General features: G+C 38.2%; 2 protein-coding genes across 4 annotated transcripts in view; one reads left to right on the forward strand and one right to left on the reverse strand.

Annotated features, from left to right (window-relative positions):
- TRHR (thyrotropin releasing hormone receptor) lies at nt 9,335–26,010 on the forward strand. Its single transcript, XM_021388179.1, has 4 exons — nt 9,335–9,530; nt 9,630–10,486; nt 24,299–24,712; nt 25,484–26,010. The coding sequence occupies exons 2-3, from the start codon at nt 9,692–9,694 to the stop codon at nt 24,704–24,706; spliced, it is 1,203 nt and encodes a 400-aa protein (XP_021243854.1). The 5' UTR covers nt 9,335–9,530; nt 9,630–9,691; the 3' UTR covers nt 24,707–24,712; nt 25,484–26,010.
- Nucleotides 52,566–72,089, reverse strand: part of NUDCD1 (NudC domain containing 1) — a 29,282-nt gene continuing 9,758 nt past the window's right edge. For all 3 annotated transcript variants that reach the window (XM_021387479.1, XM_021387480.1, XM_021387481.1), the window contains 8 exons: nt 70,667–70,852; nt 69,066–69,249; nt 67,235–67,420; nt 64,268–64,475; nt 61,370–61,514; nt 59,703–59,828; nt 57,504–57,663; nt 52,566–55,479 (listed from right to left, as the gene is read on the reverse strand). In XM_021387479.1, coding sequence (XP_021243154.1) covers nt 55,187–55,479; nt 57,504–57,663; nt 59,703–59,828; nt 61,370–61,514; nt 64,268–64,475; nt 67,235–67,420; nt 69,066–69,249; nt 70,667–70,852 — 1,488 coding nt within the window. In that variant the 3' untranslated portion in view covers nt 52,566–55,186. The remainder of the gene's footprint in view (nt 55,480–57,503; nt 57,664–59,702; nt 59,829–61,369; nt 61,515–64,267; nt 64,476–67,234; nt 67,421–69,065; nt 69,250–70,666; nt 70,853–72,089) is intronic.

A 72,089-nucleotide genomic window follows, 5' to 3' on the forward strand; every position in this document is an offset into this window, starting at 1 on the left:
CAACCCCTGCTAGTGTCTCACTGTCTTCATTGTGAAAAATCTATTCCTTGTATCAAATTTAAATCTATTATCTGAATCACTGACAGCTGAAATAGTTGAGTCAAAGCTATTGATGCAAGACTAAGAACAAATTACTGTTCCTTGTACAGAGAAAATAATATTATGTAGAATGGCTTGCCAGTGATAATTGAGACTTCTGAAGTCTCACTATGCCCAACTATATCATTTTCAACAAGAACTGTTGTTTACAGGCATGCAAAATATACCTGAAAATGGCCTTGCTGGAATTGATAGCAGTACTGTTGAGATTCTAAAGGACTGACAGATTTTAAAGGGTACTGGGCTGGACTTCACAATTAAACTCCTGGCATATGTCATAAAAAGCTAGAAAACAGCAAATAGCAAAAGTTTCTGAGGATGGCCAGGAGGGACAACCTTAGCTGGCAATCCAGAAGGTCATGCTTCTCTTCTAGGATCCCACATCACATTTTCCAGCTGTACCCATGACCAAATCACCCTTAAGCCTCTTGATTTAAAATTTGCTTCTTTCCTTGTTCATGTTTTTACAATAAGAGGTGGAGAACTGAAGTCTCCTTTCTACCCATTTTCAGAATAAAATAAACAAAAATAAGAACAAAAAGACTCACTCTCACCTTCCTTGGTTTGCTTTGTGTTTGTTTTTTTTTTTAAATCTAGTTTTCAGTCTTTTCTAAGAAAAATGTCTTCATAGATACAGTTTGATTCAAACTATCTGTAGAAGTTAGTAAGTCGATCAACATTTATAGCATGCAAAAAGATTCACAAGTCTGTTAACATATCCTGCAAACATCCTGGTTACATTTGCATATTCAAATAATCAATTTTTTATACAAGCAGATCCTTAATTATATTTTCAGTCCAGAAAATTATGCTAAACTTTTCTATATAAATGTAAAATAGCAACATTAAAGTAATTATTATTGCTTGTCTATACATTAAGAATGTTTTACAAAGAAGGAATTGAAGGTTTAACAACATCAGTAATCTGACTAACCAAATATTCCCAAATGGTTCATAACTGAAAATGTAAGCATTCATATACACTGGAGCTTTAACTGTGCATTTTATTTACTGTGGTAGTCTTAGTCTAGTGGGTTTGGTTGTTTTTTTTTTTTTTTGCTATGTCAAACAGAATTTTCTACTTTCTCATACACTTTTATTATGACAAAATGAGTTTTGTTATGAGCACCTTTAAAAGGTTACGTCACTCCACTGAGATACAGAATTAGTGATGTGTGACTCCATCTGGTTAGTCACAAGCAGCACAAACAGCGTGTGGCTGCACGGCTGTCTGTTATCTACAGCCTTTCAATTCATGTCACCTACCAGATTCTGACATGATGATGTTGTATCTGCCAGAAGCTCAGTGCTTGGAGGTCCTCATGCAAAGTTCACTGAAGTACAGTGAGAGCTTTCTTGTAATTCAGGAATGTCCCAAAGACACACTGTCTGCCACAGGATGCATTCCTTCCAACTGCAGCTTTTCCATGGAAAGACATTTCAGAAACTCCCCATGTTACTATGCAAAGTTTAGGTCAGAAGAGAACTTTGGATGTCACGTAGTACAAACCCTTCTGAAAAAGGAGCCTACCTTTAAAATTAGATCTGGTTGCTCAGGGGCTCAGCTGAGTTTTGTAGCTCTCCAAGGATGGAGGTGCCAACCTTCCTCTGGGCTCCATTCCTCAGCTCAGACTTCCTCAATTGTGAGCAACTCTTTCCTGTGTTCAGCTGGAATTTCCCTTGCTTCAACATGTGAAGGTTGCTTTTTTTCTTTTGTTTGCTATCTGTGATTTTCTAAGTGCTCAGCTCAGCACTCCATATCTCCATGTAAAGGAACTTGGGGATAAAGAAGAGAAGTCCTGCTCCCATTTGCTTCCCTTCCTCCTTTCTTCACCATTTTCATGTGCATGATTATAGAAAACAGAGAAATGCAGGTATCTATGCTTAGGACAAGAGGATCAGCAACATATCCAGAAATTCAGGACTCACTCACTACTCACATGGAATGTCTATTATTTGACTAATTTTGGAGAGTACTAATCCAATTGCCTAATTACCGTGTGCATGCGCTGAAGTATAATTAGAGAAAATTGACTTATCCTTTTCCCTTCAGCAGATGCCATAATGACTTGAAACATTTAACTTATTGGGTATAGTAATGATTAGCTCACAGCTAAACCATGATTTCTGACTCAGTGCTTCCACACATACCAAATCACTTATATCCCTGTGTCAAATTCAGTCTGGTGCCTGAATGCCACAAAAATGCTGTGCTAGCAGAGAGACAGAGAGAGAGAGATAAATATAAGGATACTTAATTCTTGGTTGTTTCTTTCAATCCTCTTTCTGATGTGCTAACACAAGTCTTCCAGTTCCAGTCTCTCTCTCAACTTGCTGTGTTTCACTTTAAAACTTCAGATTGGCAGATTCTCATGTTTCTTCAGTAATGTTCTCTGTCACTGTCTGATCACTGACTTTCTCCTGCAGTGAGCTTGGTGGGGTTTTTTCTCCCATAAGTCTCTGTGATACATTGCTGAAAGCTCAAAATTAAAAAGAATTCCTTAACATTTTTTTTCTGTTTTCTCCCAAAATGACAAGTATTAATTTTATTTTTATATTTATACTCTCCTTCTTGAAATGTGTGCGTTACAATTTAAAATCCCACTGTAGTTATTCCCTGATGCTTTGTATGAACTGGGGGGCAAGAACTATCAGTTTTCTTGCTCTGAATCCTGATCCTCAGGTGCTCATGCACACAGGAAGAAAAGTGGAACTTAATTTTACAAACGGACAACGCATTACTTAAAACAATCATGATGATAAATCTGCTTGGGATTTAGGAAGATACTCCAGCAACACCTGACTTGACTGATTCCTGAAGAAACTATTACAGTAAGAATAGCAGCTGCTTATCTGTATAACAGCGTATATGTTCTGTTAAGTTCAAATTTCATTGATGGCTGCTAATCCAATCTCAGTTTTTAATAGAAGAAATGAGACCTCAAAGAGCGTGAAATTGCACACTTTTAGAGTGCTTTGTCTACCATATTTGGCATATGTACACTTCAGACATTATAAGTCATGTCTTGTTCTCAGTGTGGCTCATTATCTTCCAATTAATCCAATTAATCCTATTCAACATATTGCTTCAAACAGAAATTGTCATCTCCACATACAGACGTTTGTCTTGACAGCAGTGTAAAGCATTTGCTGAAATGTAGCATGAGATGATGCTTTCCAAGGTAAAAATAGTAAAAGCCAAACTAATCAGGAACTTCCATACTTTCTTCCTACATCACTAAAGTAGGAAGTAGGTCAGCTGTACATGTAATACTTGGCATTGTGTTTTACTTGCAGAAATACCCTTTCATTTTGCAGGTCAATATTGTTTTGAAGTGTTCAAGTCAACTGAATGCTAATGCCAAATGTACAAGGCTCATTTTGGAGTGTCAAAAACCTTTTTATCAATATTCAGTATGCTGACCTCACACAGCTAATAGCTCTTTCAAGCCCATCTGGAAAAATTGAGTGTATTAGTGAAATTCTAAGCATCCTCTTTAATCTAAAATAGCATTAAATGACCACTGATGCTTCCAGAATTCATTTCCATAAAAAGCATAACTTAATGCATTTGTAGAAATTTTAACAGTCATCTTTAATATTTTTTTTCTAATGAAAAATTATGCTCTATACAGTGCTCGGTATATTAGAGATATTAAAAATACAATGTTTTATGTTGCTTTTACAGGTATAGTCCTTTATGTAATTCATTTCCTGGGGAGGGGTATTCTTTTTTTTCCTTTTCATTGTCATAAAATGGCAGTTTCTCTGTTTCCAGTGCACTTGTCATTTAGAATCACAATATCATTTAGATAACTGCCTTTGAAGAAAATAAACTTCTGTTTGTTTCTCACTTTATGAAATGGGAAAATAGACGGGTTCAGAACTTTAGACAGCTCAAATGAAAATATCATTATTAAAATCAACTTGTGGATGATCTCACTACCATCTTTAAATTTGCTCCTGGAGTACAGTGATCAGAATTCAATTAAGTATCATAAGAATTTTACACTGCTTTGGAGACTGCTTTCTTAGAAATAATTATTTTAATGACTATACTGTGACAAGAGGTTTGGGCTGGAAAAGGCAAGATAACAAAACAGACCTACAAAATAACCAATTATCCTTGATTATAACCTTTATTTGTAATATGCTGTCAACCTCACGGCTCACAGATTATTGTAGGAAAGTCTGAAAAACATTAATCCATTAAGGTAATGGCAATTTTGTAACCATACCACGGCTCCTGCTGCTGCTGCTCTTCGACTGCCGTGCCTTATGTCTGTGCCTGTGCCACTGAAATCTAGGGTCCATTTCACTGTGCAGTGGCAGAGCAGAGCTCAGCAGAGGCTCTGTGCTCCTTGTAGGGCCTGTCCAATCTTCCTTGTTTTGGATGCTTTCCAGATCCCTAGGAAAAGGACTGAATTTCTCATGACTGAAACTCCCAGCACAGAGAACTTCAGTTTGTAGAGTACAGACCTGTGTTTTTCCAAGGTTGGCAGAATGTAGGCATTTCTCCTTCCTGTGAACAGTAAGGCATAAATGTTATGACTGGATTTTTCACCAGATACAGGGCACTTTTATCCATTTAATGGGGTACTGAGGGTAGTTCTGTCTTTTTCAGTCTTCACTTGAGGACCTTCCATATCCCACTGAAAATATAAAAGTGTCTGGATCGTATTTTCCTTCTTAAGGAGTTGACCAGAGAGGAAGAAAATGAAAAAAGACATACCCAAGGATTACAGTGATGGAATCAGAGGGCAGCAGGGCCAGAACAGACCTCATGTAGACATCCAGCCCTTCCTAGGACTCATAGGCCCTATCATCCATGTCTGTGACAGATGGCTCTTTACTTACTTCCAGTTTTGAAGATTCTTGCTTCTGCAGGCAGTCTATTCCAAAGTTCACTTGCCAGCTTTTCCACATTGAATTTGAGGACTTACTTTCTCCTTTTAACATGAAGCATTTGTGTTTATCCCTGTTGAGGCATATCCCCCCTTGTTTCAGATCACTTTCTTTTGTGAAAACTTTGGCTTAGATGATAGTTTCTTGAATGGTAAAGTCCCAGTCAATGCAGGATAGATTCAGAAGATCAAAAAGCTTCATTAAAGCAGGCTTCCTTGCCCCTTCTGTAGTCTGAGCTCTCTGAATTTATTCTGGTAAAATTCCCTCTGCTTCATCATTCTCTGGTATCAGTTTCTCTCCACTCAAGTTGATAGATATTAGTGAATTAAAGAGTAGATCTCTTTAACATCCTTCAGTCTTATTTGCCCCGTGATCTCAGATCTATCTCAGCAGATCACAGTATCCAGTGACCTTGTTGCCAGGCAATAGTTAAACCATATTTCCTATGTGAGCCAATGGATTGCTTACAACCATTTTTCTTATTTTTTTTGTGACAAGTGTTCTTTCAGAACAATTAGGTTAAAAATTATTGATGTAACAGCCAAGACTGATTCATTACAAAGATTAAAAGTAAACTAAGAAGACATGCAAAACTCAGCATTGACATAAGATTTGCACTTTTATGTAGATATGCAGATTAAAACCCCCCAAATCCAATAGAATTTGTGAGATGCATGTAGGAATACTCAAGTCATCATAAGTCCTAAATCACTTGGGCACCTCTGGAAAACACGTCCAGGATTTCAGCAGTACTTCAGCAGAGGTGTTCTTTGTTGAAAGTCATTAAAAAAAAAGAGTTAGAAAGAAGGATTACTGCCAGTGGGTAATGAGATTTCTCTTGAAGAAGATGTTCTTGGTTCCCTCAAATTTTCACTCATAAAAGATTTTTCCAGATGCAGCTTGTCCCACAAACCAAGCTATGCCACTGGCTCACTACATTAGCACAGAAGTGCAGCTTTGTAATGAAGCAGATGTATGAGAATAAATTCTACTTGACCACTTAAATTAAGTTACTTGAATATTTTACCATGTCAAGTGTAAATCCAAAACCCATTCAGAGCTAGTCATACCAGTTGCTGGTTAGCAACTTTAAAAATCCAGCCTTTGGATGATACTGAAGGTCCATCATGCATGGTGGCTTTCATTCTCTACAAACTGCAGACCTGGAGGCATTTGCACAGCGGGGAGCACTCGACACTTCCTCAGAGGTGCATACAGAGTAAAGAATACAAGTTATTTAAGAAATATTATGAATTCTGAGTACAGATAGGTAATAGGGTATGAGATTGCCATTTTTTCTTGCCATTTTTCAGAACAGAAAAGGCCAGCTGGGGAAGTGATCTGATTTAGAGAAACAGAATTAAGAATAATGTACAGCTATTGGGACAAAGTGTTTACAGTGATTCGCTGTTCCATCTCAGTCTGTGCCTAATGTTATGAAACAGTTTGTTATGGCTTTGTTGTGCCCCAAGTGAGCAGACACATTTTAACTGAGACAAATTGGGAAAAAAAAAATTGTACAAGAATGTTGTTAGATAAGCAGTGTACAGCACAGGGTGTATCGACGTAATGCATACCCTCTGTCTCCTACACGAAGAGTTGTACCAGAAGAAAATTATTAGCACGAGTCAGCACATTTCAAGGGTTTGTTTTTCTGTCTGTTGTTTGGACTTGCTAACAGCATCTGTGCTCATTTGTACATGTAATACCAACTGATGCCTGGACCAACAGGTATGTGTATAAAATGGAGCAGCAGACATGCTATAAAAGTTTCACAACGATCTCTGCTCCATCTGCTCTCACAGTTTCTCTGGCACAGATGCTGGGCTTGCATATATTAATGCTGAATTGTTTTGAAACTAGCCAGTGTATTCTGAAAGCTGCAATATTGCACCTACCAACACAGCTGCTGGCAAAATTCACACAACATTAAGCGGGAGAAAAAGCCAATCTTTTTCTGATTTCCAGATTCAGTATATGATCTCTGACTGATGATTATGTTAAGAAGATAATTTGAATGTAACAGGCAATGCACATTGCACAATGTCTGTGCCAAGTCCATGACACTAGATGCTTTAATTACGCAGAACAAATATTTACTGTCTTGAAATTCCTTCTGAAATGACTTCAGATTTTACAGGAACATTATAGGTCGGGGAAAAACTACAGGGAAAGAAAAGGGAAGTGCTCCGTAAATGGCACTGACTAATACTATCAAAATCTTCTGAACACCTCCTGTAGATATATTTACTACTGCACGATAACCAAGCTATCTATTTTCCATATCCTATAGTCATACAGTGGCAACTCCCATCTCAGATACAGACCAGTAGCAGATGCAGAAGGCTAACAAGCATGAAATAATACATTTCTTCACATCTTCCAGATTTCCCATAGTCCTTTCAATGTCTTGTGGGCTTTTAAATATGTTCCAGCTTTTCTGCATCCTAACCTCTCAGCCATCATGGCTGGCACTGCAAACACATATTCTCAGGTATGTTTGTGTCTCAGCACCAGCTCAGGCCATCCACATTGCCTACATGACCTAGAAAATGAGATGGAAATACGACAAACAAGACTTTACAGTGGGGTGGTGTGGCAGAAAGGCATCAGTCATCACTGAAAGAGAAATCAGTCTGTGAAGGCGCTGAAAATTTTGGATTCAGCAGAAGGCACTGAGGACTAAGGGGTTTATCCTGGCTGCCAGCTAGTTCACTTTCCTGGTCTGGACTCAGGGTCAGCTCCCTGATGGGTCTGATCCCTGCTGCATCCCTGCTTGCTGCCACCAAATCTGAGCTAGTTTGCTCATGAGCATCCCCTGCCGTGTTTTAATATTGCATGATTGAGCATCTTGGGCTACGGTCACTACAGTCACATAGCTTGAAAAGCAGAGATTGCTAATGGGGAATGGCTCAGTTTGAAGGATAAAATTTGTGGAAAGTGAAGAGGGGTGGGAGAAATCCTGTTTCTGACACCCAAGTGTTACAATAGCAGTAGCCTCCTTTCTCCTTCAGCTGTAAGCAGCAGAATGTCTCCATGATACAATTCTGTTGGTAAAGCACTGGTCAAATAAAAGAAAAAAATAGGTGAAAAAAGTGACTGGAAAACTTAACCAGGTTGTGTAAAACCTCTGAAATGGTTTGAGTCCCACTTCCAGCCCTGATTCAGATGGTATCCTTTTTTTTTTTTGTCACCCCCTGTTGTTTTAGTCTATTTAAAATCTCAGTTCTGCAAACATTGCACCATGTGCCCATGCTAATCCTTCTCCTTTAGCACTAAAATGTTTTGAAATCCAAGTTGCCTTTCTCCAGTTGTGCAACTTAATTTTTGGAACTCTTCCCGAGCAAAGAGCAAAAACAATTACTCTAAATGGAAAGAAAAAAAAAAGAACAAAAGAAAAAGCGGCATTTTAAGGCAGATTTCATCTTCAACTTTTTAACAAATGGTATAATCAGAAACAAATGGTTGGAGCACTATGATGGGGGAGCTCAAAAAGTTTCTTTCACTCTTTCAAAGACCACTGGAGAAGGGTCTGCCTGTTGTTTCTCTCCCTGACGCACCCAAATTTGCAGGAGGTTGGACAGAAAAGCTCTATGTCCATTTCCACATGCAGTTTGGCTACTGACCAAAGCTGATTTTTCATCTCACATCTGAAAGCTATTATTTCTACCAGTTTTTCAGTTGTCTGTGGTTTTACACAATCTGACTGAGCAAGGAGGAGTTTATTCAACCAGTGGAGAATCTTCATTGAGAAAATGCTGGTGGATTAGCACTGTGTGTGTGCATGGCAGTGATCTCATTAAGAAGCAGATTGTGCTCTGATAGTGTTATTGGAGTGTTCTACAATCCAGAAAAGAGCAGAAGGGGCTCAGGAGCAAGGACAGCAATATCTACAGAGGCTTCACTGAGAACTGTCTGTAAAGTAATGTAAAGTAAAGAAACCAGTTTTCCTTGTTGCTTACAAAAACTGAGATATATTTCTTTCTGACAGCTCTGAAGGGATACGTACAGCTCCCTGCAAAGCAGGAGGGAAGTGTAAATTACCAGCACTTCCCCAAGGACATGAGGGAAACCAGAGTTTTAGAAATCAGTGTATTTCATTGCCAGACAGCCTCCCCTTTTTTTCCAGGGCGGATCAATGTTATCGATCCCTGAGCCATCTGAGAGCAGAGGGAAAGCAGCGGGAAGCAGCAAACCTGTGGAGCTTGACAAATCGCTCTCCCTTTGCTTCCCGCTGCTGTCTCCACCCTCGGCACGTTGTGGCTCCTCCTGGAAAGCAGAGATGCTGAAGGCTGCCAGGGCTGGATCCGCTCAGTCCCGTGCAGGGCTCCAGCCAGCTGGCAGTGCAGTAGGGCTGCCTGCTTTCCCTGCCTCCTCCTCCTCTACAGAGCGGAAATCTCCACGTGCTGTGTTCTGACGCGCACCTCAAACCAGCTATGAGACAAGTTTTTTAGCCTGTGTGCATGAACTGGAGTCTTGGAGGGATTGATAGAATTTGCAAAGACGGAAAGTCCAGGTGCTTTCAGGTGAGTGGAGAACAGGACAGGAACGGGACTGTGAATATATGGAGAATGCACTCTGGGGCTGCGGCTTATCCACGCTCTGCCCCACTCCTCCTTTTGCAGGGACCATGGAGAACATGTGCTGAGACCAAGTGCCAGGCAGGAGCAGCGGCAGGCTGGTGAAGATGGAGAATGGCACAGGGGAAGAGCAGAACCAAACTGGGCTGCTGCTGTCAAGCCAGGAGATCGTTACAGCTGAATACCAAGTGGTTACCATCCTCTTGGTCCTCCTCATCTGTGGACTGGGCATCGTGGGCAACATCATGGTGGTCTTGGTGGTCCTCAGAACCAAACACATGAGAACTCCCACTAACTGCTATCTGGTGAGTCTGGCTGTAGCAGATCTCATGGTGCTTGTGGCTGCAGGACTACCCAATATCACAGAAAGTCTGTACAAATCCTGGGTGTACGGCTACGTGGGGTGCCTCTGCATCACGTATCTCCAGTACCTAGGGATCAATGCTTCTTCTTTTTCCATCACTGCTTTCACCATCGAGAGATATATAGCTATCTGCCACCCAATCAAAGCTCAATTCCTATGCACATTTTCAAGAGCTAAAAAGATCATTATTTTTGTCTGGGCTTTCACCTCTGCATACTGTATGCTCTGGTTTTTCCTGCTAGATCTCAATACAGTTGTCTACAAAGACACGACTGTTGTGTCTTGTGGCTACAGGGTTTCCAGGAGCTATTACTCTCCTATCTACATGATGGACTTTGGTATATTTTATGTTTTGCCAATGGTACTGGCAACTGTCCTCTATGGCCTGATTGCTAGAATACTGTTCCTGAATCCCATCCCTTCGGACCCAAAAGAAAGCTCAGTGACATGGAGGAATGACGTGGCTCACCAAAACAAGACTGTGAATTCCAAGATGACTAACAAGAGTTTCAATAGCACTATTGCTTCTAGAAGGCAGGTAGGAACAGCAGTTTGCAATGGCTTTCTGAAATCTAAAAACTTCTTGTTTTAGAGATCACTGGAAGGGGGTAAAACATATTCTCTCTTTTGATACGTTTTCAAGTGGAAATTCTCGGATACATATGTTCATATGTATAAATATGTATTTTTCTTGCTTATTTCTTATCACCTACTTCTAGGACTAGAAAGCAAATAGTATTCCTTTTACTGTATCAAAAAGCAATTAGGAAGTGTCAGTAAAGAAGGAAACATTTTAAACGATATTTTCTCTATATTGCAGCCTATTAGTAATCCAGTCAAATGCACAAATGTAGACAAGTTCTTATTTTTCCTTATTGTCTCCAATTCCCCTGTGAACAGCCTACTTGAGCACACCTGTATATAAAAATACCTTGTAAATGCTAAGTATCTGTGCTATTCTGCCTCTCAGAAAATATTTTCTTTTGTATTGGTGGCACAAAAGTGAGGCATAGATCTGACCAGCTTCTTATATATTGTTATGTATGCATGCTTCTATAGCTAGAATTTAGTTAGTGGAATGATTTATGGCTATGAATCTTACTACCTCCCACACACATGGCTGTTAGCACAGGTAGACCAGTCTTGACAAATTCTGGTGCATCACTTGGCAGATTGGCTCTCAGGATCAGGCTTCAGCTGCATCCAGCAGTTTGGTGTGAGCATGGAGAAGTGTGGCACCACACTGAATGCCTGGTTCATGCCTGTCAGCACCTGCTGCTGGGATCTGGAGCAGAAAGCTGTTCTGCCAGGTGGGATGCTTCTGCCTCCCTACGCAGTGCAGTCCCACAGGAAGCAAGGCTGAACTGCACACCCTTTCAAACAAGCTGAGTGCACTCCCAGGTGATAACTTTATGTTGTTATTGTTTTTTGAAGATTGCTACTGTTTAATGAGAGGTAATCCCTTAGTACAGACATAGAACTGATCTGAAAAGTTAACTGAGCTGCCTGCTAGAGCACCAAGAGCTTACAGAGCATGAGAAACATGCTTTGGAATGCACAGCTGAAACATATGGGCTAGGTTATATTTAATTATATCTCCAATTACAGTTAATATTCAGCCCAGAAGTCTTTAATTTTTTTATATTTTGTCCATGAATTGGTAGAAGATAATTTACTTTCAAGTTCTCAATATCACTTCAGCATGCATGATTGATAACTTGTGCTAAGCAACACTTGAAAAACAGACAAATCTTTTGAATTGAGTATTGCAAAGAATTGATGCTGCTAAATTACAACGAAAACAGAAAATTGGGATTATAGCATGATATGTTTTATGTCTTATAAAGGCAGCAGAGGTTTTCTAAAATCCCAAGCAACTGTTGGGTGAGACCAACTGCATTATGAATAAAGCTAGCATTTTCCCTGTAGTGCAATGTAGGAAGCAAAGCAAGGACAGCCAAGGACAGCATGGCTTTTTTAATTAACATTTGCACAAATGTATTTAGTGCTTTAAAATGGCAAAATGCAAGTCCAGATTGAGATAATCTAAAATCTCAAAATCTAAAATCTTCATGTGATGTCCAGCATATGATCTTCAGAGAAAATGACTGACAATGAGCTGCACAGTTCTATTCCTGCGGCAGTTCTTATAATTATCCAGGAACATTTTGACAAATGAAATCAGCTGATGTTCCTGTGGTGGGTTGGCTCCAGACTGAAGCAAACTTCCACCCAGCTGCTCCCTCACTTGCCCTGCAGGGATCAGGGAACAAAATGGAAAGAACAGGAGCGAGAAGCCTCATGGGTTGAGACAGAGGCAGGGAGATCCCTTATCAGTTATTGCTGTAGGCAAAACAGACCTGACTTGGGGAAAGTTAACTTCACTTATAGCCAATTTAGGGCCCTGTGTCACAGCCCCAAACTACATTTGGTCCCTCAACTGTGCCCTGCAGTGGGACCAGGAGCCAGCTGGAACTGGCTGGAACCAGCTGTGTCCAACATGGGGCAGCCCTGGCTGCTCCCCAGTGTCCCACTGGGACATGGACACCTAGGGCACTTCCATTGCATTCTTGTGATTAGTTATCTTAATTAACCAGTTATGATCTCGTATTTATATAAGATATGACAGTGAGGCAGCAGGTTACATAGGCTTCTGCAGCCTTCCCACAGGCTTAACCCAAGGCTTTTCAGAACATTTTTTGATGATGATTAATCCAACACAGCAGTATGTGAATTGGAGCACCCGCTTAGTCTGACTTGGATTGCCTGACTAACATGGATTTAGCTTGACCCGGACTGTTAAGTCATACTATTTAATTTAATTTTCTACCCATTGTCTCATCTATGTTTTGAAAGTGTTCCTTTGTTGAAGTGTCCAAAGCTTGCTGATTACCTGGATAACAGCAGGCTCTATCCCCTACTTTGTCATACAGCAGCTACATTTCAGCTGAAGGGCATTAGCTGAAGCTGTTTCCGACTCACAGCAGAAATAGATTCCATCATCCTGTTGTTTTTAGGCATTTTCTACCTGTATTATTGTGTTAGTGTAAAGCATATGCTGTCAACTTTGTATTTCTATGTCAGCTTCCAAGAATTAACGTCAAGTTCCAACATATCCACAGTACTTTTTACTGTCAGTCATACAGCTGTGTAATTTCAATTGTTTTCCTCAAAAATGATAATACATCAGTTAGGTTTCTGGTACGAAATGTAACCCAGAGTTAGAAGCAGGCTTTTTAAAATATGAAGAGTAACTTAGAAGTCATCCAGAATTCCACATCTAGGATGCTTTCCCACATCCAACACCCCTCTGCTCTGCCCTTGTGAAGCCTCACCTGCAATGCTGCATCCAGGTCTGAGGCCCCCAGCACGGAAAAGATATGGAGCTGCTGCAGTGAGCCACAAAGATGCTCAGAGGTCTGGAGCACCTCTCCTACAAAGACAGGCTGAGGGATCTGGGCTTGTTCAGCCTGGAGAAAAAAAGGCTCTAGGGAGACCTCACTGTGGCCTTACTGTACTTAAAGGGAGCTTGTAATCAGAAGGGAGGATGAATTTTAACAAGGGCTGTAAACTAAAGGAAGGAGATTTGGTTTAGATATCAGGAGGAAATTTTTCAGAGGGTGGTAAGGCACTAGAATGGATTGCCTGTAGAAGCTGTGGATGCCCCATCCCTGGCGGTCTTCAAGGCCAAGTTGGATGGGGCCCTGGGCACTCTGATCTGGTGGGTGGCAACTGGATGATCTTTAAGTCCTTTCCAACTGAAGTCATTCTATGATTTGATGATTTTATGAAAAAGGACGAGAGAGTAGCAACCATAACATGGCATCTATGACAGCTCTAAGCTCAGAGAAGACGCAAATATAGAGTAAAATAAATGTTTTCTCGCAACTGTGGAGGTCAACTGCCTGAGATGAAGCAGGGGGTGTATGGAAGATCAACACTGAGAGAAACAGGAAGGAAGAAGGTGGCTACTGCAGGAGAATAGGTGGAGCACGTTCAGATTGATTAGAACAAATACTTTCAGTTTCTAACATAAATAAACAAATTGCCACCATTAAAAGGGAAAAAAAGAGGTCGGACATTTTGATTTAGATCATCCTATGATTTAGAAGGAAGGCCTGAAATGTATTATAGAATAGTGAGTCAAGCATATTTTAACAACTTTTTTCCTGAGGGATCTCTAGGGATGAGCTCAGACTGTATGACATATCTGATGAGTGCAAATCAGCTCTTACAGGTAAAAAGTGATTCTATGCTTTCAATCCTTTCCCTGCTCTCATCCTCCCACCCATATGATTTAAAAGTCACCAAACTGTATTGGTTCAAAGAACATTGTTTATTTCAGCCCAATATTTGAAAAGCCAACAGAAGCAAAATATATTTACTAAATGCTCAGTATACAAATATCAACAATAACCAAAGGACAAAACCTTCAAAGTACTATTCAGAGTCCCTGAAGAGTTATTTGCTCAAAGCACAGCGAGACAAATCTTAATGGTGAAGACAAGCAGAAAAGATATGTAAAAAATTAGTCCATTTTTTTTAACATCAAAAGAGAGGGAAAGGCACAAATTAAATTTTATTTTCTCATAAAATACCTCAACTTCCAACACATTTTTCTTTCACTAAACAGCATACGTTACTGCTGATATTGGACAATTACTTAAATTAGGAGTTATTTGTTTACACTGCAACTGAACTCTAATAGGGAAAGAAGCACCAACATGTGCTTATAGAACACATCAAACTCCAATCTTAGATCCACTTGAGAAGAATTAATTCAATCCCACTCATGTGGGATTTGCAGAACTGTACTGTGTAGAGGAGTTTGATACATCTATTCTTAAGGTTTTTTGAAAGAAAACTATTATTATCTGATAGCGAGGCACTGCTTCTTATGTTGGAGTCCATTTCCAATTTGTATTTTCCATCAGGCTTTCTGTTTCCCAGAAGAAATAGAAGCCAGTTCATTCTACCTCTTCTCTGTCAGAAGCTAAATACTTTTTCTAGAAAGCAGTGAGTCCTTTGTTGCTCAGGGACATGATTTAGCGGTGGGTTGTTAAGAGTTAAGGTAGAACGGTTAGGTTGTAGTTGGACTTGATGATCTTAAAGGTCTTTTCCAACCTGAGCAATTCTATGATTCTATGATTACAATTCAGTAGGTAACTCCTGACTGTCTCCTGAGGGAAGATCTATTCCAGAAGAAGGCCAACATTGATAAGTTCAGTTTTCAGAGAGGAACCAGTTTGTGCTCAAGGCTACATAGCACTAACCAGCATTAAGCTTGTTTTCAGTACTGAAACACGCAGGTAAACCCTCAAGCATGTGCTTAGTTTGTCAGTTAAAGAAACATCCTAAACTCTTATTAGGTCTGATGGAGCTGCTGATGATTGTGTTGAGTGCGGTTTCATCTGTTCACTGCAAAGCATATGACCTTGCTAGATTGAAGATCATATAGAGTTGAATATGTGAATTCTATGTGGAAATCTTTTGAATGCCTACAGAGGGTTTCAGTCATAAAGAAGCAGTGACAAATTGTTCTCTGCAACAGAAGATTGGGAGAAAATGAAAAGGTGACTTTGACCACAGATAAACTTTATAGAATATATTTTTGCTGAGAATTTTACAAAATCTAAACCAGAGAAAACAGGATGAAATAGTTTTTCTGTACACATTTTCCCAAGTTAAACAGGAGGGACAACGACAAAGCAAATTTTTGCAGCACTCTTCAGTTAAACTGAGTTCAAAGTAGCTGAAACTTCAAAGCTTAACAGAGGAATGATGAATATGATTAGAATATGATATCTTGACAAAGAGTATCTCTTAAGGCGAGACAGTTCAAAGTCCCATTTACTTTACTGAGAGCTGAAAAAGGAACTTCAATGCAAATTCAATGCAAATTCAATGCTAAGATATATTTAACAACTATATGATCTTTTGGATGGATGATCACAAGTCCCAAGAAGTGAACTGAAATTGATTTCTACTCACTCACCAGAAAATATAGACTATGAATTTGGCTTTTCCAATTAAACACCTAGTTTGAACATTTAAGGAAGCCCCATCCTTCTGAAGCACTTGTAAACTGCATTTATTGCCACAGGACTAGGGTAAAAACTGCATTTAATCACAAAAAAGATTGAAGGTGGATATTTCAAGTCATATTATAAGCAAGTGGCAGTATAACATCCTAATTCTTTTCAACAGTGAGTAATTTGTCACTAATTTCAATGCAGCCAATATTTTAGTGGCATCATTCTTTAAGATGTTTCATGGTCCCTAACAATATGCCACAGCTGAAAGATACAGGCACTTCTCAAGAGTCCAGAGAAAAAAATGTGTTTGAGATTTCTCTACAACAAACAACAAACCTGCCTAAGAAGGAAGCATTCCTACGTCTGCTTCCTGCTAGGTATGTATTTCATAAGTGATATACACAGACTTCTCTTAGCCTTTGAGAAATCCGTTATGTGCATGATTTCACTCGATCTTTTTCACTTACTGCATTTTTCAGGTATTTTTAATTACTTAGTTAATTCTTACAATAAGCAACCCATTAAGATGTAGGTCAAAACACTCTCCTTTTAGTGATACGTTTAATATCATTTTCAGCATTTCCTAGTCTGTGTGTTCTGTTCCATAAATGTATTTAGAGTAGTACCACTATCAGTGATGCTGTGACAGGCTAAAGACCTTCGGCTTGTTAGTCCATTATACAGCCACTGGATTTTAGTTTCTTCATTGCAGGTGCTGAGGCAATTGCAATCATTAAATCTTTGATTTTTCAGACTTTAGTCTATGAATCTGTGTCTTTGTTAGTCCAAAATAGCCTGTTATTAGTACTTGAAAACCATCCATATTGTAAAATCTTCCAGAAAACTCATTCCCAGACTGTATCCTAGTCAAAACGAACAGGAATTGAGGAACCTTATTAACTGCAGTTACAGGAATTCATAGCACGTAAATAGTAACGTATGTGTGCCTAAATTCAGTTTGGAAAAAAGAATTGCCTGTACCATTGGCCATGACTGAAAATTATAGGTGAGAAAGATTCAGTAAAGTCAGCTCATTGCCCCATCATGAAGTTCATTTTCAACTTATATTTATATTCACTCACATATTACAACTTAGCTTTACACATTTGAAATTCAAGGTAATAATTCTTTAATCATAGCTGCCTTTTTCCTTTGCACCAACATATAAAGAAGCCCTACTTCCCTACTTAACTTACTCCAAAGGGCAGGTGAAATAAATATATTTGCATTATAACACGCACACACACACGCACAACACCAAATCCAGGTGATGTAGGAACTGAATGCTTACAGCAAACTTAACAACTGCAAGTACCTTTCCCATGGCGAGTGTTTGAGGGTGTTCTTGAGTCCACCTTCTGGAAATATATAAAAATATTAGCAAGACTGAAAGTTTACCTGTAAATTCTGGATGTAGATTACAGGAAACAGATGAGCTACTGAGATACATTTGTACTTGCAAATATGTTTTAAAATATAGTTCTAATTAATCATGAGTGTTACAGAGCAGAAGAGGAAAAAAAATGCCAATCCATTCTTTCAGTTTATTTGTTTAAAAACAGTTATGCTGCACATTGTTGTAAGTATCAAAATAGACCTTTATTTTTCATTATTTTTTCATACATAGCATCACCACAATTCCAGTAACATTAAGTACCCTTTGCTTGCAGAAATAAAAGATAATGGATGTTACTTGAACTTTGGAATGTTTAGCAACTCATTTTATGTTGCTGTGTGGGACAATTAATTCAGAATGTGGCAGTAAAAGCTGAAGGTCAACCTCAGTTTCACTGACACTGTCCATTTTAGGCATTCTATTCCAAAGACATTTATTAAAAAGACCAGAGGGAAAGAAAAATTTTCATTTTGTGAACAAAAAATGAGTTATTCAAAGTATATCAGAGCGAATTTCTTAAGTAAACAGAGGTTCACTAACAAGTAACACCAGCCAACAAATCTATATATGCTTCTTTACTTTGTACTTTATAAGGGAGAAAAGGTATTTCTACTGTTTTTTATTTTTACTCCTGTACTCCTTTGGATGCTTTATTTTTCTAGCTGCTTTTTTTTTTCTTTTTTTTTTTTTAAACTACTATCTCAGGTGCTAGGATGTCTCAGCATTTCTAAAATGTTAATGCTTCTTCTTCTGAATATTTGAATTATTTTGTTCTGCTCAGAAAACAGTAATGGGAAAATGTTTTGAGGACTCAGACATCGCAGGAAGGAATAAAAGAGAACTTATAATTAATGGACTAACAGACAGAAAAGGTATATGCCTGTCTCACAGGAAGACGCTGAAAACACGTGGAAAAACAAATCCTCTTTTGCTCTATGAGTACCTGATTTGTGAGTTACCTTGGCAAGCAGCTCATTACCTTTGAAAAGAGAGCAAGAGACTGGGGGAAGTGGTTGGGAAGATAAGGAAGAAACCCTTCGCTAGCAGCTAAGAGCCTATACGTTATCTGACTGATGTGCTCTTGGAATCAAAACCTGAAACCTAAACATCCTTTTATCTCTCCCACCCAATCCACATTTGTCCAGCCCTCCAGAACTGATCTTGTGCTAGTTTCTTCTACACTTCCATTGTACTTCAGCTAGCTCAGTCAACAGATCCCAACTTCTTTCTTGTCCATGCATAACATAAAAGTTGAGTTACTTACTTGCAAGTTGATTTCATAATTTCCCCAAAGGAATTCCTAGATATCAAGGGAATGGTGAAAAATTAATACAGCCTTAGATAGTGAACACGTTTATTTACACTTGGAATAGAACATTATGCATGTCTCACAAAGTGAGCTATTTAGTCCAAAGAAATTATCTAACAGCACTCTAGGATTGTTTAAAAAAGGTAGGTTACCCTCTGTTGAGACTCTTTTTGATGATGATGCAGTATGTGAAGAACTGCCCTCTAGAAAAACTTCTCCATTCACTAATAGCAGAGCAAACATGAATTCCAACTGGCAATGGAGGATACCGTTTTGTATGGCTTACATGAAATCCTCAATCACATCACTTAGTGTCATTTGCGGTATTATATTAATACCACACATCAATTTATTTATTTAATCCTCTTCCTCATTGTACAACTTTCAATATTTGGGGGGGGATAGAATGTACACTCTTTGCTTTGCAATGAACACCACCAAGCATGAAAAAATGATATCGAACACAACCAAGCACAAAAAAGGAGATACTATTACATGCTTGTAAAACACCAGTGAGTCTACAGCATAGTGACTTAGTAAGTATGACTTTGACTTTTAACTATCAGTGAAAGAGAGACTAACAATCAAGGGAAAAACAAGTAGCTACCAATATGTAAATACTGTGGTAATTAAAATGTCTTGTAAAATCACTTCCTCAGAATTATGAGGGTTTGGAGTAGAAAGGAAAGGAAGGATACCAATTCAGAATGAAAATATTGAGAATCTGCTCAGTAAAAAGCATTTAAAATGTTTTCCACAGCATCGGAACCAAAGAGACTGGACATGAAGAGGGATTGCATGCAGCCAGAAGCACATTCAATCTCAAACACTTTACTAATGTTCAAAGTACACTAGGAATTTGGATTAAAATGGATTTTCTCAAACACTTTTAATCATGTTTTCAATTTCTTTAACTGAGAATAATTTGTACCCTGAGTGCTGTGCATACCCACAAGAAAAGAGCAATCAGTATGCTTGCCTTCACCTGAGTAATTAGTGGACATACTAGTACCCCCTAGATTTTTCCTATGGCCATTGCTTCAGTTTGCAGAGAACTTTCATGTGTGGTTAGATAGAATAGGTACTAAAAAGAAGGTGCTTAAAATGTTTGTCTCCTTTATGTTTATGTCCCACTACACTGATACAAAATAATTAGCCCCTCCAAAAATAATCACAGAATCATAGAATCGTTGAATGGCTTACGTTGGAAGGGACCTTAAAGATCATCCAGTTCCATCCCCTCTGCTGTGGACAAGGTTGACAGTAATAATGTTTAGTTATGTTTCATATGAAGTGATTTCAAACTGGTTGTGACAGTTAAGAAAAATGGGCCAAATTTTCCCCTATTTCTGCGCATACCCATCCATCCCAGTGGAGATTTTTGATGTGATTGACTTAAATCATATGGGTAGATACTGGGCTCATCTGTAATGACAAAACTGGGGGAAAAAGTAAAGCCCACAACGTGTTGCAGCAGCTTTAGGTCAGAAGACCTGAGGGTGCAGAGGGGTGACAAGCCCTCCTGTCACACTAAGGACTAACTAATCAGTTCAAAGCAGAGGAGTTGCTGTCACCTGCACAATGGCTGTGGTCTGAAGTGAACTGACATGAAAACTCCCTCCAAGAATGACACGCTACAGCCACTTTAGAATTGTGGTGAATTCTTGCTGGTTTGCATCAACTGAAGCAGCAAGAAGCTCCTGCTTTCTGCATTTACTGTAGACTCCATGGCAGAGTATGGGGTAGTGTGAGTTGAATCATTACCCTGAGCAATCTGAAAATCAGCTCTATAGAAAAGTGATTAGTTTTCAGCTGGACCAGCACTCTGATCTGATCTTCACTCTCTTCATTAGGGCCTGTGTAGTCAAGAAGTGAAAATGAGATTGCTTTTAGTTGCAGTCACAGGTTACTTTGGCTTCAGTTTATGTAAAGACCAAAAAATGATGGAGTTTGAGTACTGCCAACAAGACAATGGTTTCTTGACAGACTTTTTGGCCTTTTACATACATGGATACCCTGGCCGGTGGATGACAGGTTGGATAGCAGCCTGGTGGAAAGGGATCCGGGAGTTCTGGTTGATGGCAAGTTAGTATGAGTCAACAGTGTGCCCTGGCAGCCAAAAGGGCCAATAGTATTGTGGAGTGCATCAGGCCCAGCTCTGCCAGCCGGGTGAGGAAAGGCATTATCCCACTCTGCTCTGTGCTGGGCAGCCTCACCTCGAGCACTGGGTGAAGTTTTGGGCACTGCAATATAAAAAGGGCATAAAGCTATTAGAGAGCATCCACGGGAGCACAACAAAGATGGGGATGGGTTTAGAGGGCAAGATGTAGGAGGAGCAGCTGAAGTCCCGTGGTTTGTGCAGCCCAGAGCAGAGGAGCTAAGGGGAGGCCCCATGGCGGCTGCAGCTCCTCACAGGGAGCGGAGGGGCAGCGCTGAGCTCTGCTCTCTGTGACAGCGACAGGGCCCGAAGGAACGGCATGGAGCTGTGTCAGGGGAGGGGCGGGTGGGGGTTAGGGACAGGTTCTGCACCAGAGGGTGGTCTGGCACGGGAACTGGCTCCCCAGGACAGTGGGATTTCAAGAAGTGTTTGGACAACATCCTCAGATGTAGGGTTTGAATTGCGGGTGATCCTGTGTTGAGCCAGGAGTTGGATTTGATGATTCTTGTGGGTCTCTTCCAAGTCAGAATATTCTGATTCACTCAAATGTGCAAACTGAATTGATCTCAGCTCAGTGTACTTGTACTTTCTGCTGTCACCATGATATATCTGATCTGGTGCTCAGAGCCAGTCCTAATATTTTGTAAAATCACATCCTCAGTAAGCTGAACATGACAACAGTATAAGCTACGGATGTTAGATAGAAGAAAAAATCATAGAATCATAGAATGGCCTGGGCTGAAAAGGACCTCAAAGATCATTGAGTCTCAACCCCCCTGCTAAGTGCAGGGTCGCCAACCACTAGACCAGGCTGCCCAGAGCCACGTCCAGCCTGGCCTTGAATACCTCCAGGGACAGGGCATCCACAACCTCCTTGGGCAACCTGTTCCAGTGCGTCACCACCCTCTGAGTGAAAAACTTCCTTCTAATATCTAACCTAAACCTCTCCTGTCTCAGTTTAAAACCATTCCCCCTTGTCCTATCGCTATCTACCCTCACAAACAATCGATCCCCCTCCTGTTTATACGCTCGATGCACATAAAGGCACAAACACAAATAAATTTAGCTAATAGTTTGCACACTACTTATGTGTATGTCTTTGTGGCATACAGAACTTGACTTGAGGGATAATAGCCATTTTTTCATTGCTGTGCCGTATCAATTATGTGACTTAAAATTTTATGAATTAATATATTCCCATTTCCTGACAGTAAGTATGATGAATTGACTTAAAATACAACCTAAGATTCAAAGTGACGGCTACATCATTAAAAGTGATTTTTTGATCAAGTGTTCTTGTTTCTTTGTGACATACTTAGAAGAAACTTAAATTGTCACTGATCAGTAGATATGATTGCAAATTCCTCTGCTGATCTTCTGGTAGCAAAGTACTCCAATGCCTATGTGGACTATTACCCACTCTCTCCCAAATGCCTGAACTATTGCAACACATCTCCTAGTTAGTTCCATTGCTAATCCAAGCTCTGCAAAGGCTTACTTTACTGTCTTCCTTTCAATGTGGATTATTTTCCACATTATTTTTATAAATGATTATTCTCATTGAATAGATTTGCTTAGTTGGAAACTGGGCCCTGGGTCCAAACTGAAGGGATGAAAGGAAGGAGAGATAAGAAATCCCCAGCTTTTGTGAGCCAGAGCAGGCCAGCACTGAATCACAGCACTCCTTTTAACCCTGCTCATAGAACTGTTCCTTTCAGATTTGACTCAGAGATAAGAAAAAAAATATATCTTTTTAGCTACATGAAACATATTTTGGTTTGCTCTGTTATGGTGATGATTTGTGCACAGCAATCAAGAAATGCAATCTAGAAGTTACAAGGAGATGTGCTGGTCAAGTGAGAAAATAGGGAGATAATATTTCTCAGTCTGGTTTTTGGCTCTTACTGAATGGAACTGTACAGAAATCAAAACCGGGGGAGAAGGGACGAGAATTATAGTATCAAACTACAGCCTTTGCACTTGTGCATTTAAAGAGATTATACATATATATAAATATGTAGATTAAATTGACTTTTCACTCAATTCTTTATTTTAATACCTGTAACAAAACTAACAAATTTGGTTATATTTGTATCTTTATAGATACAAATGATAGTTAGAAAAAAAATACGTATCTCAGGCGATGAAATTGCATGTTTTCTATATAATGAACTATCTGATCAAAAGGCAAATAATGATATACTCTAACTTTGAAGAAGCACAACTCAACCTAGCACCTCTGTATGAGTAATTTTGGTGGAATTATCTGTCTCCGAAGCATCAGCTGAAACTCATCACCTATTGATCTACATCTATCAGTTCTGCAAGCCGTGAATTATAACCCACACAGACAAAGAATGTTTCCTGTGGCAACAGTAGTTGCTGCTTCATTACGTATATCTTCACGTACCCAGGTTAGAAGGAATAAAGCATGACATGACTGAAGCAAAGGTAAAAAGAAGTTCTTTAAACTATTCTGTCAATAGGCAGCAACTGCTTTATGTCAAGAAAAAAGGCAAATAGTAAAGAAAAACACAAAAGTAGCAGGTATAGCTCACCAGAATCTGAGCTGCTGCTTCCGAGTTCATGCACACACAGTTAAGGAAATCATCTCCTGATGTACGTGAGGCCATCCCACTGTATTATCTCCATGTATTTCCCACGTAGTCACGTTTTACTGTTCTTTCCACCGTTTTAACACTTTTCAAACTCTCTATAGAGACTAGAGTTTCAAATATACAATATATGTTAAAATATATTAGAATTTCAATTACTGCATGTATATATAGTATATATTTACAACATTTATTGAAAGTAAATTATAATTTAAGAGAAAAACCCTTTCACAAGTTTGTTTTTTTTATAACTTTTAAATTATTTCGTGTTCATTTCAGATATCTTGGGTATTCTCAAGGGCTGTTTTTTGTTTTATACAATAGATGAAAGTTCTTACAGTAATCAAGTCTTTGATAATCCTTTATATTCCTATGTGTGTAAATAATAATTGACATTTCAGAATACAAATCAAATAATGAAAATTTAATTAAATATTAGGATTTTAGGATTAGGAATAAATCTAGTTCCTTTAAGAAAATACTTTTGGCTTTTGAAAAACCATAAGGTATTTCTTAAAGTAGATCATGTAAATAGGCTTCAGATTGAATTAGTTTACAGAGCATGTTAGTCTAAATGAGATCTTCCAGCTTGAGGAGCTGCAAAATCCACAGTTATTTAACAAAAACTGGGAAGAATTTGAAACCAGGTGCTGCTTTTTTGTTTTGTTTTTTTTCTTTACTACAATAGAACTTTCTGAATCAAACATTGTTCTGAAATTCACAGCTGAAAAGTCTGTCTGTAGTTTTGCTTTGGCCCTAGACATTTAGGAATATATTTGTTCCTTTCAAGCTGTGCGTATTAACCTGCTCACCCTGTGTCTGTCTGTGTTCCCCCAGGTTACCAAGATGTTGGCTGTGGTGGTAGTCCTCTTTGCGTTTCTGTGGATGCCCTATCGAACACTCGTGGTTGTCAATTCCTTTCTCTCCAGTCCCTTCCAAGAAAACTGGTTCCTGCTATTTTGCAGAATCTGTATTTATTTAAATAGTGCCATCAATCCTGTAATTTACAATCTCATGTCCCAGAAATTCAGAGCAGCCTTCAGGAAACTCTGCAACTGCCATCTGAAACGGGACAAGAAACCTGCCAACTACGGTGTGGCCCTAAATTATAATGTCATCAAAGAGTCTGATCGCTTCAGCAGTGAACTAGAAGATATTACTGTCACCAATACCTATCTGTCCTCTGCAAAAACATCCATTGGAGACACATGTTTGTCATCTGAGGTAACAGACAATGCCTTTTAATATTTGGTACGTATTCCTCATGAAACAGCATGCTGATGTGCACTGGGTGGTGCTGGGATAGCTTTCAGGCTGGGCAGAGCAGTGAGGGATGGGTAATGGTGGCGGTGATGACTGGCACACCACCGAAAAGGACAATGTCATTACTTTATCTGCCCGGGTCTGGAAACCGATGGTCTCAGAGTTCCTTGTGCTGGGCATAATGTGACCAGGAGAACATGGGGCATGGTGAACAATGAGGAGAAACACACAGGTTAAGCCTTACTCCCTGACAAGTGGAGGGTAGTGGTCGGTCCCCCACTTGGGCACGATGGGTCGTGTACATGCCTGGCAGGAGGGTGGACACGGGTGTCTGAGCTCAGTGGTTCCGCTGGGACCGTGCTCTGACTGCCTGCAGGAGGGCAGTGGTGCATTTTCTTGTGTGTCATCTTCTGGCTCCAGCTCAGGGTCAACTAACCTGGTGGCACCATACAGCTAGCACCAAGAGAAGACACAGGTGTCCCACACAGCAGCACTCCAGTCCTGAAAAGGCACACTCATTTCCCAGCTAGATGTACCATCCCCTTATGTAGCATATCTGTCTAATCCAGTTCTCTTCGTATGATGATGCACATTGCTGTTTTCAAGATACTTTTTTATGCAACAGTACTTAGTTGTTCATAAGTCCACATACAATATAAATGATTCACTGGGAGACTTACTTTTTAATTTTTTGTTTGCAGATGTCATGAAGATGAAAGATATTTATTTCACAGTTTGTTTTTTCTCTCTAATTTTCAGGCCTGATACCCACCTTGTTCTGAATATGCAGTCATATGAATCCTTCAGATGATTTCTTTGCACCAACATGTATGAAATATAAAGGCATTTCTGCTCACCTAATAGCAGAATTTACCATATATCTCTACATACTTGACAGCACCGTGCAAGAAAACACAGTTTCTTGGGGAGTTAATACAATACACTGCTGAATCTAATTGAATGAAACACTAAACAAAACTTTAAGAGGTGGGTGGACTTCAGTGGAATACGCAATTACTTAACCTCATATTGTGCTCTCCAAAACAGCAAGGCTGTTCAGGACATCTCTGCAGACAAAGAGAGAGACTGGGAAACTGAAAGAACTGGCCTCCTACAGGCTGCTATGTGTCCTGGAAGGACTCACACCACACTGGGTAGCACCATCAGGGCCATGTCTGAGAACAGCCAGAGCCGCTACTTATGGCAGTAATTGTCCTCCATTGACTCCATCCTCCCTCAGAAATGCAGATCTAATTGTAGGCATCATAACACGCTTCAAAAAAAAAAAAAAAAAAAAAAAAAACATCTCCAAAGCTGAAGACAACTACTCTACTAATTTCAAGCTCAATTCTTTTTTAGGTCAGCCCTTAAAAAAAAAAAAAAAAAAAAAAAACCAGATATCTGATGGCAAAGAGTATGAAATCTCTATTATTTTCTTTTACCTTGAACAGCATGAAATAGGAAGGCTTTTCAATCAATTCACAGCAGGAATAAACAAATTAAAAAATCAGTAGGAAGCTTTCAGAATTCTTTCTTCAGCAAGCTAGTTTAGAGATGGACCACTTGAAATATAAGTCACAGCAAATACTAAATCTTGTTTGAACGTAATATATATATTGAGGAGCATTGGACAGACTTTTATTAGTTAATTTTGTCTTAGTTCAGTAGTTGTCTCTCAGGCTGCTACTAGGGGTTTATAGCTTTGATAATGTCTAAGGGAAAGAGGAAAACAGTAAAAAATGTCAGGGTTTTTTTTTTTCATTTTTCTTTTTGGATGGTATCTAAGAGAAAACACTATAAAAGCATTGCCACTTTTTCTCAATATTCCGAGTTCATTGTAATGTTTCTTTATCACCTTTTGCACTGTTTTTGATGATCTGGAGCCAGAAACAGAAGCTGATGTTATAGGCAATGAGTTTCTAGGCTGCACTCACCCGCTGGGCTCTGGCTGCAGTTGATCCAGCTGCAGAGGGTGCTGATCTTCATGGCTTATCCCAGTTCCCCTTGAGAAGCCATCATTGCTTCCCAGTTGCCAGCTTAGCTACTTGCATACTCTTCTCCTTGCTCCTGTTTGTGCTTGTTTGTGCTAACCTGTTTGACCTGTTTGTGTTTGTGCTAACATTATAAGAACAGAAACTCAAGACAATGCCTGTGTATTATTGTGTATTATGAACTTCTTGCACAGCTTTCGTGCACAACATTTAAGAAGCTATGAAAAAAAAATATTATTCTACTCAAAATCAGTGTGGGCTAAAAGGAGTAGCCTCAATAGCACCAGTGGAGGGGTACAAGGGAGGCAAGTCAGCCAAGCAGTTGTGTAATAAACAAACTTACACATTTGTCGTGACCACTTTCAGAGTAGATCAGGTTGAACTGGAACTCTTACAGGTTGACAATATCAAAATTAAATTCTACCCTTCATTTGCCTTCTTGCTCCAAAAGTATCTCTGCCTTCTCAGCCTGTGCCTCCATACTTCTTTTTAAAGATCATGTTCTTAGTAAGGTTTCAACAAAAGTCTAGAATTCATTCAGTTTTGTATGCACCTTCACTTGCGATAGCAAAAAAGTGAATGATTTCATGCTGATATTTACTTGTACCAACACAAATAACTATGCATACAAAATTGTGTGCATAAAGACAAATTGCAGATGTAAGTTCAGGTGCAGTTTTAATACATTATTTATTGTGACTTTACAGATGTTTTTCTAAAATACATTCCAATTTTACACTTACCCCTACAGCTAATGCTGTGAAACTTTGATAGAGATCATGCTGGTGTGATTTTAGATCTAGTTCTATGTTTGTTCTTCTGTTTATAAATGCAACCAGCCATTTTTCTTGTATCTACACTGTAGATTAGATATGTGAGAATGTATTTAAGAATTTGTGTGCTTTTAAGTTTATTAATGATATTGTAGCAAACTTTTTTGCTAGATGTGAAAGTGACTAGATATCAGCTACTGACTGAAGTAATATAATTATTTATGTACTTATTTTGTGGATAACAAATTCCTCTGTAACATTTAGCTTGAAAGAATTGTCTGAACTAGAGCAATAGCGAAATCTATGTCTGTATCCTCATTTCATGGCTTTGATGTAAGAGATGGGGTTCTTACTGCACTGTTATTTGGAACATCAGTCAACAATTGACAGAAGAGAGCTCTAGCATTTTATTTTGGAGCTATTGTGAAATAGTGAGATGTTGCCAGCTTCAGTGCTGGCAACTTGCACGGTTGTAAGATGTTTGATGTATTTAAAACACACTGTAGTTGAAATTAGTGCACGGCCTCCTGGAGGAAAGAGTTAAGGATATATACTAAAGCAGCTCCAATAATATTGTGGAGGGGTTTGTGATACTGCTGTGGAAATGGATGGCACAAATCAAATTATGAAGTTCTTACTAGCTTCACTTCACAGAAGTATTGCCTGATACAACTTAGAGACTGATGCTCCTTCAGAAGCTGCTGCCTAGCTCTCGTACTACACAGGATCAACCACTCAGCTTTTACAAGTAGAAAAACCTTCCTCAATTGTTTTTAAAAAGCCATTGTAAAGAAACAAACAAATGAAAAACAGATTTGAGCATTGTCACCATGGAAAAAAAGAAACATATTATTTCAAGAGTGTGCAAACTAAATTGTTCTTTCAGCAATGCTGCATATACTTATTTATTTTTCAATTACTGTATGAATTCTATTTTGTATAATTGTTCTGTTACAAACTGCAGTGGAATTTCAAAATGATCTTGCAGTATTTAGTTCTCACTTTTTGAGATGGAGTTTTATTTGATGTTTTGTTGTTTTCAATACAAGATTGTTTTCTCGTGATACTTTTATTGTTACTCAGCTATAGTGATACACTAAATAGCAGTGAGTAGGTTCAGCCTATGTGACTCAGACACCAGAATCCCTTCATTGTTGTACTGAATTGTGAAAATTTGTATTCACACAAACTATGGAACATCAGTTGATCTAGAAGGATTTTCTTTTTCACCTACCCAGAGTAAATCTGATCTCATTCTGTTACTGTGTGTGGCTTATAAAGTTATTACTAATATGATTGTGAAATTCTTCGGTTCAGATTCTGGGAAGTGTACTGCTGATAAATATAGTCCTCCAAAACAGGAAGAACAATTTTTGTTCAAAATAAGCATTTTGTAATTATTTGATGCATGCAGTTATGAAGATTTTTTTGTTGTTGTTATTCTAATAAAATACCAAGCAAGATTATTATATTGCAACTTTGATTTTTAACAAGCACTTGAGTACATACTTTTATTTCGCTTTTGCCCTGGTTGTATGGGTATTCCATATCATGACATCATGCAGCCAGTTGTTAGTACTGGAGCAGTTAGTACTGGAGTACAGTGCGGGGAGCTGGACTTCCTGGGTCCTGGCTCCTGGCAGTCTTGGCTATTCTTACATGGGTTCTGGCTCTCTGAGAAGAAGATATGCTGGGAAGAGACAGACTGCAACTCCCAGAAGTCTCCAGTACTCCCCCCATGATTTCCAATTCCAGGTGTCTGGGGAGAACTCTCTTCCATTTCCAGGCAGTGCAAAAAGAAGCACAGTCAGAAATCCACTGCTATGTCCCCACCAAACAGTAAGAAGGAAACCCAGTGTTTCCTAGGTGTTATGGGTTTCTGTAGAATGTATACCCCAGATTATAGTCTCATTGTAAGACCTCTCCATCAGGTAATGCAAAAGAATGATTTTGTGTGGGGCACTGAGCAACAGCAAGCTTTTGAACAAATTAAACAGGAGGTAGTCTGTGCAGTAGCCCTGGAACCAGTCCACACAGGACAAGATGTAAAAAACATGCTTTAGACTGCAGCTGGGGAAAAGGGCCCCACTTAGGGTCTTTGGCAAAGAACTTCAGGGGTGACTCAAGGTCGACCCCTTGGATTTTGGAGTCAAGGATACAGAGGATCCAAAGAGTGTTACACTCCAACTGAAAAAGAGATATTAGCAGTATGATGGGGGGTTCAGGCTGCTTCAGAAGTGACTGATACTGAAGTGCAGCTTCTTTAAACTGGCTGTTTAAAGGGAAGGTCCCCTCTACACACCGTGCTACTGATGCTACATGGAGCAAGTGGATTGCACTGACTACCCAGTGGGCTCAAATGGGAAACACTATGTTTTATAACATCTGGGTAAATCTCCTGAAGGATAATCAGAAAGATCTTAAAATGGTGATGACAGGCCAGCTAGCCAAATGGACTTCTTCAAGACTATTAAGTCTTGAAGCATGAAAGCATATTCATTCATTTCATATGAAAGCATATGAAGTAGGAAAACTGACAAAAAGAATGAAACAAAAACAGAGCAGAACAAAAATCAAGAGCAGCAAAGAAATAAAAACAAAACATACAAAACAAACAACATAAAAAAAAAACATTCCAGATTTAAGAAATGGGATATGCTTACAGAAACTACCTGTCAGCTATCTGTCTATATTATTCATAAGACAAGTGTCGTTTGAAGAAAAATGTTTGTAAGATCTTATAGAGCTTATGTGCTGTGCAGTAGATAAAAGTGTAGGAAGCTGAAGAAATTTCAGTAGACTTGAAATCTCTTTCAAGAAAGTGACACAAGTACAAGAATGCAGATTCAGGTCCCAAGATCCAACACCAGGGAAAGAGTTGAACAGCCCCATCACTGCTCATTTCTCATCAAATATTTGGTTGAGAGAAAAATCCAAATACCACAATAACCGCTGCCCAAACAGATATAGAAATAAGTTTTTAAATGTGTCTCTATACACTGTGGGCAGGTCCCTTCAGACAGCTTGAGTCACTGATATGACTTACTCAAATAATCTCATGAAAAGTCAGATACAATTTTTTTTCAGAGCAGAGAAATCACTGAGCATGGATGAGCTTGTAAAGGATTCAGAGATCTTCTCTAACCAAAATCATACAGTAGGTAAGACTACAGTGAGCAAGATCATTTCAGTGAAGGTCTGAATGAGCAGCTAGTAGAAAAGAATAACTATGTACTTTGAAATATGAATCTGGGGTGGCATTCTTCTAAGGAAATGTAGAGATCCAGAAGATGGTCTTAGAGCTGGACTAGACTATGCTTATCTGTGGAGACTGCCAGACACCAAAAAAATAATTTTACCCAAAGATTAACAGATAAAACAGGCAAAGTAAACTTCTCACTCCCATAGCCAATTTCTCTGGATTGGCTATAAGGATGAATTGAATCCCTAATGCATTATTGCATCTGCCCTATATTTCTTGTGGTACACTGTTGTGGGTTCACTCCAGCAAGCACTTGAGCCCCATCCAGCCTACTGCTTACTCTACTCCACAGCCCCAGTGGGATTGAGGAGAGTATAGGAAGAGCAAAAATGAGAAAACTTGTGGGTTGAGGTAAAGACAGTTTCATAGGTGAAGGAAGAGGAAGGTGAAAAGACATGCAATGCAAAGGCAATCACTCTCCACATCCCACAAGCAGACTGATGAGAGGCAGACACCTTGGATGCCAAAAATGCAGCCCTCTCCTTCTCTACCCTGTTCCAATTGCCGAGCAGGATGTTACGAGGTATAAGACCTCATAACCTTTGGCTAATTCAGGTCAGCTGTCCCAGCTGTCCCCTCTCAGCCTCTTGCCCATTTGATCTACATCCTGTAGCAAAAGAGCAGATAAAAAGAAGAAGCAATAGCCGAGTGCTGGTGTGCTATCAATGTAGTTGCAATGACAAACCCAAAACACAGCACCATGTGGGCTGCCATAAAGAAAGTAAACTTGACCCCAGCCAGACGCAAGGAAACTATGTTTCCTCATGGTGCACAGAAACCGCTCAACTACTGCACTCAGTCTCAGCCAGGTGCGCCTTTATTTCTGGCTATCTTCTCCTCTCTCCAGCCATCATTCATATTTAAAGTACTTTAAACTTAGAATTAGCTTTGTGCCTTTGTTCACGCAGGACAGCTCCTCTACAGCTTCTTCACTGTTCTTGTCTAAAATCATAAATACCAATAAATAATGGTAATTAAAGGTCTTTGCTACCTAATCAAGGAGTCAAAAATATTACCACTTCTAAATAAAAAATGAATTAAATGAAATCAGTGTGAAAGTATGAAATAACAACCCAATAGAGCCTATATATTAGACATTATTATAACTTTGTAACGGCTTTGTTCTAGATAATGCTAACTGCTTTTCTAACTTCTATTCTGCCCACCTTGTGTGCCTTGGATGTTGGTCCATGGCAGTGCAGAACACCACTGAAGTATTATTTCTCAAAATACTCAAGGTAGTACATCCTGAAATGCAGACAAACTCTCTGGGGAGTTTAGAATTGTTTCTTTTAAAGTCTGACAGATTCTGGCAGTGCTCCTGTTCGCACTGCTGGCCATCCACTGTCCCTCTGGAGAGAGAACAGGATGTAAAAATCACAGTGTATTTCTAATCCTCATAAACTGGGTTGCAATGCACATCAACAGCCTGAGAAGCTGAAGGAGTTTCTGGCCACCTTGTTTTCAGATCAGTTAAATTGCTTAAGGGGAAACAGTGTTACCAGGAAAACTGGACTACATGCAGCACAAATTCATTTACAAATGATGCTTGACACAAGATTGGGGAAAGAAGAATTTGCACCACAATTTGCCTTGTTATGTAATTAGTGCTTGCTTCTTTTGCAAAATTGTCATATTGGGAGCATAAAATCTGGCTAGTTCTCAAGATTTTTTTAACAAAGGACATATGCATATTTGCTAGTGTGGTATGCTAAAGGCGGAGGAATGTGAAGAAAGGAAAAGCATGAAAAGGTTGTACAAAGAGGGATGAACTGTAATGTGAGGTAAGGGTTTAATCATGGGGAGAAGACAAAGGGAAGTGCAACAGTATAGGTTTAGGAAGAAGAACAGGGCAAGTAAAGGATACAAATTGGTTAGGATATACATCACTTTCTGATTTTACTATGAGAATGAGCATTGAGTCTTGAGGAATGGTGGACTTCTGAACCCTCTCTTATAACAAGATCAGAGAGGACATAGAGGTAGACTTGTCATCTAGGCAAACATTTTAAAGAAGAGGAGGAGGACATTGTCCGTCTTCTATCTGGTGACCACTGACAGGACCTGAGGCAATGGCATGAAGCTGCTGCAGGTGAGGGACAAGCTGGGTACTAGGAGAAGGACTTTCAACAGAGTGTGGTTGGGAACTGGAACAGGATCCCCAGGGCAGTGGTCATGGCCCCAAGCTGCTAGAGTTCAAGAAGTGTTTGGACAACAATCTTGGACATAGGGTTTGAATTTTGGGTGGCCCTGTGTAGAGCCAAGAGTTGGACAAAACTGTGCTTGTGGGTCCCTCCTAACTTGAGATATTCTGTAATTCGATGAAACAAGTACCTTTTGACTATACTGTGGTGAGGACATCAGCTTTAGAGAGCAGAAGAAAAACAGTATATAGCTCTGGAGGCTCTCCTTTCAGAAATGAGCAACTCATGATTTACACCCCATGTGTAAAATTAAATGATGCCATTGTTTCTCATGGGAAGTGGAATACACATGGGATGAGAATGCTCCTGAAGCTGAGCGAAGCATTTCTCACCTCTCAGAACTATATCCCAAGCATTTACAGGCATGAATACAGTGATAATGTTTCTCGTCATTCTGATGGGCAAATCCAGTAGTTCAGAAATGAACTTGGTGCAAAAAACACCTCTGCCCCCCTTCTCACAACTAGTAATGCCTTAGATTTGTTACCTTGCCTTGTGAAAACCTCTTAAACCCCATCTCAGGTCACCTGAGAAAACTGGAGTCAATAGTCAGCTTGCATGGTTTGTGGTACACATCTGAAAGACACAGTATAACATTCAGTGAACCAGGCTTTTCTATAGATTTTCTCCTTTTTTGTACAAACAGGTCATGTACTGATTCCACAGGAGACTCACAATGCATGAAATAGAAATAAAGCTATTTCTTCTTTTTTTATTTGTTTGTTGATTTCTTTGCTCCTAGTACAGTCTTCCTGCTCTGTTGGAAATGGTCAATGTTAGAAAAACGTTGCTGGATGGAACATCTGGGAAGACATCAATACAGATAAAGGGAAGTAAAAAATATTAGCAGCGCTTAGCTTCAGCTGCAGGCAATGATGACAGCACAGAGAGGCAACTTCAGTCACTAAATCTATCATGAAAACAAAAGAGTATATATATGATAGGTAGCACTTTAATTAAAACATGAATAGTTCTTCAGAAAGAGGAGATTAAGATATAAGTGCCAAATACTGTGAGAATACAGCCTGCCTTCTCTCTTTGACTTCAGTTCTATTTATGACATGAATTGTAGTTTGTTCTTAATGTAATTTGTAAAGCCTATTATTATTTTTAAATCATTCATGGGACAGAGAGCCAGAACTTCAAGCTCATTCAGAAACATCACCTACAGACACTGAAAGATATACACTTTTTCACCACTTATATGACAACAGTTAATCGCTAGATATTTGGAATTAAGATACAGGCAGAGCTACAGACTACTGAAACTTTGAGGTAGCTTGGCCTGAGCACAGAGAGGTGGCCATGTCTTGGATTGAGGATCCCACACTGATTCCAGGGAGCAAGTGCTCAGCAGTGTGGGGCAGAGCACCAAGCATCAGCTGCAGACAGATTCCTGAGGGCCTCAGCATCCTTCAGATACAGGCAGCCCCGCATCTTACCTTGTACCTCACTGAGTTCCCCTCTTGAAATAAATGCGCTTTCACTCACTATTTGATATCATTTCCAAAGGTGATATTGCGGTATATCAGAAAACACTCTCCAGAAGTACACTCAGGTAAAGATGCTGACCTATACAGATTGAACCAATCTGACGAAGCTTTTCCATTTCTATCATGAAGAGAAGCACTGAACTCCATCACACTTTACCCAGGGAACCCTTGGGGTTACCCTGAAATTTAGTGCTTGAATTTAAACCAGAAAAAGTATTAAGGGAAAACAAAGTTGCTTCTGTGTTGGCAGTTTTGTATCCTGAGTGCATTGTATTCCATCAGATGGTGAGATATTTCTACTGTGTACACATTTCTAATCCAGAGGTGCAGAGGAGAAAAGCTCCAAAGATCAAAGTGAGGGGCAAGATAGAACACAAGGAATAACAAAAATAATAGCAATCTCATACAATAAATTTCAATGAAATGAGTGGTACATAAATGCTCCTTCTCATTGCTAACCACTATTTAAATCCTATGATTTGGATATATCTAAATAAGGCATAATGAAAATAAGATTACAATAAGAGATTCTTACATGAATACTTCTCTTGTTTTATAGTTTCAAGTGAAAAAAAAAACAAAGGCAGGAAGCAAGTAGCATCTAAAATAAATGTCATCCATCCAGCAAGGATGATTTGTGAGGCATGATAGTTCCTGTCTGTGATGGGCAGACCTTGAGACTATATCAATTTTAGAACACAACAATGCGGTTCCCCTGACAGCTCTACAGAAGAAAGAGGTCCTGTGACAATGAACTGCAACTATCCTGTCCACAAAGTGATTTCTTTTTCAAGTTCTGGACAATAACTATATGAAAGCAAATAAATAGTAACAGGAGACAGTTCCCAGAGCCTGGAGGAAATACAGTGAGCAATTTGGGATTATAGAGCCCCGTTCTATTCCAAAAAGCTGTTCTGCAGGTGATATTTGCACGTAGCAGATAGCAGTGAATTGAGCAGCAGCTCGGCACAGGCAAGGGCACCCTTCTGCCCCATCAGCACTGGTGAGGCTGTTGTAGTACAGCCTCTGGAGCATATCTCACGCCAAGGGAAGTAACAGTCCCACAAGCACTGTGGGTGTTGCCACACTCTTTGTGGGGGACAAGGAATTTATATGGCATGGACACAGACCATTTGGCAGCCTTCGGGTCTGAAGGTAGAAATCATCTGCTGTTCTAGTTTGTTTGAGAGAGGTACATACATACCTCTGTTCTCAAAGGAAGTAAATAACTTTAGTACCTTTCTTTTATCAATAGACTCCTCTTTTTCAAAGGTATTTACTCCCCTTTCTGCTCATAATCATGACAGAATTAGACTCTCTCCTTCCACTTAATGACCGCTGAAAGAAATCAGATTTTTCTGACTGCGATTTTGGCCAAAAATCTGGACCTCTGTCAGTATTTCAGAAATCTATCACTCTAAGATTGTGCCAGGAGCAACCAGGCTACATGAATGTATTAGATACACAGTGGGAAATAAAACATTGCATGGAAAAAAAATTCAGATGGGAAATAAATTATTTTAATTCCTTCTACAGTAGTACTCAAAAGACAATTCTTCAAAGTGATATGCCTCAGTAAACCCACAGGAACAGGCTGGGTATGAAGGAGAGCTACCATCAAGGGTGCACCTAAATGCAAATTTATAATGTATATCTTATCAGGCTAACCACTAAAACCTATGTTTATTAACAGTAGTTTTAATCCTCATACATCAATGTACATAACAGCAACTAACAAGTGACCTCTGAGCTCTGCAGCATGGATTCAACCTCCAGACATCTAGACATCCAAGTGAAAATGTTTTTTTCCTTTAGTCTGTTGTCAGAAGAATTTTATTGTTTTTGCAAAAGACTGCTTTTAAAATGCATCTTTTCCCATGTGCTCTAGGCCATTTCCCTAGCTCTGCTGTTTAAGCTGCAAATTCAGTTTGATGCTTTGGGGCTGGGAAGGAGTTAAGAGTTTGGTTTCTAAATTCATTTTGCCTTCCTTTGTATACTAAGATAAAATAATGAGGCGTTTAGAGCATGTGAAAACCAGCAGGCCCTCACTAACCAAGTGTCACTTCTCTCCAGATCATCATTCTTGTGAAATTACTTCTTTAAGAAACTGTACAACGCTTGTATTTGGCAACAAGACATCTCTGGCAAATCTTATGCCTCCTTTTCATGAGAGATATTAGCTTCCAGGTTTCAGCACCAAGAAGGATATTTTCAAGGCATTATCCCATGGTGTGTGCTCTCTACCACCACAGCTCCAGGAATGAATTACTCTTTATGGGAACCTCCACACAAAAACAATCTCTGAACTTTTATTTCCAGTAGTGCCACTTATTTCTTTGCTGCTTTTTATTCACGTTATCACAGCCTCTGATCATCTCCTGCTCTCTATTGCATTACCAATTCTCTGAGATGGGAAATTGAGGCAGAGAGAGGCTGAGGCAATGACTGTGATGAAGATACACAATGCATTTTTAACCAAACACATGAGGTAGGTAAGCGGTGTGCTACATCTTCGCTCAACCACAATTTGGGCAGTGGTCAGGCTGTCCATGTCCCATGGTCCCCTCAAGGCATCACCACAGGTTCCCAGGGCTGGAGGAAGCAAGGGGAGCTCTGTCTGAGCAAAAATACTGAAGATACACAGTTTCTACATTCATTTTCAGGAAAATTTTCAATACTTGATGAGTATGACAACACACAACCATCTACGTGATATGTATTAGAGCTATTCTATTATGCTGGCTTTTCACTGCATGTCAATTGAAGGAAAATTTGAATGAAGTTGTACATAATTTTGAAAGCCTTTGTTTTTTAAATAGCTACAAAAAATTAAAATTCTGTTTGAGATCTTTATGAGTATATGGAAATGAAAATGATTTGTGGAAATGGTGCTCTTGTTTAGTAGCTCAGAAGTCTTCTGAGAAACTGAACTCTCACTCATATTCGTGGTACACTTTTCAGAAGAACATAGGGACATCAGCTCTTTATTTCAGGCTGAAAATGAGGAAAAGATTCCTTCTCACTCAGTAAAATAAGGAAGTCCCAGAACAGCCTTGAAACAGGGGAAACACTAGTGAAAAAAGTCAAAGAAAAATTTCCTTTTAAGAGAGGGGCTGGTGACCAAGAGCTTCCTTCTAGGTGATTGCCCACGAATGTGCAAAGCTAAACATTTTTGCTTCTTTTCCTGTGTCCTTTTCATCTTCACTGATAAATCCTTTGTAATGACAAAACCTAGATAGCTGACTTCTCTGACTTTGTAATGACTGCAAAATGTATGGCTATTCAGCAGGCTTTTTCACCTGAACAGGAACTACTATGTCTTTATGAGGTATGAGTACTTACAACTCCTTTGGGAAAGTAGTAATAGAAATGCTGAATGTACAGCTATCTTTGCCGCTTATTCTACACAGGCAGCAGGTCTGAAAGGAGAAAGAAGTGTTCAGGAGAACAGGGAGAATTTTCCTTCTAATTAATTTATAAAGCATTGAAAAGGTCAAAATGGTGTGTTGTTATATCATCTTTTACAAGATGACTAAGGGATTTAAAACCTAATTTTTGTGACAAGGACTGTAATAAGAAAGGAGAATGTCCTTTGAATCATTCCCTGCCAGTATAACTAGGAGCTGTACCTATCTAATCCTGCATTGCTACAATCTTTGGAATGTGATTTTTCATAGTTCCTCATTCAAGGGTCTACTGGATATTAGTTGAAAATCAGAGGCATATTTTACTGATAGGGAATGGAAAGGCAAAACAAAAATGACTTTTGCTTCTACACCTGTTACCATCAATTCCATCAGTAACTAGAAGATCAAAAATTGTTTTAACATAGTATTGTGACAATTAACGTCAATAGGCTTAATATTTCATACCCCATGTCAGTTATTTGTTTACTATCTGTCCTTTCTTTCTTTCATGATTACAATTTTTTTAATCTTACACATTATCTGCTTTTTGTAAAGTGCTTTTTAATGACATGATGTTACAGTCCTTGATTATCTCCTTCGTAGTCTCACCTTAGATGAAAACATCCATTCAAAAAAATAAAAAGAGAGCCTCGCTGAGCTTAAGGGAAGGTACTGAATTCACTGGGCAAGAAGGCATGTACTATTTTGCTGTAGACAGAAGAAAAGAAGTGACTCATACAAAGCAGGGAAGGTACCTGCCTCTTTTATAGTATTTGAATAACAAAGTGGTGTAAGGGATTCCAAACCACCCTTGAGCAGTCGTGAAACTCAAAAGCTCATATCCTAGATACTTCCACAGAAATGCAGGGGCCTATGTTCAATAAGCAGAGTTCAATGTGTGTTTGAAACAAAAATCTCTATAACTAGATCTGAAATTTTGGAGGCCTTTTATTGGGGGCAGGCCTCAGTTGCACTGAATGCCAACTAAAATTTCTGATGCAATTTCTAGAGCTTTTAGAACTATGGTGATGTTATCTACAGTATATTTAATCTTAACAGATGAATCTCCTACATGAAAAACTACTGTAGCTTTCTTTATGATAGAATCAATATATTTAATTCTCTGTGATGTAGTATCAAATGTACCAGAGCACATCATGTCTCCTGAGAAGGGGAAACAAGCCTCCATCTACAGCGTTTTCAAATCAAAGTTTTGCCTTAATTTTACTAGAAATATTATCATTTTGTATTAGAACTAGAAAATCAAGTGAATGAGTAATCAGAGCTGCAAAATGCTTATGCTCGGATGACTAATCAGTGTTGCAGACTGTCTGGTTGCTTTCATGTTCAGCTGAATATTTAGAATTCAGTGTTTTCCCGTGGAAAACAAGATACTCTGGGCCTAATTTGCAAAATATTTACATATCAGCACCTTGAAGACTCTGTCAAGATAGAATGGAATAAGAACTAAAGAGCTCCATAAATATCTAGGCTTTGAATTAGGTTTGTTTTTCCGTATTAGAAGTTTAGTTTTTCAAATTAATCAAAGTTGGGGGAAGATGTCACTTAAACTCTGACAGTGCTCCTTCGAGATTCCATCTGTTTCAGCCTGGAAAGATTAAAAATAAATCCATAAGAATGGTTGCACACGCTTCAGTCACAGTAAATAGGAGAGTAGTGGAGGACTTGGTAATTTTTATTATGTATGCATAGAATTTGTGAAGTGCTTTTCATTTCAAAGTCTTTTGCAAGTACATGATTGCTCCAAAAGTAATATCTCCTATTTATTTGCATGGAAACTACAACAGATACAAAGAGCACAATAAATCTATTTGTTAGAGCAAATTCTTAGCTACAAAACACTATTTTTCAACATAGTCACCACCATTAGCTGTGCATTTTCACCAGCTATGAACAAGAGCCTGCATGTCACACTCGTAACAGTCAGAATCAGTGGAGGCTGCCAGCTGTTTCACAGCTGCTATGATGGCATCTTTACTAGGAAAACGTTGCCCACACAGTCTATCTTTCATTGGCCTGAGCAGATGAAAGTCAGAAGGCACCAAATGCAGACAATACAATGGGTGTGGTAGGACAGTCCAGTCAAGATTGACAATGTGCTCCACAGTCTTCAAACTAGTATGGAGCCTTACTGTCTTGCAAGAGAAAGGTTGCCTTCTTCTCTGGCCTGACTGTGGAAGTTCAAGCCTTCAGTTTAGTCAGTACCACAATGCAGCAGTCAAAGTTGATGGCTTGTCCATGTTCCAAAAAATCCAGAAGGAACACCTCTTTCCTATCCCAAAAGACAGTGCACATCACTTTACTCACTGAGATTGTATCTTTACCTTTTTCTTTGATGAGGAATACACATCACCACTCCATGCACTGCTGTTTTGACTCCTTCTCATAGTGGTGACACCACATCTCATTGTTGGCAGTGATGGAATCCAGGAAATTGTCACCTTCAGCATTGTATTGCTTCAATGTAGACTGTCAAACTCGTGTATGGTGTTATTTCTGTTCCTGTGTGAGACTTCATGGTACCCACCTGGCACAACATTTGAGATATTCTAAGATTGCCACCATCATTTCCAACACATTGAAGAAGATATTCAGCTCCATGCACAGTTCCCTGTTTGTAATCTGCCAATTCAAATGGGGTAGCTGATTGAGATGCTCTTCACTTTGTGGTGTGACAGCTGTGCATGGCTGACCAGAATGTGGCTTGTCTTTCATGGTGCTGTCATCACTGCTGAAATGAACCACCCACTGCCTCTCTGTGCTATCTGGTTGGTCTCCACTGGTCGGTCTCCATTCCTATGGGTTCAAAATACCATTGGCAAACAAGTATTTGATCTCTTCAGACAGAGAGTAAATAATAAGCGAAAAATCTTTAAGTGAATATAAGTGATTTTTCAGTTAATGACTACTTTCACTTTTCCACTATAAAAAGGTAGAGAAAAGCACAGGAAGGTAACTGAAGTTAACTCAAATGTAGATGTTAATTCAAGCACTTTAGACAGCAAAGGAAGTCCCTTACAGAATTTTAATTTGGATTAGAACTTCACTTATAGGTAAATCCCCCAACTGTCTTCACAAATTATTTGCATCCTGGAGGTGTTGGAGGCAACATGCCATGGTTTTAAGATTTTTGTTATCAGTATTCCACATCATAACATCATGTAGTGCACTGGGAGATAATATGGTTAATGCCCCAGTTCCACAGATTGTCGATAGTTCCAGGTACCTGGTTTTCAGAAGAGAAAGAATGAACTACAGATCCCAGAAGACTTTACTGTTTCGTTTCCGTTTTCTGTTCATAGGGAAAGATAAAACTGCTTGGGAGTCACGAGACTGCTCTTCTTCTTTCTGCTCATCTCCGCAGTGTATGCTCCCTAGCTGCCTCACCTTCAGCATCAGAGTAAGGCCTTTGGTTTTTGGACACTCTGTCTCATTTTATTTGATTTAATAGCTTCAATTCCTATTATATTGTATTATATTGTGTTACCTTGCATTCCGATATCATATTAGGAAATTAACTTTCCTCCTCAGATCATTGCTGCTGTTTTGTTCTCAGGCCCATCTCCCTACCCTTTTTCCCCTTTTCCCCTTTCCCAGGGTGTGGTTCCATGGGTCCCCCCGCCCCATTAATCACGGAACTGGGCTGAACTGGCCTGCAAACCGTTGACACAACATTATTGCAAATATACTTGAAATATAGTTTATAACAACATAACATATTGTTATAATCTTAATTGCATAGTAAACAACTGCAGCATAGGCCTTTTGCCTCTTCAGCGTTTACCTAACAAGCACCAAAAGACCATTCCATCATGATGCTATTGAAAGGACAGCCTATCTTTAGGTGTTCCTTAATCTCACAATTCTTGCTTATATCTATGTATGTTCATCTCTCCTCTTCATGCAGTTCTATACTATGACAACACATCAAATGCACATACCAGTGTGCATTTCTGACCCCAGAATGCTGCAATGGCAATGTGAAGGTAGCAACACTTACCCAAACCATTAGTAGTTCATGAAATAGAAAGATTAGATGTTCCATGGATTCTGAATTAAACTCTCAGAAAAGGAAGTCAACAATTTCCAGCTATTTTCTGCTTGATATCCCACCTGGCACTGCATTGAAAACTCTAAATGTTTAAAAATCGTTAGCAGTGAAATGCTTTAAGGAAATATATTCTATGTGATTTTAGCAAAGTAAAATAAAAACAGATGTTAATTTGGAAGTGGTTATCATGTATTAATTAGCACAAATCCTTTACGAGCTTGATTTCATACTGCATAAGCTTGCATAATAAACCCCAAATGGGGAAAGAAGACCAGTAAGATCTAGATCATTTTACAGTTATAGATTATTTTACATTTTTTACATAGATCTTTTTGCACATTTTGTATAGGGTATTTATATACAGATACTGTTAGGGTGTAGTGACTCTAAAAACTACATAGACTGCTTTCAATTTCAACAAAACAAAGAAAAATAGGGATCCATTAAATTCAGATGCCGTCAAATGTCCCCAAGTTACTTCCCAATAACGCATATTGTTTCAATATAAGTTTTTGTTCGTTTGTTTAAGGAGCATTATATAGTTTATAAGGGAGTACTCTAGTTGTCTGAACAGTGGGAGCCAAGTTTATTTCCATAGAAGTTATAAATTTCTTCCCACCCAGAAGAGGTGACATTTGCGAAGGATTACTAAATAGGATATCACACAGGGAGAACGTGCATGGAGAAATTCAACATCTGCCTAAATTTTAGAAACTTTTGCATATCCAAGGCTTAAGAACAAGTCTTGTATTAAAAAAACTATAATACTTCTTCTCTGAAACACTTCCAATTGGAAGCAGTAAAAACATTTCTGAACAGATGTGTTATAGCTCTTTGAAAGCCATTTGCTTCTCAGAAGGTGGATTTTGCTGTTTGTTTGCCTTGAAGTTAAATCTGGGCATGACAGTCGGGTATTGGCATGCTTCCCTATCTTTCAGATGTGAAAGGCATTAGTGGTGCTTTCACTGTGCAGCAATGCCTCTACTGATAAACCCCTTTATAAAACTCTCAATTACCATCTAGCAATCTTATATTTTCTGAGATGGGCAGCATCACATCTAAACTTTGGAAGAGAAAAACACACACTTTTAACAACATTTAGTTCAAAGTAAATTTTGTTATCTGGTGCTATAATTTGGGAAAATTGCTTCCCTGCTAGTTTGCTTTCAATCTGGACTTTTTGTTATCAAGTGTCTCTTCTCTATTCTCTCCTCAAAGGAATTTCTCTTCCTTTCCTCCACATTACACAAAAGAAGTGGAAACATCAGCCAGAAAATAAAACAAGTAAGAATTGTCTTTCTTCTCTTTATAAAAATGATGCACAACTATTCGTCAACCTTAAATCTCCTCATGCTGTACGGCCTCTCAGGTGCCCCACAATCATGTATGTTAGGTATAGCAGCTGGATCCTACATTTTGAGAGCCACCAGAAACTGCAGCCCTGGTGCCCATCGCTGTGGGCCAGTTCCCTGGGTGGCTGGCCTGGGAGCAGAGGGTCAGAACGCACCTTTACAGTGAGCAGCACACTGTGAGAGGGGTGAAATCCATCCCAGAGAGCACTAATAATGAATGTAAAGCGCCATACCTGTACTGATTTCATTGCTGTGTTCCTTCCTGAGTCAGAAAAAGCAGAGGAAAGTAGAGGAGTGAAGTGAGTTGGGTGTTCCAAGACACAACAAAAGTCACATTGCTTGGGACACGGTGGCTAACAGTGCACTGGGCACTGGGGAAATATTCCTGAAAGATTTCCTGCCATCTCTACCCATGTTAAGACAGCTTTGTGATTTGCAGTTGGCATGTGACTCTTGCACTGCTCAGACTCCAAACATTTGCCAGGCAGAGGGGAGATACTTGGGGAACGGAAGCTCCAGAAAAAATCAGTGTCAAGCAGCAGGACACAAACTTATCATCAAAGACCTGCAAGGCAGAGCAGACAATATCCAGAACTGAAGTGACAGGAAACAGATACGAGCAGCAGAGAAGGAAAACAAAAAATTAACAGGCAACTGGGTCAGGATCTGGAAAGGCTGAAGCTTAATTAATTTCAGACCTAGATAATTGGCTAGATATTTAGCTCTGATAATTTAGAGTGTAATTTGTGTTGTCTTCCTGTCATCACTGCTGCAAGTGAGCCTGAAAAAACACTCGTCAGTCAGGAAATAAAGACTATCTATCTAAACAAACAAAGAGTGGTTGGGTGTTTCATTACACTTTTTCACTTCATTAGGTTTACCCAAGCCATTAACCACAGCAGACGCACTCCTATTCTTTAGTCCATGGCTAGTATAAAATCCTCTTGCATTTCATATGCGCCAGTATATACAAAACTGGGGGGACAGAGTTCATCTACGTACTGGTGCTTCAGCTCATGTCCCCTTCTCACACTCAGTGTTAATGCAGTGTGCACTCACCCTTCCTGGCTGCAACATAAGGACACGGAAGTTGCACATTTCAAGCAGCGAGATCAGTTCCCAGGGCAGAGGAGTCCTCGGGCTATTTTCTGAAATGTTGAGTTTCCAAGATTTCCACAGTAGAGGCTGATGTTCAAGGCCAGCTAAAGCTAATCTGCATCATCATCCATTTTAAAAATTTGCCTCCAGTGTAAATACATACAGTTCAATAGCCCAGCATCCTTTCTGTCCTCATGCAATTCAGTAACGCTCAACGCCAGACTCAAACTATGCCCCTCTGCTTTTAAAGTATTTAAACAATGATATGCACACACTTGGAAACAAGTTGCTCCATAGGTTTACAGGACAAAGAAATCAGTTTTGTTACCTATATAACTCTTTCAGAGACTTCCTAATACTGGTATGAAAGAAAAGTAGTTCTGACTGATACCTCTGTCTCAGCTGTGACATATTTAGGGTTTCTTTCCTCTTTCCAGGAGCTTATTTTAAATCCTGTTTTGTGGCAGTCTTTGTTGGGAAACACCAACAGTCTTATTGTCACTGCCGAACCGAGTAGAAATCAGTCACAACAGAAAATCAGGCAAAAAGGAAACTAAGAATGCATGTTTTAAAATTCAGCTGAGAGCATCCTCTGCTCTTCTTGAAAAATATTTATCTCCCAAAAATTCAATGATCAACAATTGCAAACAGTACTCAAAAGCCATTTCGTGTCACAGGATCAAAGATTTCTCTCACAGAAAATGAATAGCTACTGTGCACCATGCTAGGTGTAGTCTTTTTGTCACTGAGCATACCACAGAAAATAAACCAATTTTATCTGAGGAAAAAAAGAGGTGAAAATAAAGGAGAGAGACAGAAAAACTGAGCTTTCCAAGATCTATCTTTTTTGATGCAACAAAAGAAAAACTGTGAACTTTACGCGAGTCACAAAAACAGGGCTATTGTGCTTAATCTCTACAGTTGTAATAATTCTAAGACATAAAAGATCTTCCCTTTTATGCTTCCTCTCAGGCTTGGACTGATCTTTTTTTCTTTCTCCTCTCAGGTCTTTTTAGTAGCCCAGTGAGCTCCAGTGATTGGTTTGTGCCAGTAAAGACACATGAAAAGTTATGTCTCAGTTTTGACTGCTTTTAATATCTTGTTTTGCTCCAACAGCAGAAAAGGGAAAAATTCTCCCACCTAAGAATCTCCCTCTGAGTGAATCCACCTCTGGTCCCAAAGGTGAGAGCATTGGATGGAGCAGGCAGGGACATCCACAGGTCCCCAGCAAATAGCAACAGGCATAGGCCAGATCTGTGGTGGAGCCCCACGTACTCAGAGGCTGTTCCAGAAGAACTGTATTTTCAGCTCCAGGTCTTTATTCTAGAACAACATCATCTCTTTTCTGCCACTTAACCAGAGGAGCCATCAGAAAGAAACACCTAACTCTAAAAACAAAGAGGAGAGCCAGAGGGGACAGAGCGTCTCCAGTCCTCATGTACGGCTGAAATTCAGTACATCTTCTGTTATGCTGGAATTGGGCATTCTCCACAATAACAACCGCTTCACTAAGGAATGTTTCATACTGTTGATCAAATGCCTTTTTAAATTGTGATTTACTGTGAAAGCAAAGTACTAATTTACTTTTCATGGCATTTGTCAAACAGTCCTTCCTCTTTCTTTCATAGGTGCCCGCAGTGATGAGCTCCAGAGCTCATCTGTTAATGATGCTCGCTTATAGCCAGTTCCTGAGCACTCCTTTTGCTTCATTCTAGAAAGACTAAATATGACTGTAAATAAGCTAGTCTGAGTCGTTTCTAAAAAGGAGAAATCTTAGCAGCTATGAAGTGCCATAATCTGGCATAAAACCTGTGTTGTCTGAGCCAGCATGTCAGGGAAAAGGCAGCTCCTACCTCTGTTTCACCAGCTGACTCGCTAGCATCTCATTGCTTATCTAAGTCAACACCAGAGCAGCCTTAAAGAGAGCAAACTTTAACACTGCCTTTTGGAACTGCTTTTTAATCCTGTGTCAACAGTTTTTGACTCCAAGGGAAAATCCAGCCCAGTTTAGCATGAGAGATATGGTCAAACAGGTTCATGGCTCCTTTTTGCCCTTCTCTCCACATACGGCACCAGAGAAAACTTGTCACAGTTCCACATACTTGTGTTTAAAACCTTGAAAAAAATTAAATTAAAAGAAAAATGAAAAAAAACCTTTGTCATGTAACACACCTATTTCTTATTTATGAGCAAGTTTCATAATCAGGTATGTATAAACAGGAACCAGTAAATTCTGTATTTTAAACATTGAATTGGTAAAACTCTCAACGTAATTTGGACCTATATTTTCACAGTGCTAACCTGACAGATTTCAGATGGATTTTGAGCGTTTACAGTTTGCAAGGGAGATAATTGGGTTATTAAGACCCTGAGCTTCAGGATTAACAAGGAGTTCAAAAAAATGAAGATGGACACTAATGTAATGGGCAGAAAAACTAACCTCCTTTTTAACATCCTGTCATGGAGTTATCTCTAGATCTATCTGTGTCCATGACGGGGACAGCAGGCCCACAGGCCCGAAAAAGGGGAGGCAGGGGGAGTGTTGATGGTTTATGGGCCAATTTGGCCCAGTTTTACGACTAATGGGGCAGGGGACCCATGGACCCACACCTGGGAAAGGGGAAAGGGGAAAAGGGGGAAGGGTAGGGAGATGGGAGATGGGCCTAAAAACAGAACAGCAGCAACGATCTGAGGAGGAAATTTAATTTACTAAATATGATATTGGAATGAAAGATAACACAATATAATACAATATAATTGGAATTTATCCTTACTCCTATTTATATTTTTATTAACTGGTCAGAGATCCTTAGATTCTAATGGCATCACATTTTAATGGTGTCTGCATTACCTGTTTGATGATTTCCAAGTGGCTGCCTTTGAGATGGATCTAGACACATCCTTCTCTTACAATTACAATAAAATTCAAAATTCAGTACAGCCCGGTGCTGAGACACAGCCTGACTAGTAACTCCTCAGCTGATAACACACAGTACAAAGCAGCTGGAATAACAATAAAACAAAATAGCAGTTGTCTGCTGAGCAACCATAAACCAAGAGATTACATCTGTACAGAGTGTCTACTGAATAGGCTGACTGCAGACAGGACAACTAAGTTGGTACAAAAGAATACAAGCAGAGTCATGATGGATATGCATAGCTATTTTATCTGCAGATAAATGCACTGCATATACAATCCCCAAAAGGGAAGCAGAAAAAATAAAATGCCAGATGATTTGTATGCGTAAAAAAGCACTGGTGAACACAAGTTACTCTAATGTAAACCTAGCCGCAGTGTTCACCTAATGAGCAAACTTCAGCAGTCACATATCCTGCTTGCTACACAAGGACTGAGGGAGTGGAGTGAGGGTCATGAATCCCAGAATTGTGTTTCAGAGGGCACAGTGGCTGTAGGGAAGAACAGGAGTGCATCACAAAGAAATAAGCTTGTTTGCAGTCACAAGAAGGCAGCTGAGCTGAGCCAACTGGTCAGCTGAAGGTGAAGGGTTGTGGGATGAGCAGCATATGCAGAATGACAGATTTTTTGGCAGTCAAAGCAGAAACATGTGAGATGTGCAAGTGACAATCACATCATCTATTTCTTGGACCGCTGGGTCTGTACTAGAAGAAATGCATTTTGCTCTGCCCAAGGATTCACATGGGTATCTTCTCATTTCTGAGGTTTGCAATGTACCTCAAACCAACAGAATTTGCCTCAGTGAACACAGACCTATTCTTGAAACAATTGCTCATCTGCAGTACCTAGAGAAACTTAGGGAGAATTTTCACAATTAATGTGACCAAAAGGTGTTTCACAATTATATAATTCAGTAGACAATTAGGAGCTTGAAGGACAATAGTACATAGATTTCATCCACGTAAGCTATTCTTTCCCAGCCTGGAGTGGAGTGGGAGGAAAACAATACATATTTGTGGATATAGTCAGTATCTAGGGAACCCACTTTAGCAGGGGCTTGAACAATGATCTCCAGAGGTCCCTTCCAACTCAATGATTCTGTGATTCTGTGATTTCAGGAGTACAGTCACGCCAACAACTCTGCTCACTGAGGGCAAGATTTTAGCCATAAAATAAAGTGCTCATAAAGTGAAAATATTTCCTCCTAGAAAATAAAAAGGAAAGTCACAGCAATGCATTCTCTCATGAAAACAGTGTAAAATTGTAAAAATGTCATGTTCTGTTACCCAGTTAGAACAAAAAACAGTGCAACAGTAGCAAAAGGCAAAGAACAATTCCAAGATTCAAACACGGAGCTTCACAGAAAATGGAGAACAGAGGTTAAAAAAAAAAAAAAAGATGAACACATGAACGAAAGATAACATAAATCCTGACATCACGTAATCACAGAATATAGATATTTATAAACAGAAATGAGATCCCCTCTCAGTCTTCTCTTCTCCAGGCTGAACAGCCCCAGGTCTCTCAGCCTTTCTTTATAAGGAAGACACTGCAGGTCCCTCATCATCTCTGTGGTCTTCCACTGGACTGTCTCTAGAAGTTCCATGTCTTTCTTGAACTAAGGAGCCCAGAACTGGGCTCAGTGCTCCAGATGTGGCCCCACTAGAGCAGAGTGAGTAGAAGGGGTGGAGAACCTCCTTCAACGTGCTTGCCAGGCTCTTTTTAATGCACTCCAGGAATATAACATTGGTGTCTTTCTTAAAATCCTCCTGTAAATAAAAGTTAAAACAACTGTAAGTTATAAACTATAAGCTATACAAAAATAAAGCAACTAAAACTATAAATCTCTTAGCATACTGCAGTGTTGAATTACAGTGTTTTCTCTGCAAAGGGATCAAACAAATGTGTTACGCTGGATTTAGGGAAGCCAGGGTTATTTCTTTGCCAGAAGAGAAACGTGAATGCAAATATAGGACACTCAATCTTCATTGGCTTTACTTCCACTTACTTCATTGATGAGGGATGGTGAAAGGCAGAGACAAGACTTTATAAATCACAGGCTTTTGCTTTCAGAGATACAACAGAAGCTGGTTGGAGCGCTTCTGGGTTGCCTTTCAGGCTGCAAGGGGCCAGGAGAGGCCTCCCATGCATCAGTCCTTACCTTTGGCTAATGCTACACAGGGACAGTAATTTCTCTGATCACTCACTGATGTACTTACTGAAGCTGCTTGTTTGGGTTACTGGAGATACCGAATGCTGCTGGTAGTCAGTTAATTTTGTTTATCTAGCATCTGATTGTATTTCCATATAAATCAAGTGTTACTGCTCTGACATTAATATGATGGGATTTTTAATATTCCTTCAGAATAAATCTAAATAACGTGAAATATAGTTACTGCTTAGATTTATGTTTCTTTTTCTTTTCCTCGAGAAAAACAATATTAAAAAATCCAATTCATGCAGGCTATGGCTCACAGCCCTTGGCTGAAGTGAAAACCAGCATACTGTCACATAGCTTTGCCGGGCCAGGGCATTTACACTCCATTGTGATATTCCCCATAGAGCTCCCACCTCAGGGCTGTAACGAGCAGTTTCAACATTTACCCTGGCGAGAACATAAGCTCCAACAGCAGAGTCAGCTGGATCCCTCAGCAGGTGCCTCCTAAGGCTAACTTCGCAGGGTTACAGGGAAAGCAGCCACCACAGAGTCCTTCCTGACAAAGAGAGAAACAAGCTTTCAGGCTAACTTCTACACCAAAAGGAAACAAAAACATTGCTAACAGGATGCCCAAACCCACCCGGAACGATCTTTTGACCACTCCCGTGCTCCTGTGGATAGCTGTCCTGAAGAGAATGCTGCACAAAGCTTTGCTTCTAATATCCCTGCGTGCGAGGCTTCCCCTACATTTCTTTTCTGAAAGAATGTATTTCTGCCAAAGAAAAGACACACAGGAAGGAAAAGGAAGGAAGGCACTTTGTATTATAAATGTGTTTCTGTATTTTATGAGGGAGAAAGCAAGTATTTTGAAGTCAACAGTTAAGAGTGATGGTTCTTAAAAATCTTCAACTCCGCTTCAGTAATTACAGAAGTCATAGTGATATTAACTGAATGTTTTTAGAGTATGAAAAACTCTGTAAGAAGACAGATGCTTTTAAAGTAGCTAAAGGCAACATATTTCAGAGTCTTAGTAGAAGCTCAGACTTTTTTTTTTTTTTAAGTCATTTTTAAGGGTTTATTCTCTCCATTTTTTTCAGCTGGATGCTGGCTAGTTTTTTGTTTTTCAAATGGTTATTAATTTCTCTGCCCAGTTTCTTGAAGCACCAGCATATGAACATCTGAATTCCAGTAGGGTCATGTATATCAGTGGTTGGAGTTACTGATTTCCCTAAGCAGTGCAGCCACTTGTAACCCACTGCCATATGGCTCGTTTCTCTCCGCATCTTCTGTACACACTTTCATACATATAAACACATGATACTCAATTTATTTAAAATATACCCTCATCTTTCTGTGAATGTTTTTCTCAGTTAGTAGCAATCATACTTCCTGTTTTCTCTCAAGTATTTTAATGGGGAAAAAAAAAAACAGCTTAAAAAGCAATGCACCCTTACCTTGCTTTGGAACAGTTTCTCCAAGTTTTCATTCTGTCCTGTTATCACAGGAACTCTAATTCATGCCACAGTAAAAGGCACAAAAATGGCCTCAAAACAGAGACAGATGAGAGTGCTGGTGTGGGGAGGCTGCACACAGTCCCCTCCAAGCTGTTCAAACCCATGGCCTCAACCCGAAGGAGCATTCAGCTGTGCTCTGAACCATGCAGGGCAGACGACTACAGCAAATAAGACACCACAAGCACCAGGCACTTTGAGGAGTATTGTCTTTACCCAAGAAGTGACAGTCTCCTCTAACCAAATGGCAGACAGCAGGGCCCAACAACAACCTGGTGGCCAGGAAGGAAAGCCGTGTCTGTGCTGCCTCCCACCAGGGCCATGGCTCCCGCAGATGAGGTGCTAGAGGTGCAGGCAACAAGAGGGACACACAAGCACTGCTGCTCTTAACTACAAGGAATTCTGCAGTGTCGCAAGAGAGAGAGAGACTGAGCTTCGGAAGGGACTGTCCCACTCTGCTCTGCACTGTGTGGCCTCACCTTGGGCATTGCATGTAGTTTTGGACAGCATGGTATGAGAAGGACATAAAACTATGAGAGAGCATCCACAGGAAGGCAAGAAGGATGGAGAAGGGTCTGGAGAACAAGATGTACAACAAGCGCTGAGACACCTGGGTTTGTGCAGCCCAGAGCAGAGGAGCTGAGGGGAGGCTTCACGGCAGCTGCAGCTCCTCACAGGGAGTGGAGGGGCAGCGCTGAGCTCTGCTCTCTGTGACAGCGACAGGGCCCGAGGGAACGGCATAAGGCTATGGCTCCTTCAGGCCACATCCACTGCTGCACTGTGGGCTCCTGCATGGCTGCATAGAAATCAGCTCAAGTGTGCTGCCCATGGGCTGCAGGGGGACAGCGTGCTCCACCATGGGCCTCTCCTGGGCTGCAGGGCTGTTTCTCCCACATTTCTCACTTCTCTCTCCCAGCTGCTGTTGCATAACATATTTCCCGTTCTTAAATCTGTTCTCATAAAGGCACAACCAGCATCACTCACAGCTCAAGATCTGGCCAGCATAATGATAGCAGAAAATGTAAACTGACAGAAAGCAAAGTCAGAAGTTATAGTGGTAATAATAGCCATTATTGAAACAAAGCACAGCAAACTGAAAAAAATATATATAAGCTTCACTTTTATCTGCTACTCTCTCAGCATCTGCTGTTTCATTAATGAAGAACCACTTTTTCACATAAGACACGTGCAGAACAAACTGTTCCTCCTCTTCACTCGCCTGCAAAAATGCAACCTTGGGTTGAGATGGGATGTGCAAATCTCTTCAGTTCAGTTTAGAAACATCTGTCTACATATGTGGGTCTTATATACAGCAAAGTCAAAGGATTAGAGAATGCAGTGTGCACTTTAAGACAAGAATATGCATCAGCACCTTCCAGCAACTCCATAAATTTACATGTTGGCAGTTATGAGACATGGAAGAAAAATACAACCAACGTGATAATAATAATAATAAACTTTAAAAAACAGTACAGGAGTTTTCAAATAAATGAACAAGGAGCGCAACAGTGCATGTGTTGGCAACATACACAACCCCACAGAGCTGACAGCCTGTGCACCCCAGAACTTTGTCTCAACAGAAAATTCCTTAACACAGTCAGTATTATTTTAAGAAACAGCTTATTTCTATATGTTTATTTTGATTCAGTAACATAGGAAGGATGAGCATTTGAAATAAACAGAAATCCTTTAAAACAATTTAAAAACTTTTATTATTAAATTTAATATTTTTTCATTTAAACTTGTGGAAGAATACAGGATACATTCCAAATGCACAGCCAACCAAGTAAAACACTGCAAAAGTACACTGAAATAAATAATGCAAGTTTTTAATAGTCCAATAGTTTCTCAGAAATTCTGTAAACAGATTGTGATTGGGACCTCTCAGAAAGTACTGTCTTAAAATGTAGGATTTTACTTCTTGAAATTTTACAGAAAATGAAGTATGGTTCCCAGAAAACCATCTCTTAAATATCCCCTTTCTCTACTTTGAATATGCCTACAATAGTATGCTAAACAAATAAGCCTTAAAAGTAACTGAACACAGAAATGGAAACGCTGATAATAAGCATCTCCCTGTGGCTTGCAGCCATTTAATTATAGTAGCTTGCTGTGCAACAGCACAAAAGGTTCCTCAAGGCAGCAAATCTTTTAAATAATACAATGTCCTTAACTCATAGAGAAAGCAAAATCAAAGAGACTGACACATCCTTTCTGAGAAAACCATAATCGCGATCACACAAGCAACATGGAACATGAGATGAACCTCCCCATGTTCAGTTGTTCCCATGAGAACGATGACTCCCCTAAAACAGACACATTTGGGAAGCATATTTTTAGTCATTACATATTATAGCACAGTCTCTGAAGAGCTGATAATTTCACTTGACTTTGTTTCAGCTGTTCAAGAAGACAACAGAAGTATGTTTCCAGATACATATGCCACAGCAAGGAGGAATTTCATAAAGACCTGAAATTCTCATCTACACTCAGGTTACTAAGTAATATTCATATAAATCCCAATGCACTTATTTTATGCTGCAAAGTAATCAACTGCATGGACTGCTACATGATTTCTACCATGTCTGTTTGGCAGTATTACTCAACATGAAAATTTAGTTGCAAAAGTTATGAAACAGTCATACATTCACGGAGGCTTTTAAACAAGTATTTCCAAGACAGTTCAAACAAAAATGCATGTGAAGTGAAGGTCCGCAGCTGGAATCTGTTTTAACATACCCAGGTAACAAAAAAACTTTTCACAAATGAATATACAAAATAATAATGACATAAAGCAGAGAAAGATCAGGCTCCCTGAAAAGCTGAATTTGGAGGGTTTTTCCTTTTTTTTTGCAAGACAATTGCTCATCTTCCTCTTAACTTCCCACCACATTATTTAATCATTTCACTGATACAAATCTGCAGTTAATGGGCAAGTGAAAGCAATCAAAATCAAGAACTTGATAGTCCATAATAAGAAACACAACATTTTCTTCTCAATAGATTCTTGCAGAAGTTGGAAATAATATTAACAGAAATGCAAACTACTAGGACATTCACTGTGTTTGTCTCAGTGGTCTGGTATCACAGAGTATAGCAGCTTTTGTGACAGCACAAAATCTACTCATTAGGCATCCTGTGCTATAGAGTTGTAAGCAAACTGAGAAAAAAAATGGAGAAGAGGTGGAATTGTCAAAACTGACCCTTTTTGGTTTAATTCTATTGACGCTGTCGCTTCAAAATAAGAAAGAAATATTCAAGAACAGTTTTTCAGTAAAATTCTCCACCCATTTGGTAAATAGCAACTTTAAAGCATTCTCACAGCCTGTGCACTCTTACATTGGACTTATACCATATTTGGACTTGTGTACTGGGTAAAGAATGGTTAAGAAATGATGTTATTTATGGTGCGATCTAAGGCAGCAGTAGAATCTTTAAGTTTCCCATCTCAGGTTACAATGCAGGTGCATTTTCTGTTAGCTATTTTCTAATTGCAAATTAGTCACTTAAGTACATCTTGAAATGAAAATGACACATTGGATGGTACGAATGAAAGCCTTATGGTAATCTCAATCATATCATCACCAGCTGTGCATTCACTCCTATTCGGTTTCAAGAAAATTTTACTGGTAGTTATTCCAGCATGTCTTAAAATGTGAATAGATTCCATTACAAACATGAGTAAGCCACAGAATTTTACGCTATTGATTTGGATACACAGTGAAATTATTCCACTTGAGTTAAATTATTTTTGGCCAACAGTATGTGAATTTGATTTTTTTTTTTCTGACACACAATTCTTTTACATTGCACACTATATGCTTGTAACACACGCCTGTATTTTCTTTATCTGACTACTTTTTTCAGAGGTAAAACTCTCAGTTAAAATCAGAAATGAATTCTCAAATTTGAGAAGTCTGGCAAGCAGTCACTGGCAAAAGAAATGTATCAATCTATTCACTTACGCAAACAGCATTCTCTGACAATTGCTTTGAGAAAGCTGCTAGCACGCAAGGCATTTTTATTTGACTCCAAAAAAGCTTAGTTCAGTGACAGTGAAGCTGAAAAACTCTCACTGACTTACAGGTAAGTTCTAATGAAAAAATCTGATTCCCCTGTAAAATATCTCCTTTTTAAACTTCAGCAAAATGTACTGAACTCCTCAGATCATTCACTTAGCCATTTCTTTAACAAGAATAAACAAACTACAGCAAAATATACTAACTAATTTCCAGCATTCACCTTTATCAAAAACAAGGTTTTTGTTGTGAGAACAAATAATCTTTCATTTGTAGCTTGAAAGCCTAAGATCGGATCGTTGGCTTCCAGCGTTGTTACTAGCTGCTTAGCAACCTGTCCTACTTGTCTTCCTTCCTTTCTGTTGTAGAGAACTGTGGACAGAGGAGTTGGCTGGCGATAGATGAAAATTCGCCGCAAGCATTCACAAAGAGCAGCATAGGAGTAGTCTGGGGCACAAGCCATGAACTTCTTGTCTTGTTTTGATGCTTGAACATAACCTGCACAGCCCAGAAAGATAGGTAGAAAGAGAAATATAATATATTGACATCAATAACACTTGAAATGGCTGTCAAAATCAAGCTTAGCATCAAAAATAATACGCAATTACTAAGAAAATTTTGAATTTGTGACTAGAACAGGATTAGTAACACACAAGTGGTTTGTCTACAGCCAAGCAGTGATTGCACAGTACTTTTTCCAACTCTTTGCCCCACACATCTAGTAGGTTTAGGGTGCACAAGAACTTGACATGAGACAACTTTCTCAAAATGATCAGTGTGATACAGAGGAACAGAGTTCGCTACAGAGGAACACTTGGACTGAAAAATAAATAAAAAAAATAATCATTCATCTTCTTTGTATTGCTAATTAAAAACAGATTCCAAAAGTCGAAACAAATATAGAGGAAAAGAGCACTACTATTATTGTTTTGGCCAATACAATCAATACTGTAGGTTTTAGAAATGTAGCTATTTAACCAAGAAAATACTCATTATTAGTATTAGTTCTTGCAAAGCACTTCAAAACTTGGTTGCAGATAAACAAGCTGATAACATCATCTTTGGCATATAAAATGCAAACTAGGATAGTACAAAGTAAACTAGTTAGTAAACTTCAATATAATATTGAAAAATGATTGTAAATAGGGAGAAAGAAGTAGATGAGCTTTTTGTACCTATGGTGATTTAAAAAAAAGTTTAAATATATAATTATTTTCAAAACAATAGAAAGACATCATGAAAACATTGCTTAAAAGTCAGCACAGAAACTTGAAACAAGCAATAATATGAAAAAAAAAACAAACCTTAGTCCGTATCTATTTTTTTCCAGTATAATGAAATTTGAAACAAGTAAACAAAGATTAAACTGTGAAATTAATCTCTTTTGTTAGAAAACTAAAATATTTAGAGCTTAATATGGCCTTAAGTGAAAACAACATCCTACTTTAAAAAATTATTCATATACAAAACCAAATAAATTGCAAAAACCCAAAACAAATCCAATTATCCAACTAAACAGCTTATTGTCCCCTTAATTTTAGATGCAGGCTAACAGTGATGCGGTCAAAAAACGCAGTTAGGGGATGGAGAGAATAAATTAGCACACTCATGACATTGTTAAATGACTGGGTCCAGACCACACCTAGAGAAGATGAAGACTGCAACTGTCACAGTGGACAAATTCTGCACTGGAGTAATTTAAATGAAATTTTATTATCTTCATTACTTAATAGGTACAACACAGGGCCAGACAGACCATTTTGCTTTCTCAGATACAGCGATTATTACTCCTGTATCAGTATTTTCTGTTTCTGAGCTTATCAATTCTGCTTCCAGCAATGGCTAAAACAAAATTCCTAGGCCGGAGTGCAAGAATAGCTGGCACAGTTATGCTCTCAATTGATTTTTCCTGTCATGATTGACTTTATTTTTTTTAATTTGTGATTTTCCCATCCACAAAGTATTACGGCAGAAGGTTTCATTGCATAAAGATGCCTATGTGAAGTATTTATTTTAGTTTCTTTTGAACCTACTATAAATCAACATAATTTGATGTTCCTAGTTCTTATAACAGAATAAACACTAAACAATCATTTCCAATTGTTCAGACTTATCACCCGAGACAATTACATGGGAAAATTCTAATGACCACTTACCATAAACACATACAAAACCAGACGTGTCATCAATGAACTGCTACCGTTTCCCTGATTATTTCTGTGCCTAAGGTGTTGACTGTGCTTTTACAAATCCTTATTACATCTAATTCATTTATCCAAGGAACTCTCCTTTTTTCCTGTGCAATACAGTGCTTGCATCCTGTATACGGTCTCAATGGTCTCATTTTCCCCAAACAACTCTGATGTTCTACTGTTTCTAAAATTAAGCTAGCATTCTGTTACGTGACAGAATTACAGTAACTGTTAATTCAAATTTAATTAAGTGAAATATCAACACAAGCCATGCTGGGTATTGAAACAGGAATGCCTCAGAGGAGTATAACACATATCACAGCTTCCTACCTAAAGCATTAAAGGTTGCAATGTGTTCCCACATGTTTTGTGGTTGATCAGAGTGGGGCTGCCAGAGAAGAGCATCAACATCATGCCTCAGGCAGAAGCAAGGCATTTCTTTGGGATCCACAACAACTGAGAAAAGATACTGATTGCTTCCAAGATTAATCTGAAAACAAAATAAAGAAAAACAAAATATTTACTCAAAGGATAAATAGATTCTGTCACAGCCGCTGCCAAAGTTACTTGTTCAACAGCTTAATGTTGGCTAGTTGATAAAATGTTTGAACACATTATGCTGATCAACAATTCAGTATACTACAGGTGGCTAACACATTTCAAACACACGTAATTGTTGCTTGGGATAACAATTAAGGAAACATTATGTCCATTACACAAGCAAACGGGAATAAGTGTTTTGTGTAGAAATGCTTTTCTAGGATGGAGGACTCTAACCTACAACTTCTTATTCTCTCTATTTAATCAAAGCTCTTTTCCTGCATTGCCAAGAGGGAAGGAAATACTGTCTCTATGCAAAAAAAAAAAAAAAAAAAAAAAAAAGAGTTGATTAGCTCTGGAAAAAGGATTAGTTAGAATACTAAAATCATGAAATGTCAACAGTTTTCTATTTGCTCACAATCAAATAATTCAAATAATTACTAAATTTCAGATCAGCACCCCGTTCATGAAACATGTCTAGATTGCCAAAAACATTCATTAAGCACTTATATTCACCAGGAATGATCGTAAGAAAGGCAAGACAAGCGTATCTACCTATCCCAATTTACCTTCACAATAAATACTAACTTCAATTACTCAACAATTGAGGAAGCAAAAGTTCCTTCTCTGTGACACAAATAACCCTTAAAACAACTGCTTATCAAAAAGCAGATTTGGAAAACCGATGTACAGGCTGAATACCACAATATTCTGACTTCCCAGCCTACGTTCCAAAATATTCTCTTACATGTATGGAAGCAGATTATTAATAAAGACATATTTTGCATTCAACGTTACTAGTTTTATTAATTAACAGATGAAACGTAGAAGTTTTAGAGTTTGCCATCATGAAAGAGTAAAGCTAGTTTTTAAGGATACTGAGCTTGCTGCAATAACTGGTTTTTCATGTGAAAATAAAAGGTCTATGCAGCACTGGTGTGTTGAACTTTCTATAATTTCATAAAGTAGTGAGCACACATCTTTTCAGATGGAGAAAAGGAGAAAGGCGACCTGAAACTTGAATCTGAAAGATGTATCCTCAACACATATTTTAGAGTTTTATGAGGAAAAGGGAAATCAGGATTCAGAATCTTATTCTGTACCTATGACATTTTTTGTACAACAGAGGTTGTTGTTCTAAACGTACTTTAAATGACACAAGGTAGTGATGAGGTGCAACACCAGTGCTCACAGAGACATCTTGAAAAAAATCTTAGGAGAGACAGCTTCAAAAAACAAATTAACAGAAAAAAAAATCAACTTAATCTGCAGCGTTCTCAAATGATTATTTAGTTTCCTCCTTTCGGCAACAGACCAGATCAAGTCCTAACCTAACTGCAGTAAAGGCAGTAACTTAGTAAAGAAGTGAAACTCTCTAGTAGGCTATACAAAAAGTAACTAAGAAAAATGTGAGGTACGGAACGAGTAAGAATTCTACACCCCTGTAAAGGACTCCATTTTATCATTATTTTGGCATACCTTGGTTTTTCAAATGGCTCGTTTGTGAAAGTATATATACATATCTAAAATCAGGATAAAAGCAGCCTTCCTTTTGTATCAAAATGATTTTGAAAGCAATGCTTCTTATTTTACAATGTCAGCCCATGATGTCAGAGGCAGATGTTGTCGGTACGGCAGTAGAGGCTGAACCTTCCCTGACAATATCCCATTACATATTGTTGCTGTGTGACAGATGGCAGCAGAGGGGCACTCTGACAAACTGGTGTCTGGCATGGAAATGTGCATGAAGCAAAGGTGTATCACTGAATTCCTCCGGACGGAAAAAAATGGACCCCATTGGCATTCATGAAAGCTCGCTGAACGGTTATGGAGACTAAAGAGTGGATGTGAGCACAGTGAGGCAGTGGGTGGCATGTTTCTGCCACCATGTTACGTGGTTTCAAGGATTTGTTCTGATAAAAGAATTCACCTTTCGTATCAGAAAAATGAATATTTTAAAATATTTCAGGAATAATTTGCAGCACTTACTACATGAGTAACCTTCAAGGTATCACCATCAAATCTGCACAAACTTGCACCATCTTCAAGAAAAGCATCACATTCTTCTAATTCTTGTGCATTACAAGGTGGGTTTTCCTTTTCAGGATCTGGATTCTGAAACAAAAGGACAATTAAGTACACTGAAAATCTGAGTCTCTCTCTCTATACATACATTTAACAGAGGACACAAATGTACACTTTCTTATTAATTATGAATTAATGTTGCTTCTTGGACAAGACAAATGACACCATTTTGACAGCTAGTATAGTCTGAAAAAGTAGGCCAAACAATGTACAAAGAAAGATTAGACAGGGCACTAATGCTCAGTTCCATGGAGCTCTTGAGTTCATGCGCTCATTTCTGCATCCATTCGGTTGATTAGTAAGAACATTTATTTACAATCAGCCCATAAAGTAAAAGGAGCTCAGCACAAGGGTTATTTTTGTGCGTTTTTGTTTGCTTGCATGTAGCTACTAAGACAAACGAAGTTTAAAGAAAACTGACAGTAAGAAATAATAAAGAAAGTTCCTCAAATGACAGAAAACATGAAAGGCATCATATACTGCAGGCCAATGTGCAAGACTTAAAACACAGCATGTACCACTTTTGAGGATAAATGCTGTGGTTCAACTCTCCTCTGTCAAGCATTTTTTATGGCTTATGATTTACTGTTTTTATTAAGAAGCTTTAGAAAAAAAGCTTCCAGGTAAACAGCATTATCATAAACACTTGAGATGACTGAAAAGAATCCATGCTTTTATTATACATACATAGCACAAGCTTCACTGAAACTAAATATTGAACATTTACTTAAATGAACAGATTCCTAGGTTTTTTATTGTTTTCGTTTTCTAACTACTAACGACTGCACACAAACTGAAAACTTGGAACAAAAAAAAAATCTTCTTAAAACAAGTTGCAAAAGCAAAGAAATTTGAAGTTCAGAAACTATACTACAGTATCTTGCCCACAAATAGCATGTGAGAAAGGAGTGTAATTTAGCACTAAACAGATTTTACTTCAATAATTTCCCAGCCTTCTTGAAAAAAGCAGTAATCCAAAAGTAATAAATCAAGATCCAGAGGGAGTCGTAGTTCACAAGTTTTAGATGAGATGCCAATTCTTAATTAAACCACAATGGTAAGTATCAAACAAATAGCAGTTCAAAATTACATTTTAAGTAAAGACTTTCTCTCTAACTGCATGCCAGAAAGCTCATGAGTCATGCCTTTATAAAAGGAAAAAACTTAGGAAAGTGTGTCATTTACACTCACAGTCAATGTAAGACAAGCACAGCATCTCTAGAAAGACAGCATAAAATTGCTGCTGATCTACTGATAAACAAGAAACAATTAATTGCTTTTAAATTGGTCCATAACAAGTGGTGGGAACAAAATCTGTTTTTCAATTTAATAAAACTTCTATGTTTTGTTGCAGACACTATTACGTATGCTAAATTCAGTCCCCTACGACCATATTACAGTTCAAAACACAGCCATAACTCTAGTGCCATTAGTTTGTTAACAATCTCAGACAAAAACCAATGTAGGGTTAGGATTCTGAACAGTAAATGAAGTGAAGAGCCATGTCATTTGGATATCAAATAACACACGAATGTGCAAAAATGTTAAATGTTTTATTTTCAACATCTTACCATTACTTCAGAGGTCAGATGCATCAGAGATTCGCTTATTTCAGCACACTGGGAAGAATCCATAATGAATTCCCCTTTTGTGTCACCAACTATTAGCTCTGGCCACCGTGGTCCCTCATTTTTCTTAATTAGAAAAATTTCCAAGCTAAAATGCAAACAGAAGGCAACAAGTAATATATGAATCCTTTTCTCAGATGACAGTCAAAAAAAGCTCTACATGTACATCTGAAAACCGAATTGTTACTGAAAACCATACAACAGAAACAATTAGAATTCAGCTTATAAAAAATAAACTATACTAACTGAAAATATTCATTAGAAAAAAAAACAAAAAACCCAGAGGAAGTACAAGTGGTTTCTGAAAGTCAAATAAAATGTACTCATGCAAGCACTCTAAGAGTTTTCAGTTTAAATGCAGTTTCCTCTGAAGTAGTTTTATGAAAGTGTTTTAAATACTGTGATGATGACCTATTCTGAGAAACAAAATTGCACTGTGGTGCATTGCAGTGTGGTGCAAAAATGCAGTGGTTTATTTGAAATCTAGGTAGTCATATTTAGCACTTGCTAAGTGCACATGACCTTTTTATAACATCTAGAACAATAACATTTGTATTTTATAACCCCAGAAATACTAGAGCACCATTAATTATTTACCTCTTGTACTCATATCTAAAATTGTACATCAAAAGAGAAACAATATCTGCAACTAGTGTAGGAGAAAAAAGGGGGGGGGGAGAGTAAGAAATATTTAGGTGTCTAGATGAATAAATATTACAAAGAGAATACCAAAAGAACCTAGACAACTCTTATCTTGCAATAATAGTGCATTTCAGTATCAGATTTCTGCAGACCTATGCACAAATCCCTATCGAACATTTACAACACTAATATACGACTTTTAAATAATGACGCATACTCCTTTGCTAAATAAATGATGCGTGGAGTTACAAACTGTAAAATGTATGAATTTTTCCAAGATCAGGAGGCAAAGATGTGATCACAGAAACAAAAAGCCACTATGTCACTGACAACAGAAGCTGCTAAAGCTTCTTTAGCAGAAAGGGTTGTTAGGCACTGGAACAAGCTCCCCAGGGAGGTGGTTGCGTCACCATCCCTGACTGTGTTTAAAAACCATTTGGATGTGGTGCTCAGGGACATGATTTAGTGGTGGGTTGTTAGAGTTAGGGTAGCATGGTGAGGTTGTGGTTGGACTTGATGATCTTGAAGGTCTTTTCCAACCTGAGCAATTCTATGATTCTACAAAAATTCCAGCATACTTTTTACAGGGTAGTAAGGGCTTAAGGTACAAGATTAACAAGGTCACAGAAAAGTGAATCAACTATTAGTTTTCCATGACCCACATAATGCATATCATTCATCACAATTGATGCCTTATTTTGAACCACATAGATGGTATTTCAGTTCCAGCTGTTTTGATCAATTAGAACAAAGAGAAGTACAACTGCAAAAGATAAGCAGAGGCTTTCAGTTTATCTTGTAAGTAGAAGGATCAAGAGCAGTATGTATAACAGTATTTAAGTGTACAGCTCTCAGTCAGTGCCCTTTGTGGCAGAACACTGTGGTGTATTTAAGTGTGCCCTGCAATGAAGAAAATGCAACGAACTGCAACGAAGAAAAATTTAATAAATTTAAAAATTAAATAAAATTTAAGAAGGAAGATAGAATAAAAGGAAACATAGGAATAAGGATAAGGATAAATAAGGAAAAATAAAATTTAATAAGGAATTTATAGACTGAAGAATTTCTCGTTATTACAGAAAATAGCAACAAAAAAAGGCTTCTGTTTGTGGAAAGCAGAAGTACAAATTATCAACACAAACAATAGGGTAGAAGGCAAGTTAATCAATCGTACACTGTATCTGGAAAAAAAAAACATGTTGAATCAATTAAGGTTACTCTGCTTACTAAGCTATTTTAATATTTAGATACCTTTTTCCCCCTATACATTTGGAAAAAAAATTGCTTTAGTACTTCAAAATATTACTAAATTTACTTGCTGAATTCAGAAGTTTTATGACTTTATGATAAATTATCTTTACGGAAATCTTTTAATAACTTACGTATTCATTTGTACTCTGTGATCAACTGGAAATGAATGGACAAGATCATACTCAGACAAAAAAAAAACAAGGTAATCACACAAACATGTACGTGTTAATTGCCAATACTGCACACCACAAATTGTTTTAGAAAGGCAATTGAAGACTTCAGAACACCACAGTGGAATGGGTGGTGCAGGAAAGTGAAGTCACCATCCCTGATGGTGTTTAAGGAAAGGGCAGCTGTAGTACCAAGGGACATGGTCTAGTGGGCAATATTGGTGGTAGGTGGATGGTTGAATTAGATGATCTTAGAGGACTTTTCCAAGCATAATGATTCTATGATTAGCTCTGCCTGCCAGTAACCACAGGCAAAGCATATAAAAACATAGTGAGAAGACTACAGTTATAAGCACCAGTGTATTCTAATATTGCAAAGAACTCTGCTTCACAGCTCAATAATGGAAAGCCTTGAATTTCCTGCTTTGATAGCCAGACAATATGAAGACAGTTATATGTAATACCTTTTTTGTGAGATAAAGATTTTTTTAGTTTGAAAAAGATGTTCTATGTCATTGTATAAAATAGCTTGTCATGTAACTTCGTAACTAACTAACTATAAGAAGGAATTAATTTCATAATGAGCTAAAGAAACAGGAATGAGACAAAATTGCAGAAGCCAATGAGCAGTTTTCAGCAGAGCAGGTAAATCCTTCAAAGGAAAAGCTCAGTGTTTAGCAATAAATAAGTCAACTCCCACGAGACCCAAAAGCCAGATATGATACACACTTTGAAATCAATTCCTAGCAATAGTAAATCTTAAAATCATATACAACACCTTTTGTTCTCTTTAATTATCCAAGTACAGCTTTCATGGTCCACTGATGAATGTAATTTTCCTTCCATCAAAGGAGGCTGGTCTTTCAGTGCAACACATATGTTGTCAGGGGAAAAGTGTACTTTTATGTCCTCCTTAGTGATGTCCTGAGGAATGTGAACTGTTATTGTCAGATCATCTTCAGTCTGTTGCCAGTAATAGAGAGGGTCTACAATTGAAAACACACAGCAAAATACCAACTAGATTAAAAATGTTGTCTTGGATTCTACTGCATGTAATGCTGGATGAGACAAAACTGAGACTTGGGAAAGAGTGGAAATTAACTTCTACTACTTAAAATATATCCTGATTATTAGAAACTTTTTTTTAAGCAATCAAGTTAATTTATGTCACCCATCTGGAAAACAACTTCTATTAATGTCTATACTCAAATATGCTGATGGAGTTATCCAATGGGCACTAAATATTACTCTACGGTTATTGATGGTTATCCAATGGGCACAAAATATTACTCTATGGTTATTGATGTTTATTGATGAAATTGATATTCAAAATGTATTTCAGTACACAGAAGCATTAATGATCAATAACTTGGTTAAACACACACCAGTAGTGCAGTAGTTATGACAAGCTACTCCACACTCAGAAGTATATGCCATTCAGGAACATGAATATTTTTCCCTCATCTATTTTACTCAGTTACACTGACTATTAAACAGAAATGGTTTCAAAAAACCTAGTTGTCTTCATTTGCCTCTCTTGACATAGAATGAAATAGAATTGCCTGCCAAGAGGTAGAAACTTTTACTTCAGGGTTTACAATCTGCCTGATGCCTACCTTGATTATTAAACTTCAAGAACAACTGCCCTCCTTCGAGAAATATTTAAGCAGAGAGCAACATTTAAGAGAGCAACAAAGCTGGATAAAGGTTGGAGAGCATGTTCTGTCAGGAGTGGATGAGGACACTGAGTTTGTTAAGCCTGGAGAAAAAAGAAGGTTGAGGAGTCACCTCACTGCTCTCTACAATTTCCTGAGAACGGTAAGTGGAGAGGTGCTCAACTAGTGTCAGGATACATGGGAATACCTCAAAGCTGCACTAGCAATTAGGAAAAAGCTTTTACTGAGAGGGTTGTTAGACATGGGAACAGGCTTTCTAGAGAGGTGGCTGGTGTGGCCACCCATGCTTAATAATCATTTGGATAATGCTTTTGATATGTTTTAACTTTGGATTGGCCGCAAAATAGTCCTGACCGTTGGACTTGGGAGATTTTTGTAGGTGCTTTCCAACTGAAAGTATTCTATTCCATAAAGAAGATTATGACAGCATGACTGGGTAGTGCAAAATATGGTCACAGAAAACGTAACTCCAAGTGTATTCATTTTCTTTTAAATTTTCCTTCAAATTTAGAGGAAAAGTAAAGTATGGATAGACTCATTTTCTGAAATTCTTTAGAAGCTCTCCATGTTGTCACAGTACAATATTTGGTTGATCATGTAAGAGTACTTACAGAGCTACAGCTGCTGACACTACTGCCTGTTACCATGAGTTTCCTGTTTGCAATGGATTAGTCACAAACGCTACAAATACGATTCACAGAAACTATATTAAGATGAGATGTGATAGCCTTCAAAATTCTTACCTTTGACACAGACTGTATCTGGTCTTAATTTATAAGAAAACAGAATGAGACCAAAGCAAATGTCCTAGACTTTTTTTTTTTTCCTCTGCACTACCTTCTAGACTACCTCATTAGCAAAAAAAGCATGTATAGGGCAGAACAGGAAAGAACAAAGCAAAAAGCCAAAATACCAATGAGTAACATAACCACCTTCATAGTTCATACATCATTGCAATCTCTTCTAAAAATGTAAGAGTTCTACTGCCAGCACATCTTGTTTCATTATTTGGTAGCTATCTTGCCTGCAATTTTATATAACCATGCAATTAAAACAATAGCCTACACTAGGTTTATGAAAAGACAAATTCTCTCTTAAAGAGGAAACAGACTTCCCTCTGAAATAGAAGTTCAATTTTCAGTACTTTCTCTGACATTAGATTTTTGTGCCATCATAACATCTCTCAAGATATTGCTGCTCCACGCATCACAGATGGCCATTCTGGGTTGGGAAACAACATATGTGCACACATACACATTACGTGAACTCTGCTGAGAGCTAGTATTGTGCAAGTGTTATTCAGTTAAAATAGGTTCACTAACCAACCCCTCATATTCAGAAACAAAAATCAAATTGGAAATAACTCAATGCAGCAACATAAATATACGTATTACAGAGCTCAGTGACATTTAGGATTAAAATTTAACTTTATTAATAGGCTTTTACATACTTCATTTTGCTCTGATTTGACAGTACAGAATTCTTTTGTTGAAGTCGATTATTTTTTTTTCTAAACTTCTTTCTTACAGGAGACCTTGAAAAGATTCTCATTCTTAAAACAAACAAACAAACAGTTTTTTACTGCTGTTTGAAAGGCAAGAGTAATTTACCCATCAGGGAGATCCTTCTGGTGAAAAACTCCTTGGGGGACATTCACTCTCAACTGTTTGGGTGCCATGTCCTTTGTTTAACTAGGAAGACTAACTTCTTCATTTGAGTACTTCAGCTAGATGCTTGAATTTAGGCAGTCTAACTTCTGTCTAAATAACTCAACTGTTAGCAGATAATAAGTACAGTTCTCTTGGCAAAATACCTTTATCCTTGGGTAAAATAAATTCTTTGTGTCTCCTATTCAAAAATGTTTCCCATATAGGAATAACAGTACAACTTTCCAGGAAGAAAATAAACACATTAAAGTGCACCTGTCCATAAATAAATAAATAAATAAATAAATCAGGAAAAAAAATTTAAGACAGATACTAAGATTATCATTTACTAGATTTCCAAACAAGCTCTTTTCTTAGCCAAAACAGAGAGCAATCTATCATAACCTGTCAAATAAATTTTACCTTTTTTTTCATTTGTCTTTTCCTTATTGTCATTTTCTTCTAAAATTTCTTCCTCTTCTAGTACAAATTTGAATGGTTTGTGGGAAATAATCATTAGACCATCTCCACTTGGCTCTATTGCTGCATAATGGGGTACTGATTTTCCTTGTAAAACTCTCCTTTTGCAGATTTCATATTTATGTTCATCTATAAAATGAAGAAAAAAATTGAGCAGTAATATTTTTCTGGAGAATGAAATTCTTGTACAAGAACCTCATTACACTTAAAAATGCTAAGCAATCCTACAAGTTAAATAACAGTAGTTTAAAAGGAAATATCTTTTCCAGGGACTTTAGCATATATGTAGATCCCAAAATTAATTTAACATTGTCCTTTTTTCTTATGATGTCTTCTTTAATTACAGCTAGCCCAGCAATTCACAAAACCACTCTCAGTCTCTGTACAAACAGGCCTTCCAAATATTTTTAGAGCTGATACAAAAGCTTAGGAAACAATGACATAGCTTCTGATAACACTTTACTCATAATGGAAAATGTCTACGTTCACTTTTGAAGGCCTGCGTTTTACAAAAGCTGAGGAGGTCCTAGTTGTTCGCTACTGGCACCAAGGACTGTGCCTTATCCTACTGCACTCCCAAACACAAGTACCGATGACTTAAAACAGAGGTAAAGTGATAGGTTCTAAAGTTTGTTCTTCTTTAATTAAAACCTAACTGGACTCAAGAGTTGTCAGTATTTGATCAACTTTTTCTAACAACATATTGTACAAATGAATTTTTAGCAATTAACTAACAATGTGATAAAATTCTGACAGGTGATAATATTATCTCTAATAATTGTTTGATTTTTCACATATATCTTTCATCTCTTCATTAAAAGGATTTGCTGTACTTGTGAATACAACTTCACTTGAAACAAAAAGAAAAAAAAACACCAGGAATTTATTAGTAGAGATATTAGACAAGATCAGATCATGACGGTAAAATTCTTCTATACCACTCTAATAGTCCAAAGTGTCCTGACCTCAGTGTTAAGTTTACAGAAAGATGAACATCACAGTATAACACAAATAATGGATAAACCAGGTGTAATTTGGGTACCCTTAACATATTATCTTATATGATAAAAATTAGAAATGGAGTAAGGAATAAGAACCAGTCTACAATGTAATTCTGGTCCTTGGCAGTGTGCAGTTAAAGCCCCCTCCTCTTTTCTAAAAAGTGTGGGAAGGGAGCTATTCACAGAATAGATATAGCCATTCTAATCCAAGGCAGAGCAAGATGTCGTCTATACAATTAGAAGACTTCAGGCAACTGAGGAACCTGCTTCAACAGATTACCTCAGATTAGACAGATGTCCATATCGAGTATGTCTACATTGTACTGGGAAATTAAGCACTCACACAATATTTTGAAAAGTACAAGGTATATTAATTGGAAATAGTTTTCTTGAACTTGGATTTTACTAGACAGAGCTAAATGGGAATTTCATTTCATAATGTTGCAGAGTAACGTTCTTAGCTTGTTTTCTAATTACCTTAACTACACATATGCAAAAGTTTACTCCTTCTTGTCTTCCAAATGTTTGTCATACTGTAGGTCAATGAGTGAGAACTTGACCTCAAAATGAAAGAAAAATTACCTATTTAAAACCTGATGAGAGTTTTGGTGGAATGGAAATATCAGAAATTGAGGAACAATCAACATCCAAAACAAAGAATGAAAGCATAACAGCTGCTTTTCTTTTGCATTTTTTTTTGGTTTTTTTTTTGTTGTTGTTCGGTTTTAGGTTTTTTTCCTTACCCATCACTAGAATTAATGTAAAACACTCACCTGCTTTACTCATCTCCACAAATGTAACCCATTCCAAAGTAATATGAAAGCCACTTCCTTTTGTGTCCAGTTCATCTTTTTCTACCCTAAGCAGCAGCACAGCTACTGAATGTTTATCAGATTTTACAAATGAAACACTGTGTGCTATAATAAATGGACTGCCTAGTTCTTCATTAAACACAATCTGGAAGACAGAATGGCAGTAAAAAGTCAGTCAGTTAAAATTCAAAGACTCAAGAGGCAGTGAAAGGCTTCAGTGAACATTAAATCAATTAAAATTTGCTTGCCACAAATCACATTAACTTTTGGTTAGTCCTGAAGTGGTCACACAGTTGGACTAGATGTTCCCTGAAGGTCTCTTTCTAACAGAACTATTCTATGTATTTCTGGCACTTCCTTCTTTGGCTATCAAGAAACTGTTCTGAAATATTTTTCTTATTGTTTCCATATATTATAGAATTGTCAAAATGGTCCATTGGATAAAGCACAAAACTCTGCAAAATGTCTGCATTACAAAAACGTCTGCATTAAAGCACATGATAACCAGCTTCTTTTTGACTGAACTCTCAAATTATATCAGGGAAGGAGCTACTCCACCATGCTGAAATCTTCCAGGTTTACATTTGACTTCCTGCCAATATTAAAAACTCCTTGACTACGTAGAAAACCGTCCTCTAACTAAGAAGTTGCATGAAAAATGTGGTAATTTAATATTGAATTCATCTTTCAGAAATAAAGAAAAACAACTGACCAAAACTTATAGTAGCTGAAGCAGAAATGTTCCTTAACTATATTTGTTGTGTAGAACTAACAAATAGCATTATTACTACAGAAACACTACTGCTCTGTGGATATCAGAAACACTCCTTCTCAAAATGGTTTAAAATAACTGATTTTGTAAACTATTTAATCATGAGAAACATACGCTTCAGTTACAACCACCAAGTTAAGTAAAAAAATACTAAGCACCAATAATTTTCTGGAGCTAAGTGTACAGTGTGAAAATTTTCTCTCCCAGATATGTGGAAATATTACAATTTAGATTATACCTACTCAGCATGAAGCCCTCAGGGCTAATTATCAAAGCTTTTTAATCATCAGTTTTGTTTAGGTTTTATCTTAGTCTCCATGGACGCACTTTTAAGACTTTTTAAGACTGATTGATGATAATATCAGGTATTTTAAAAATATTTATTATTCCACAGGTCAGAGGAAATATAACACAAGTAATGGTGGAAAGAAAACCTAGGTGGACCCATAAAAATAGGGAAGGGAAAAGGAAAAAATGGTTCTTAGAAGAAGTTCAGCTTAACAGGTGCATAGTCACCTATTTAGAAACACTCTGTTTAAACAGATTCTTTTTCAGTCAAAAGGCTGTTTCCGTTCAAACATTCAAATTTCACAGATTTTTTTTTTTTCCACATAAAGAAATAATTTAAATTATTTTCATGCTTGGACACAATCCTATATCAATGCCACAGAGTTAGGATTGAAAGCTTAATTCTTCATAACATTATACGCATGCGATTCTAATATTAAATGCAGGAGTAAGAGTTATTTGGTAAACGTACAATGCTTAAGTATGTCATTTTAAGACTTACCTCCCACTTTTCCGATGCACCGTTTCCACGCTTGCCTGATTTAATTAAATATAGTCTTCCTGTTCCGTCAGAAATGGTAACCCATGTGGAAGATGAGAAGTATATTGAGGCACAAAGGCGATTATCATAAGCTGTCAAATCTGTAGGTAGCCTGAAAACTTCTCTTGGCTTTTGCAGAGCAGTGTCCTATAAGTAGAGTCACTTTATGAAGTAATTATCAATTTCACCATTAGAAAAAAATTAAGAATAAAATACCTCAACAGCAATCGCCAGTTCATGTAACAGAGCCTACTTGGAAAAATGTAGGTAGGCAAGCATCGCTTCCACATATGTGAAAAAGGTGGTAAAATTTCAGTATTCAATCTGTTTGCTGAAAATATACGTGTTTTGTAATCATATTTCAACACTCCATTTTTTTCCCTTCAGTTTCACAGCACTAATTTACATTTTGCATTTAAAAGATTTTTACTTATTTTCTCCTAAGATTCCTGTTTAATTTATCATTCACCTCACACAATTTTAATCCCCAAAAGAATCTGAAGACCTTAAGTGAAATAAAAGCCAGGGAGTTGCACTAAAAAAGTTCATTTACACTGACTTCTAAACTAAAACAAACTTTAACCCTCTTTCTTACTCAACTTGCACACATATATATAACCCAGAATGTGCACATTTGTGCATGCAAGCATGACATACACTTTTTTTTTGAGAATATCATATTAGAGATGATTTCAAATCTATCGTATTTTCCAAATGTTATTAAAATCTGATATGCATTTAGAACATGGTCAAAGTTAGGCTAGATAAATTGGATTTGGGTAAGTACCATTTTAATAAGCATCGGTAAAAAAGACCAGATGACAAACAGATAGCCTGCTTGTCTGTTGGGTCTACTTGAATTCGTATTAGAGATTACTGTTCTCTACGAAAAGGCACAAGGGCAATTCTGAAATCTGCAATAGAAAATATGCAAATTAGATTTTTAATTACTAGTAGCATTCAGGATCACTCTGTGGATTTAGTTGCATCCCTACAACCCTTCAGTTATTCGACTAATTTAGAACACATTCAGGAAGGGAGAATGAAAGAATTAAAAACAAAGAGAAAACACGCACTCCACACCCAAGCACTTTTGGTTTCCTCATCTTCTACCAGAATTTCTTACGGTTTTACTGAAAGGCAGTATTTTCTGAAATAAAAGCATTCCACTGTAACAAGCTGTATGACTGCTGTGAATAGGAAAAAAGAATGTAAATCATGGAAAGAAAAAGCTTCAGCTCCGGAACTGTGAATTGCACTATGCAACACTACAAAAGACCACACTTCTGACAGCCTTCAAGTGAATCATAACAGTAAGCTTCAAATAGTTTTGGATGTAATTTTGTTTTTAAAAACTATCAACTATCAATCATTTAATCTCCTA

Source organism: Numida meleagris, chromosome 2, assembly GCF_002078875.1.
Source record: "Numida meleagris isolate 19003 breed g44 Domestic line chromosome 2, NumMel1.0, whole genome shotgun sequence".
NCBI lineage: Eukaryota > Metazoa > Chordata > Aves > Galliformes > Numididae > Numida > Numida meleagris.

Coding starts and splice junctions, on each gene's coding strand:
- TRHR (XM_021388179.1), top strand. CDS start 9,692: ATGGAGAATGGCACAGGGGAAGAGCAGAACCAAACTGGGCTGCTGCTG. Junction 10,487..24,298: donor CTATTGCTTCTAGAAGGCAG/GTAGGAACAGCA, acceptor GTGTTCCCCCAG/GTTACCAAGATGTTGGCTGT.